We start from the raw sequence: 69903 nt of genomic DNA, 5'->3' as shown, positions 1-69903 counted from the left end.
CATTCTCAGCTGACTCCTGTTTTGAGAGAGCTTTTGCTGGCCTTTTGCAATGCCGAACGCAGCTCAAACAAACCCTGTGTTCTGCCGTTTCATTCTCGGCTGTCTCTGAGGCAGCGAGAAGTGAAACCCGGGCACGGCATTCCGCTTTGCCGCGTTTCAGCACGGAGAGCACCGGAGAGAAATCCTGTGCGTGTGCACACTTTCTCCTCGCTTTTAGATCCACTGCTGCGCTTTTTTCTTGGCAGCGTTCAAAGGGTACAGGTAGCTCTCGCTCAGCAAGAAGGAGAAGGGAACAAACATGAAGGACAAATTTCTACACTGGACTTTTTTTTTTTTTTTTTGGTTTTGTTTTCTGCAAGACATCTCTCCGGGACGTGCCTCTATGTAATATGCCACCAAAACTGAAAAGAAGCGTGCGAAGAGCGCGGCGATTGGGCGGCGCTCTGCAGGCTGCAGAAGAAAGACGCTTGCCCCTTGAATGTGGTGGAAAGACAAGTTTCAGAGGGAAGCTCTAGGCCGGCTGGCTGTGCAGTCGCCGTTGTTCTACGCGAAGTGTAGCCGAGAAGCGTACCGTTTCAATTCCGACCACAAGAAAGGAAGAATGGCATAGTATAGAGGGTTTAGAAGAAAAGTGCTCTTGGCGGGTGCGTTTCGGCATGAGCAGTACTTTAGGAGCTCTTCGCTGTGCGTGAAGTACACGACGATTTGCCTCCGCGAGAATGAAAGCAGGACGAGACCCAGAAGACAAAGACGACAGAAGCAGAGGACGAGGCTGGTGTGTGCAGCGTGGCAGCTGCAAGACAAGCTTTGCAGTCGCTGGCCTGCCGGCGGAATTCACGGTCGTGGTCGTCAGGCAGCAGTTCAACGACAGTTACCTGTTTCTCTTCCAGCCCTCTGTGGAAACAACGTTCAGGCTCCGAGATCCAAACACCACTATGAGAGCTGCTGCGGGAAGAAGACAGACAAACAGCGCACACGTGAGTTTGCTGTGGCTTACGTGGGGCAAGTCGAAAGTGCAGCTCTGCTCTGGCTTTTACTTCCAGAGCTCCTTTGCTAAGCCAGCAGCTGCCGATAGTTGGGAACTGAGTTGCGAGTGTGCCGAATGTAGACAGCACGCGGGGCGTGAGAACGACGTTACATCGCGGCAGTGTGCTAGGTGTTGTTTCACAGCTGTTTGGAGAACACATACTTGAAGAATGCCGTCTCTCTCTTCTCCAAATGCCCTGCAGCAGTACAAGTAGAAAAAGCAGCGTATCGCCACGTGCAGAAGTGCTTAACAGTTGTGCCTTCCTTCTCCAAGTACCACGAACATTCTCAGCTGACTCCTGTTTTGAGAGAGCTTTTGCTGGCCTTTTGCAATGCCGAACGCAGCTCAAACAAACCCTGTGTTCTGCCGTTTCATTCTCGGCTGTCTCTGAGGCAGCGAGAAGTGAAACCCGGGCACGGCATTCCGCTTTGCCGCGTTTCAGCACGGAGAGCACCGGAGAGAAATCCTGTGCGTGTGCACACTTTCTCCTCGCTTTTAGATCCACTGCTGCGCTTTTTTCTTGGCAGCGTTCAAAGGGTACAGGTAGCTCTCGCTCAGCAAGAAGGAGAAGGGAACAAACATGAAGGACAAATTTCTACACTGGACTTTTTTTTTTTTTTTTGGTTTTGTTTTCTGCAAGACATCTCTCCGGGACGTGCCTCTATGTAATATGCCACCAAAACTGAAAAGAAGCGTGCGAAGAGCGCGGCGATTGGGCGGCGCTCTGCAGGCTGCAGAAGAAAGACGCTTGCCCCTTGAATGTGGTGGAAAGACAAGTTTCAGAGGGAAGCTCTAGGCCGGCTGGCTGTGCAGTCGCCGTTGTTCTACGCGAAGTGTAGCCGAGAAGCGTACCGTTTCAATTCCGACCACAAGAAAGGAAGAATGGCATAGTATAGAGGGTTTAGAAGAGAAGTGCTCTTGGCGGGTGCGTTTCGGCATGAGCAATACTTTAGGAGCTCTTCGCTGTGCGTGAAGTACACGACGATTTGCCTCCGCGAGAATGAAAGCAGGACGAGACCCAGAAGACAAAGACGACAGAAGCAGAGGACGAGGCTGGTGTGTGCAGCGTGGCAGCTGCAAGACAAGCTTTGCAGTCGCTGGCCTGCCGGCGGAATTCACGGTCGTGGTCGTCAGGCAGCAGTTCAACGACAGTTACCTGTTTCTCTTCCAGCCCTCTGTGGAAACAACGTTCAGGCTCCGAGATCCAAACACCACTATGAGAGCTGCTGCGGGAAGAAGACCGACAAACAGCGCACACGTGAGTTTGCTGTGGCTTACGTGGGGCAAGTCGAAAGTGCAGCTCTGCTCTGGCTTTTACTTCCAGAGCTCCTTTGCTAAGCCAGCAGCTGCCGATAGTTGGGAACTGAGTTGCGAGTGTGCCGAATGTAGACAGCACGCGGGGCGTGAGAACGACGTTACATCGCGGCAGTGTGCTAGGTGTTGTTTCACAGCTGTTTGGAGAACACATACTTGAAGAATGCCGTCTCTCTCTTCTCCAAATGCCCTGCAGCAGTACAAGTAGAAAAAGCAGCGTATCGCCACGTGCAGAAGTGCTTAACAGTTGTGCCTTCCTTCTCCAAGTACCACGAACATTCTCAGCTGACTCCTGTTTTGAGAGAGCTTTTGCTGGCCTTTTGCAATGCCGAACGCAGCTCAAACAAACCCTGTGTTCTGCCGTTTCATTCTCGGCTGTCTCTGAGGCAGCGAGAAGTGAAACCCGGGCACGGCATTCCGCTTTGCCGCGTTTCAGCACGGAGAGCACCGGAGAGAAATCCTGTGCGTGTGCACACTTTCTCCTCGCTTTTAGATCCACTGCTGCGCTTTTTTCTTGGCAGCGTTCAAAGGGTACAGGTAGCTCTCGCTCAGCAAGAAGGAGAAGGGAACAAACATGAAGGACAAATTTCTATACTGGACTTTTTTTTTTTTTTTTTTGGTTTTGTTTTCTGCAAGACATCTCTCCGGGACGTGCCTCTATGTAATATGCCACCAAAACTGAAAAGAAGCGTGCGAAGAGCGCGGCGATTGGGCGGCGCTCTGCAGGCTGCAGAAGAAAGACGCTAGCCCCTTGAATGTGGTGGAAAGACAAGTTTCAGAGGGAAGCTCTAGGCCGGCTGGCTGTGCAGTCGCCGTTGTTCTACGCGAAGTGTAGCCGAGAAGCGTACCGTTTCAATTCCGACCACAAGAAAGGAAGAATGGCATAGTATAGAGGGTTTAGAAGAAAAGTGCTCTTGGCGGGTGCGTTTCGGCATGAGCAATACTTTAGGAGCTCTTCGCTGTGCGTGAAGTACACGACGATTTGCCTCCGCGAGAATGAAAGCAGGACGAGACCCAGAAGACAAAGACGACAGAAGCAGAGGACGAGGCTGGTGTGTGCAGCGTGGCAGCTGCAAGACAAGCTTTGCAGTCGCTGGCCTGCCGGCGGAATTCACGGTCGTGGTCGTCAGGCAGCAGTTCAACGACAGTTACCTGTTTCTCTTCCAGCCCTCTGTGGAAACAACGTTCAGGCTCCGAGATCCAAACACCACTATGAGAGCTGCTGCGGGAAGAAGACAGACAAACAGCGCACACGTGAGTTTGCTGTGGCTTACGTGGGGCAAGTCGAAAGTGCAGCTCTGCTCTGGCTTTTACTTCCAGAGCTCCTTTGCTAAGCCAGCCGCTGCCGATAGTTGGGAACTGAGTTGCGAGTGTGCCGAATGTAGACAGCACGCGGGGCGTGAGAACGACGTTACATCGCGGCAGTGTGCTAGGTGTTGTTTCACAGCTGTTTGGAGAACACATACTTGAAGAATGCCGTCTCTCTCTTCTCCAAATGCCCTGCAGCAGTACAAGTAGAAAAAGCAGCGTATCGCCACGTGCAGAAGTGCTTAACAGTTGTGCCTTCCTTCTCCAAGTACCACGAACATTCTCAGCTGACTCCTGTTTTGAGAGAGCTTTTGCTGGCCTTTTGCAATGCCGAACGCAGCTCAAACAAACCCTGTGTTCTGCCGTTTCATTCTCGGCTGTCTCTGAGGCAGCGAGAAGTGAAACCCGGGCACGGCATTCCGCTTTGCCGCGTTTCAGCACGGAGAGCACCGGAGAGAAATCCTGTGCGTGTGCACACTTTCTCCTCGCTTTTAGATCCACTGCTGCGCTTTTTTCTTGGCAGCGTTCAAAGGGTACAGGTAGCTCTCGCTCAGCAAGAAGGAGAAGGGAACAAACATGAAGGACAAATTTCTACACTGGACTTTTTTTTTTTTTTTTTTGGTTTGGTTTTCTGCAAGACATCTCTCCGGGACGTGCCTCTATGTAATATGCCACCAAAACTGAAAAGAAGCGTGCGAAGAGCGCGGCGATTGGGCGGCGCTCTGCAGGCTGCAGAAGAAAGACGCTTGCCCCTTGAATGTGGTGGAAAGACAAGTTTCAGAGGGAAGCTCTAGGCCGGCTGGCTGTGCAGTCGCCGTTGTTCTACGCGAAGTGTAGCCGAGAAGCGTACCGTTTCAATTCCGACCACAAGAAAGGAAGAATGGCATAGTATAGAGGGTTTAGAAGAAAAGTGCTCTTGGCGGGTGCGTTTCGGCATGAGCAATACTTTAGGAGCTCTTCGCTGTGCGTGAAGTACACGACGATTTGCCTCCGCGAGAATGAAAGCAGGACGAGACCCAGAAGACAAAGACGACAGAAGCAGAGGACGAGGCTGGTGTGTGCAGCGTGGCAGCTGCAAGACAAGCTTTGCAGTCGCTGGCCTGCCGGCGGAATTCACGGTCGTGGTCGTCAGGCAGCAGTTCAACGACAGTTACCTGTTTCTCTTCCAGCCCTCTGTGGAAACAACGTTCAGGCTCCGAGATCCAAACACCACTATGAGAGCTGCTGCGGGAAGAAGACAGACAAACAGCGCACACGTGAGTTTGCTGTGGCTTACGTGGGGCAAGTCGAAAGTGCAGCTCTGCTCTGGCTTTTACTTCCAGAGCTCCTTTGCTAAGCCAGCCGCTGCCGATAGTTGGGAACTGAGTTGCGAGTGTGCCGAATGTAGACAGCACGCGGGGCGTGAGAACGACGTTACATCGCGGCAGTGTGCTAGGTGTTGTTTCACAGCTGTTTGGAGAACACATACTTGAAGAATGCCGTCTCTCTCTTCTCCAAATGCCCTGCAGCAGTACAAGTAGAAAAAGCAGCGTATCGCCACGTGCAGAAGTGCTTAACAGTTGTGCCTTCCTTCTCCAAGTACCACGAACATTCTCAGCTGACTCCTGTTTTGAGAGAGCTTTTGCTGGCCTTTTGCAATGCCGAACGCAGCTCAAACAAACCCTGTGTTCTGCCGTTTCATTCTCGGCTGTCTCTGAGGCAGCGAGAAGTGAAACCCGGGCACGGCATTCCGCTTTGCCGTGTTTCAGCACGGAGAGCACCGGAGAGAAATCCTGTGCGTGTGCACACTTTCTCCTCGCTTTTAGATCCACTGCTGCGCTTTTTTCTTGGCAGCGTTCAAAGGGTACAGGTAGCTCTCGCTCAGCAAGAAGGAGAAGGGAACAAACATGAAGGACAAATTTCTACACTGGACTTTTTTTTTTTTTTTTTGGTTTTGTTTTCTGCAAGACATCTCTCCGGGACGTGCCTCTATGTAATATGCCACCAAAACTGAAAAGAAGCGTGCGAAGAGCGCGGCGATTGGGCGGCGCTCTGCAGGCTGCAGAAGAAAGACGCTTGCCCCTTGAATGTGGTGGAAAGACAAGTTTCAGAGGGAAGCTCTAGGCCGGCTGGCTGTGCAGTCGCCGTTGTTCTACGCGAAGTGTAGCCGAGAAGCGTACCGTTTCAATTCCGACCACAAGAAAGGAAGAATGGCATAGTATAGAGGGTTTAGAAGAGAAGTGCTCTTGGCGGGTGCGTTTCGGCATGAGCAATACTTTAGGAGCTCTTCGCTGTGCATGAAGTACACGACGATTTGCCTCCGCGAGAATGAAAGCAGGACGAGACCCAGAAGACAAAGACGACAGAAGCAGAGGACGAGGCTGGTGTGTGCAGCGTGGCAGCTGCAAGACAAGCTTTGCAGTCGCTGGCCTGCCGGCGGAATTCACGGTCGTGGTCGTCAGGCAGCAGTTCAACGACAGTTACCTGTTTCTCTTCCAGCCCTCTGTGGAAACAACGTTCAGGCTCCGAGATCCAAACACCACTATGAGAGCTGCTGCGGGAAGAAGACAGACAAACAGCGCACACGTGAGTTTGATGTGGCTTACGTGGGGCAAGTCGAAAGTGCAGCTCTGCTCTGGCTTTTACTTCCAGAGCTCCTTTGCTAAGCCAGCAGCTGCCGATAGTTGGGAACTGAGTTGCGAGTGTGCCGAATGTAGACTAGCACGCGGGGCGTGAGAACGACGTTACATCGCGGCAGTGTGCTAGGTGTTGTTTCACAGCTGTTTGGAGAACACATACTTGAAGAATGCCGTCTCTCTCTTCTCCAAATGCCCTGCAGCAGTACAAGTAGAAAAAGCAGCGTATCGCCACGTGCAGAAGTGCTTAACAGTTGTGCCTTCCTTCTCCAAGTACCACGAACATTCTCAGCTGACTCCTGTTTTGAGAGAGCTTTTGCTGGCCTTTTGCAATGCCGAACGCAGCTCAAACAAACCCTGTGTTCTGCCGTTTCATTCTCGGCTGTCTCTGAGGCAGCGAGAAGTGAAACCCGGGCGCGGCATTCCGCTTTGCCGCGTTTCAGCACGGAGAGCACCGGAGAGAAATCCTGTGCGTGTGCACACTTTCTCCTCGCTTTTAGATCCACTGCTGCGCTTTTTTCTTGGCAGCGTTCAAAGGGTACAGGTAGTTCTCGCTCAGCAAGAAGGAGAAGGGAACAAACATGAAGGACAAATTTCTACACTGGACTTTTTTTTTTTTGTTTTGTTTTCTGCAAGACATCTCTCCGGGACGTGCCTCTATGTAATATGCCACCAAAACTGAAAAGAAGCGTGCGAAGAGCGCGGCGATTGGGCGGCGCTCTGCAGGCTGCAGAAGAAAGACGCTTGCCCCTTGAATGTGGTGGAAAGACAAGTTTCAGAGGGAAGCTCTAGGCCGGCTGGCTGTGCAGTCGCCGTTGTTCTACGCGAAGTGTAGCCGAGAAGCGTACCGTTTCAATTCCGACCACAAGAAAGGAAGAATGGCATAGTATAGAGGGTTTAGAAGAAAAGTGCTCTTGGCGGGTGCGTTTCGGCATGAGCAGTACTTTAGGAGCTCTTCGCTGTGCGTGGAGTACACGACGATTTGCCTCCGCGAGAATGAAAGCAGGACGAGACCCAGAAGACAAAGACGACAGAAGCAGAGGACGAGGCTGGTGTGTGCAGCGTGGCAGCTGCAAGACAAGCTTTGCAGTCGCTGGCCTGCCGGCGGAATTCACGGTCGTGGTCGTCAGGCAGCAGTTCAACGACAGTTACCTGTTTCTCTTCCAGCCCTCTGTGGAAACAACGTTCAGGCTCCGAGATCCAAACACCACTATGAGAGCTGCTGCGGGAAGAAGACCGACAAACAGCGCACACGTGAGTTTGCTGTGGCTTACGTGGGGCAAGTCGAAAGTGCAGCTCTGCTCTGGCTTTTACTTCCAGAGCTCCTTTGCTAAGCCAGCAGCTGCCGATAGTTGGGAACTGAGTTGCGAGTGTGCCGAATGTAGACAGCACGCGGGGCGTGAGAACGACGTTACATCGCGGCAGTGTGCTAGGTGTTGTTTCACAGCTGTTTGGAGAACACATACTTGAAGAATGCCGTCTCTCTCTTCTCCAAATGCCCTGCAGCAGTACAAGTAGAAAAAGCAGCGTATCGCCACGTGCAGAAGTGCTTAACAGTTGTGCCTTCCTTCTCCAAGTACCACGAACATTCTCAGCTGACTCCTGTTTTGAGAGAGCTTTTGCTGGCCTTTTGCAATGCTGAACGCAGCTCAAACAAACCCTGTGTTCTGCCGTTTCATTCTCGGCTGTCTCTGAGGCAGCGAGAAGTGAAACCCGGGCACGGCATTCCGCTTTGCCGCGTTTCAGCACGGAGAGCACCGGAGAGAAATCCTGTGCGTGTGCACACTTTCTCCTCGCTTTTAGATCCACTGCTGCGCTTTTTTCTTGGCAGCGTTCAAAGGGTACAGGTAGCTCTCGCTCAGCAAGAAGGAGAAGGGAACAAACATGAAGGAAAAATTTCTACACTGGACTTTTTTTTTTTTTTTTTGGTTTTGTTTTCTGCAAGACATCTCTCCGGGACGTGCCTCTATGTAATATGCCACCAAAACTGAAAAGAAGCGTGCGAAGAGCGCGGCGATTGGGCGGCGCTCTGCAGGCTGCAGAAGAAAGACGCTTGCCCCTTGAATGTGGTGGAAAGACAAGTTTCAGAGGGAAGCTCTAGGCCGGCTGGCTGTGCAGTCGCCGTTGTTCTACGCGAAGTGTAGCCGAGAAGCGTACCGTTTCAATTCCGACCACAAGAAAGGAAGAATGGCATAGTATAGAGGGTTTAGAAGAAAAGTGCTCTTGGCGGGTGCGTTTCGGCATGAGCAATACTTTAGGAGCTCTTCGCTGTGCGTGAAGTACACGACGATTTGCCTCCGCGAGAATGAAAGCAGGACGAGACCCAGAAGACAAAGACGACAGAAGCAGAGGACGAGGCTGGTGTGTGCAGCGTGGCAGCTGCAAGACAAGCTTTGCAGTCGCTGGCCTGCCGGCGGAATTCACGGTCGTGGTCGTCAGGCAGCAGTTCAACGACAGTTACCTGTTTCTCTTCCAGCCCTCTGTGGAAACAACGTTCAGGCTCCGAGATCCAAACACCACTATGAGAGCTGCTGCGGGAAGAAGACCGACAAACAGCGCACACGTGAGTTTGCTGTGGCTTACGTGGGGCAAGTCGAAAGTGCAGCTCTGCTCTGGCTTTTACTTCCAGAGCTCCTTTGCTAAGCCAGCAGCTGCCGATAGTTGGGAACTGAGTTGCGAGTGTGCCGAATGTAGACAGCACGCGGGGCGTGAGAACGACGTTACATCGCGGCAGTGTGCTAGGTGTTGTTTCACAGCTGTTTGGAGAACACATACTTGAAGAATGCCGTCTCTCTCTTCTCCAAATGCCCTGCAGCAGTACAAGTAGAAAAAGCAGCGTATCGCCACGTGCAGAAGTGCTTAACAGTTGTGCCTTCCTTCTCCAAGTACCACGAACATTCTCAGCTGACTCCTGTTTTGAGAGAGCTTTTGCTGGCCTTTTGCAATGCTGAACGCAGCTCAAACAAACCCTGTGTTCTGCCGTTTCATTCTCGGCTGTCTCTGAGGCAGCGAGAAGTGAAACCCGGGCACGGCATTCCGCTTTGCCGCGTTTCAGCACGGAGAGCACCGGAGAGAAATCCTGTGCGTGTGCACACTTTCTCCTCGCTTTTAGATCCACTGCTGCGCTTTTTTCTTGGCAGCGTTCAAAGGGTACAGGTAGCTCTCGCTCAGCAAGAAGGAGAAGGGAACAAACATGAAGGACAAATTTCTACACTGGACTTTTTTTTTTTTTTTTTGGTTTTGTTTTCTGCAAGACATCTCTCCGGGACGTGCCTCTATGTAATATGCCACCAAAACTGAAAAGAAGCGTGCGAAGAGCGCGGCGATTGGGCGGCGCTCTGCAGGCTGCAGAAGAAAGACGCTTGCCCCTTGAATGTGGTGGAAAGACAAGTTTCAGAGGGAAGCTCTAGGCCGGCTGGCTGTGCAGTCGCCGTTGTTCTACGCGAAGTGTAGCCGAGAAGCGTACCGTTTCAATTCCGACCACAAGAAAGGAAGAATGGCATAGTATAGAGGGTTTAGAAGAAAAGTGCTCTTGGCGGGTGCGTTTCGGCATGAGCAGTACTTTAGGAGCTCTTCGCTGTGCGTGAAGTACACGACGATTTGCCTCCGCGAGAATGAAAGCAGGACGAGACCCAGAAGACAAAGACGACAGAAGCAGAGGACGAGGCTGGTGTGTGCAGCGTGGCAGCTGCAAGACAAGCTTTGCAGTCGCTGGCCTGCCGGCGGAATTCACGGTCGTGGTCGTCAGGCAGCAGTTCAACGACAGTTACCTGTTTCTCTTCCAGCCCTCTGTGGAAACAACGTTCAGGCTCCGAGATCCAAACACCACTATGAGAGCTGCTGCGGGAAGAAGACAGACAAACAGCGCACACGTGAGTTTGCTGTGGCTTACGTGGGGCAAGTCGAAAGTGCAGCTCTGCTCTGGCTTTTACTTCCAGAGCTCCTTTGCTAAGCCAGCAGCTGCCGATAGTTGGGAACTGAGTTGCGAGTGTGCCGAATGTAGACAGCACGCGGGGCGTGAGAACGACGTTACATCGCGGCAGTGTGCTAGGTGTTGTTTCACAGCTGTTTGGAGAACACATACTTGAAGAATGCCGTCTCTCTCTTCTCCAAATGCCCTGCAGCAGTACAAGTAGAAAAAGCAGCGTATCGCCACGTGCAGAAGTGCTTAACAGTTGTGCCTTCCTTCTCCAAGTACCACGAACATTCTCAGCTGACTCCTGTTTTGAGAGAGCTTTTGCTGGCCTTTTGCAATGCCGAACACAGCTCAAACAAACCCTGTGTTCTGCCGTTTCATTCTCGGCTGTCTCTGAGGCAGCGAGAAGTGAAACCCGGGCGCGGCATTCCGCTTTGCCGCGTTTCAGCACGGAGAGCACCGGAGAGAAATCCTGTGCGTGTGCACACTTTCTCCTCGCTTTTAGATCCACTGCTGCGCTTTTTTCTTGGCAGCGTTCAAAGGGTACAGGTAGCTCTCGCTCAGCAAGAAGGAGAAGGGAACAAACATGAAGGACAAATTTCTACACTGGACTTTTTTTTTTTTTTTTTGGTTTTGTTTTCTGCAAGACATCTCTCCGGGACGTGCCTCTATGTAATATGCCACCAAAACTGAAAAGAAGCGTGCGAAGAGCGCGGCGATTGGGCGGCGCTCTGCAGGCTGCAGAAGAAAGACGCTTGCCCCTTGAATGTGGTGGAAAGACAAGTTTCAGAGGGAAGCTCTAGGCCGGCTGGCTGTGCAGTCGCCGTTGTTCTACGCGAAGTGTAGCCGAGAAGCGTACCGTTTCAATTCCGACCACAAGAAAGGAAGAATGGCATAGTATAGAGGGTTTAGAAGAGAAGTGCTCTTAGCGGGTGCGTTTCGGCATGAGCAGTACTTTAGGAGCTCTTCGCTGTGCGTGAAGTACACGACGATTTGCCTCCGCGAGAATGAAAGCAGGACGAGACCCAGAAGACAAAGACGACAGAAGCAGAGGACGAGGCTGGTGTGTGCAGCGTGGCAGCTGCAAGACAAGCTTTGCAGTCGCTGGCCTGCCGGCGGAATTCACGGTCGTGGTCGTCAGGCAGCAGTTCAACGACAGTTACCTGTTTCTCTTCCAGCCCTCTGTGGAAACAACGTTCAGGCTCCGAGATCCAAACACCACTATGAGAGCTGCTGCGGGAAGAAGACCGACAAACAGCGCACACGTGAGTTTGCTGTGGCTTACGTGGGGCAAGTTGAAAGTGCAGCTCTGCTCTGGCTTTTACTTCCAGAGCTCCTTTGCTAAGCCAGCAGCTGCCGATAGTTGGGAACTGAGTTGCGAGTGTGCCGAATGTAGACAGCACGCGGGGCGTGAGAACGACGTTACATCGCGGCAGTGTGCTAGGTGTTGTTTCACAGCTGTTTGGAGAACACATACTTGAAGAATGCCGTCTCTCTCTTCTCCAAATGCCCTGCAGCAGTACAAGTAGAAAAAGCAGCGTATCGCCACGTGCAGAAGTGCTTAACAGTTGTGCCTTCCTTCTCCAAGTACCACGAACATTCTCAGCTGACTCCTGTTTTGAGAGAGCTTTTGCTGGCCTTTTGCAATGCTGAACGCAGCTCAAACAAACCCTGTGTTCTGCCGTTTCATTCTCGGCTGTCTCTGAGGCAGCGAGAAGTGAAACCCGGGCACGGCATTCCGCTTTGCCGTGTTTCAGCACGGAGAGCACCGGAGAGAAATCCTGTGCGTGTGCACACTTTCTCCTCGCTTTTAGATCCACTGCTGCGCTTTTTTCTTGGCAGCGTTCAAAGGGTACAGGTAGCTCTCGCTCAGCAAGAAGGAGAAGGGAACAAACATGAAGGACAAATTTCTACACTGGACTTTTTTTTTTTTTTTTTGGTTTTGTTTTCTGCAAGACATCTCTCCGGGACGTGCCTCTATGTAATATGCCACCAAAACTGAAAAGAAGCGTGCGAAGAGCGCGGCGATTGGGCGGCGCTCTGCAGGCTGCAGAAGAAAGACGCTTGCCCCTTGAATGTGGTGGAAAGACAAGTTTCAGAGGGAAGCTCTAGGCCGGCTGGCTGTGCAGTCGCCGTTGTTCTACGCGAAGTGTAGCCGAGAAGCGTACCGTTTCAATTCCGACCACAAGAAAGGAAGAATGGCATAGTATAGAGGGTTTAGAAGAAAAGTGCTCTTGGCGGGTGCGTTTCGGCATGAGCAGTACTTTAGGAGCTCTTCGCTGTGCGTGAAGTACACGACGATTTGCCTCCGCGAGAATGAAAGCAGGACGAGACCCAGAAGACAAAGACGACAGAAGCAGAGGACGAGGCTGGTGTGTGCAGCGTGGCAGCTGCAAGACAAGCTTTGCAGTCGCTGGCCTGCCGGCGGAATTCACGGTCGTGGTCGTCAGGCAGCAGTTCAACGACAGTTACCTGTTTCTCTTCCAGCCCTCTGTGGAAACAACGTTCAGGCTCCGAGATCCAAACACCACTATGAGAGCTGCTGCGGGAAGAAGACCGACAAACAGCGCACACGTGAGTTTGCTGTGGCTTACGTGGGGCAAGTCGAAAGTGCAGCTCTGCTCTGGCTTTTACTTCCAGAGCTCCTTTGCTAAGCCAGCAGCTGCCGATAGTTGGGAACTGAGTTGCGAGTGTGCCGAATGTAGACAGCACGCGGGGCGTGAGAACGACGTTACATCGCGGCAGTGTGCTAGGTGTTGTTTCACAGCTGTTTGGAGAACACATACTTGAAGAATGCCGTCTCTCTCTTCTCCAAATGCCCTGCAGCAGTACAAGTAGAAAAAGCAGCGTATCGCCACGTGCAGAAGTGCTTAACAGTTGTGCCTTCCTTCTCCAAGTACCACGAACATTCTCAGCTGACTCCTGTTTTGAGAGAGCTTTTGCTGGCCTTTTGCAATGCCGAACGCAGCTCAAACAAACCCTGTGTTCTGCCGTTTCATTCTCGGCTGTCTCTGAGGCAGCGAGAAGTGAAACCCGGGCACGGCATTCCGCTTTGCCGCGTTTCAGCACGGAGAGCACCGGAGAGAAATCCTGTGCGTGTGCACACTTTCTCCTCGCTTTTAGATCCACTGCTGCGCTTTTTTCTTGGCAGCGTTCAAAGGGTACAGGTAGCTCTCGCTCAGCAAGAAGGAGAAGGGAACAAACATGAAGGACAAATTTCTACACTGGACTTTTTTTTTTTGGTTTTGTTTTCTGCAAGACATCTCTCCGGGACGTGCCTCTATGTAATATGCCACCAAAACTGAAAAGAAGCGTGCGAAGAGCGCGGCGATTGGGCGGCGCTCTGCAGGCTGCAGAAGAAAGACGCTTGCCCCTTGAATGTGGTGGAAAGACAAGTTTCAGAGGGAAGCTCTAGGCCGGCTGGCTGTGCAGTCGCCGTTGTTCTACGCGAAGTGTAGCCGAGAAGCGTACCGTTTCAATTCCGACCACAAGAAAGGAAGAATGGCATAGTATAGAGGGTTTAGAAGAAAAGTGCTCTTGGCGGGTGCGTTTCGGCATGAGCAGTACTTTAGGAGCTCTTCGCTGTGCGTGAAGTACACGACGATTTGCCTCCGCGAGAATGAAAGCAGGACGAGACCCAGAAGACAAAGACGACAGAAGCAGAGGACGAGGCTGGTGTGTGCAGCGTGGCAGCTGCAAGACAAGCTTTGCAGTCGCTGGCCTGCCGGCGGAATTCACGGTCGTGGTCGTCAGGCAGCAGTTCAACGACAGTTACCTGTTTCTCTTCCAGCCCTCTGTGGAAACAACGTTCAGGCTCCGAGATCCAAACACCACTATGAGAGCTGCTGCGGGAAGAAGACAGACAAACAGCGCACACGTGAGTTTGCTGTGGCTTACGTGGGGCAAGTCGAAAGTGCAGCTCTGCTCTGGCTTTTACTTCCAGAGCTCCTTTGCTAAGCCAGCAGCTGCCGATAGTTGGGAACTGAGTTGCGAGTGTGCCGAATGTAGACAGCACGCGGGGCGTGAGAACAACGTTACATCGCGGCAGTGTGCTAGGTGTTGTTTCACAGCTGTTTGGAGAACACATACTTGAAGAATGCCGTCTCTCTCTTCTCCAAATGCCCTGCAGCAGTACAAGTAGAAAAAGCAGCGTATCGCCACGTGCAGAAGTGCTTAACAGTTGTGCCTTCCTTCTCCAAGTACCACGAATATTCTCAGCTGACTCCTGTTTTGAGAGAGCTTTTGCTGGCCTTTTGCAATGCCGAACGCAGCTCAAACAAACCCTGTGTTCTGCCGTTTCATTCTCGGCTGTCTCTGATGCAGCGAGAAGTGAAACCCGGGCACGGCATTCCGCTTTGCCGCGTTTCAGCACGGAGAGCACCGGAGAGAAATCCTGTGCGTGTGCACACTTTCTCCTCGCTTTTAGATCCACTGCTGCGCTTTTTTCTTGGCAGCGTTCAAAGGGTACAGGTAGCTCTCGCTCAGCAAGAAGGAGAAGGGAACAAACATGAAGGACAAATTTCTACACTGGACCTTTTTTTTTTTTTTTTTTGGTTTTGTTTTCTGCAAGACATCTCTCCGGGACGTGCCTCTATGTAATATGCCACCAAAACTGAAAAGAAGCGTGCGAAGAGCGCGGCGATTGGGCGGCGCTCTGCAGGCTGCAGAAGAAAGACGCTTGCCCCTTGAATGTGGTGGAAAGACAAGTTTCAGAGGGAAGCTCTAGGCCGGCTGGCTGTGCAGTCGCCGTTGTTCTACGCGAAGTGTAGCCGAGAAGCGTACCGTTTCAATTCCGACCACAAGAAAGGAAGAATGGCATAGTATAGAGGGTTTAGAAGAAAAGTGCTCTTGGCGGGTGCGTTTCGGCATGAGCAATACTTTAGGAGCTCTTCGCTGTGCGTGAAGTACACGACGATTTGCCTCCGCGAGAATGAAAGCAGGACGAGACCCAGAAGACAAAGACGACAGAAGCAGAGGACGAGGCTGGTGTGTGCAGCGTGGCAGCTGCAAGACAAGCTTTGCAGTCGCTGGCCTGCCGGCGGAATTCACGGTCGTGGTCGTCAGGCAGCAGTTCAACGACAGTTACCTGTTTCTCTTCCAGCCCTCTGTGGAAACAACGTTCAGGCTCCGAGATCCAAACACCACTATGAGAGCTGCTGCGGGAAGAAGACCGACAAACAGAGCACACGTGAGTTTGCTGTGGCTTACGTGGGGCAAGTCGAAAGTGCAGCTCTGCTCTGGCTTTTACTTCCAGAGCTCCTTTGCTAAGCCAGCAGCTGCCGATAGTTGGGAACTGAGTTGCGAGTGTGCCGAATGTAGACAGCACGCGGGGCGTGAGAACGACGTTACATCGCGGCAGTGTGCTAGGTGTTGTTTCACAGCTGTTTGGAGAACACATACTTGAAGAATGCCGTCTCTCTCTTCTCCAAATGCCCTGCAGCAGTACAAGTAGAAAAAGCAGCGTATCGCCACGTGCAGAAGTGCTTAACAGTTGTGCCTTCCTTCTCCAAGTACCACGAACATTCTCAGCTGACTCCTGTTTTGAGAGAGCTTTTGCTGGCCTTTTGCAATGCCGAACGCAGCTCAAACAAACCCTGTGTTCTGCCGTTTCATTCTCGGCTGTCTCTGAGGCAGCGAGAAGTGAAACCCGGGCACGGCATTCCGCTTTGCCGCGTTTCAGCACGGAGAGCACCGGAGAGAAACCCTGTGCGTGTGCACACTTTCTCCTCGCTTTTAGATCCACTGCTGCGCTTTTTTCTTGGCAGCGTTCAAAGGGTACAGGTAGCTCTCGCTCAGCAAGAAGGAGAAGGGAACAAACATGAAGGACAAATTTCTACACTGGACTTTTTTTTTTTTTTTTTTGGTTTTGTTTTCTGCAAGACATCTCTCCGGGACGTGCCTCTATGTAATATGCCACCAAAACTGAAAAGAAGCGTGCGAAGAGCGCGGCGATTGGGCGGCGCTCTGCAGGCTGCAGAAGAAAGACGCTTGCCCCTTGAATGTGGTGGAAAGACAAGTTTCAGAGGGAAGCTCTAGGCCGGCTGGCTGTGCAGTCGCCGTTGTTCTACGCGAAGTGTAGCCGAGAAGCGTACCGTTTCAATTCCGACCACAAGAAAGGAAGAATGGCATAGTATAGAGGGTTTAGAAGAAAAGTGCTCTTGGCGGGTGCGTTTCGGCATGAGCAGTACTTTAGGAGCTCTTCGCTGTGCGTGAAGTACACGACGATTTGCCTCCGCGAGAATGAAAGCAGGACGAGACCCAGAAGACAAAGACAACAGAAGCAGAGGACGAGGCTGGTGTGTGCAGCGTGGCAGCTGCAAGACAAGCTTTGCAGTCGCTGGCCTGCCGGCGGAATTCACGGTCGTGGTCGTCAGGCAGCAGTTCAACGACAGTTACCTGTTTCTCTTCCAGCCCTCTGTGGAAACAACGTTCAGGCTCCGAGATCCAAACACCACTATGAGAGCTGCTGCGGGAAGAAGACAGACAAACAGCGCACACGTGAGTTTGCTGTGGCTTACGTGGGGCAAGTCGAAAGTGCAGCTCTGCTCTGGCTTTTACTTCCAGAGCTCCTTTGCTAAGCCAGCAGCTGCCGATAGTTGGGAACTGAGTTGCGAGTGTGCCGAATGTAGACAGCACGCGGGGCGTGAGAACGACGTTACATCGCGGCAGTGTGCTAGGTGTTGTTTCACAGCTGTTTGGAGAACACATACTTGAAGAATGCCGTCTCTCTCTTCTCCAAATGCCCTGCAGCAGTACAAGTAGAAAAAGCAGCGTATCGCCACGTGCAGAAGTGCTTAACAGTTGTGCCTTCCTTCTCCAAGTACCACGAACATTCTCAGCTGACTCCTGTTTTGAGAGAGCTTTTGCTGGCCTTTTGCAATGCCGAACGCAGCTCAAACAAACCCTGTGTTCTGCCGTTTCATTCTCGGCTGTCTCTGAGGCAGCGAGAAGTGAAACCCGGGCACGGCATTCCGCTTTGCCGCGTTTCAGCACGGAGAGCACCGGAGAGAAATCCTGTGCGTGTGCACACTTTCTCCTCGCTTTTAGATCCACTGCTGCGCTTTTTTCTTGGCAGCGTTCAAAGGGTACAGGTAGCTCTCGCTCAGCAAGAAGGAGAAGGGAACAAACATGAAGGACAAATTTCTACACTGGACTTTTTTTTTTTTTTTTTGGTTTTGTTTTCTGCAAGACATCTCTCCGGGACGTGCCTCTATGTAATATGCCACCAAAACTGAAAAGAAGCGTGCGAAGAGCGCGGCGATTGGGCGGCGCTCTGCAGGCTGCAGAAGAAAGACGCTTGCCCCTTGAATGTGGTGGAAAGACAAGTTTCAGAGGGAAGCTCTAGGCCGGCTGGCTGTGCAGTCGCCGTTGTTCTACGCGAAGTGTAGCCGAGAAGCGTACCGTTTCAATTCCGACCACAAGAAAGGAAGAATGGCATAGTATAGAGGGTTTAGAAGAAAAGTGCTCTTGGCGGGTGCGTTTCGGCATGAGCAGTACTTTAGGAGCTCTTCGCTGTGCGTGAAGTACACGACGATTTGCCTCCGCGAGAATGAAAGCAGGACGAGACCCAGAAGACAAAGACGACAGAAGCAGAGGACGAGGCTGGTGTGTGCAGCGTGGCAGCTGCAAGACAAGCTTTGCAGTCGCTGGCCTGCCGGCGGAATTCACGGTCGTGGTCGTCAGGCAGCAGTTCAACGACAGTTACCTGTTTCTCTTCCAGCCCTCTGTGGAAACAACGTTCAGGCTCCGAGATCCAAACACCACTATGAGAGCTGCTGCGGGAAGAAGACCGACAAACAGCGCACACGTGAGTTTGCTGTGGCTTACGTGGGGCAAGTCGAAAGTGCAGCTCTGCTCTGGCTTTTACTTCCAGAGCTCCTTTGCTAAGCCAGCAGCTGCCGATAGTTGGGAACTGAGTTGCGAGTGTGCCGAATGTAGACAGCACGCGGGGCGTGAGAACGACGTTACATCGCGGCAGTGTGCTAGGTGTTGTTTCACAGCTGTTTGGAGAACACATACTTGAAGAATGCCGTCTCTCTCTTCTCCAAATGCCCTGCAGCAGTACAAGTAGAAAAAGCAGCGTATCGCCACGTGCAGAAGTGCTTAACAGTTGTGCCTTCCTTCTCCAAGTACCACGAACATTCTCAGCTGACTCCTGTTTTGAGAGAGCTTTTGCTGGCCTTTTGCAATGCCGAACGCAGCTCAAACAAACCCTGTGTTCTGCCGTTTCATTCTCGGCTGTCTCTGAGGCAGCGAGAAGTGAAACCCGGGCACGGCATTCCGCTTTGCCGCGTTTCAGCACGGAGAGCACCGGAGAGAAATCCTGTGCGTGTGCACACTTTCTCCTCGCTTTTAGATCCACTGCTGCGCTTTTTTCTTGGCAGCGTTCAAAGGGTACAGGTAGTTCTCGCTCAGCAAGAAGGAGAAGGGAACAAACATGAAGGACAAATTTCTACACTGGACTTTTTTTTTTTTTTTTTTGGTTTTGTTTTCTGCAAGACATCTCTCCGGGACGTGCCTCTATGTAATATGCCACCAAAACTGAAAAGAAGCGTGCGAAGAGCGCGGCGATTGGGCGGCGCTCTGCAGGCTGCAGAAGAAAGACGCTTGCCCCTTGAATGTGGTGGAAAGACAAGTTTCAGAGGGAAGCTCTAGGCCGGCTGGCTGTGCAGTCGCCGTTGTTCTACGCGAAGTGTAGCCGAGAAGCGTACCGTTTCAATTCCGACCACAAGAAAGGAAGAATGGCATAGTATAGAGGGTTTAGAAGAAAAGTGCTCTTGGCGGGTGCGTTTCGGCATGAGCAATACTTTAGGAGCTCTTCGCTGTGCGTGAAGTACACGACGATTTGCCTCCGCGAGAATGAAAGCAGGACGAGACCCAGAAGACAAAGACGACAGAAGCAGAGGACGAGGCTGGTGTGTGCAGCGTGGCAGCTGCAAGACAAGCTTTGCAGTCGCTGGCCTGCCGGCGGAATTCACGGTCGTGGTCGTCAGGCAGCAGTTCAACGACAGTTACCTGTTTCTCTTCCAGCCCTCTGTGGAAACAACGTTCAGGCTCCGAGATCCAAACACCACTATGAGAGCTGCTGCGGGAAGAAGACCGACAAACAGCGCACACGTGAGTTTGCTGTGGCTTACGTGGGGCAAGTCGAAAGTGCAGCTCTGCTCTGGCTTTTACTTCCAGAGCTCCTTTGCTAAGCCAGCAGCTGCCGATAGTTGGGAACTGAGTTGCGAGTGTGCCGAATGTAGACAGCACGCGGGGCGTGAGAACGACGTTACATCGCGGCAGTGTGCTAGGTGTTGTTTCACAGCTGTTTGGAGAACACATACTTGAAGAATGCCGTCTCTCTCTTCTCCAAATGCCCTGCAGCAGTACAAGTAGAAAAAGCAGCGTATCGCCACGTGCAGAAGTGCTTAACAGTTGTGCCTTCCTTCTCCAAGTACCACGAACATTCTCAGCTGACTCCTGTTTTGAGAGAGCTTTTGCTGGCCTTTTGCAATGCCGAACGCAGCTCAAACAAACCCTGTGTTCTGCCGTTTCATTCTCGGCTGTCTCTGAGGCAGCGAGAAGTGAAACCCGGGCACGGCATTCCGCTTTGCCGCGTTTCAGCACGGAGAGCACCGGAGAGAAATCCTGTGCGTGTGCACACTTTCTCCTCGCTTTTAGATCCACTGCTGCGCTTTTTTCTTGGCAGCGTTCAAAGGGTACAGGTAGCTCTCGCTCAGCAAGAAGGAGAAGGGAACAAACATGAAGGACAAATTTCTACACTGGACTTTTTTTTTTTTTTTTTGGTTTTGTTTTCTGCAAGACATCTCTCCGGGACGTGCCTCTATGTAATATGCCACCAAAACTGAAAAGAAGCGTGCGAAGAGCGCGGCGATTGGGCGGCGCTCTGCAGGCTGCAGAAGAAAGACGCTTGCCCCTTGAATGTGGTGGAAAGACAAGTTTCAGAGGGAAGCTCTAGGCCGGCTGGCTGTGCAGTCGCCGTTGTTCTACGCGAAGTGTAGCCGAGAAGCGTACCGTTTCAATTCCGACCACAAGAAAGGAAGAATGGCATAGTATAGAGGGTTTAGAAGAAAAGTGCTCTTGGCGGGTGCGTTTCGGCATGAGCAGTACTTTAGGAGCTCTTCGCTGTGCGTGAAGTACACGACGATTTGCCTCCGCGAGAATGAAAGCAGGACGAGACCCAGAAGACAAAGACGACAGAAGCAGAGGACGAGGCTGGTGTGTGCAGCGTGGCAGCTGCAAGACAAGCTTTGCAGTCGCTGGCCTGCCGGCGGAATTCACGGTCGTGGTCGTCAGGCAGCAGTTCAACGACAGTTACCTGTTTCTCTTCCAGCCCTCTGTGGAAACAACGTTCAGGCTCCGAGATCCAAACACCACTATGAGAGCTGCTGCGGGAAGAAGACAGACAAACAGCGCACACGTGAGTTTGCTGTGGCTTACGTGGGGCAAGTCGAAAGTGCAGCTCTGCTCTGGCTTTTACTTCCAGAGCTCCTTTGCTAAGCCAGCAGCTGCCGATAGTTGGGAACTGAGTTGCGAGTGTGCCGAATGTAGACAGCACGCGGGGCGTGAGAACGACGTTACATCGCGGCAGTGTGCTAGGTGTTGTTTCACAGCTGTTTGGAGAACACATACTTGAAGAATGCCGTCTCTCTCTTCTCCAAATGCCCTGCAGCAGTACAAGTAGAAAAAGCAGCGTATCGCCACGTGCAGAAGTGCTTAACAGTTGTGCCTTCCTTCTCCAAGTACCACGAACATTCTCAGCTGACTCCTGTTTTGAGAGAGCTTTTGCTGGCCTTTTGCAATGCCGAACGCAGCTCAAACAAACCCTGTGTTCTGCCGTTTCATTCTCGGCTGTCTCTGAGGCAGCGAGAAGTGAAACCCGGGCACGGCATTCCGCTTTGCCGCGTTTCAGCACGGAGAGCACCGGAGAGAAATCCTGTGCGTGTGCACACTTTCTCCTCGCTTTTAGATCCACTGCTGCGCTTTTTTCTTGGCAGCGTTCAAAGGGTACAGGTAGTTCTCGCTCAGCAAGAAGGAGAAGGGAACAAACATGAAGGACAAATTTCTACACTGGACTTTTTTTTTTTGGTTTTGTTTTCTGCAAGACATCTCTCCGGGACGTGCCTCTATGTAATATGCCACCAAAACTGAAAAGAAGCGTGCGAAGAGCGCGGCGATTGGGCGGCGCTCTGCAGGCTGCAGAAGAAAGACGCTTGCCCCTTGAATGTGGTGGAAAGACAAGTTTCAGAGGGAAGCTCTAGGCCGGCTGGCTGTGCAGTCGCCGTTGTTCTACGCGAAGTGTAGCCGAGAAGCGTACCGTTTCAATTCCGACCACAAGAAAGGAAGAATGGCATAGTATAGAGGGTTTAGAAGAAAAGTGCTCTTGGCGGGTGCGTTTCGGCATGAGCAATACTTTAGGAGCTCTTCGCTGTGCGTGAAGTACACGACGATTTGCCTCCGCGAGAATGAAAGCAGGACGAGACCCAGAAGACAAAGACGACAGAAGCAGAGGACGAGGCTGGTGTGTGCAGCGTGGCAGCTGCAAGACAAGCTTTGCAGTCGCTGGCCTGCCGGCGGAATTCACGGTCGTGGTCGTCAGGCAGCAGTTCAACGACAGTTACCTGTTTCTCTTCCAGCCCTCTGTGGAAACAACGTTCAGGCTCCGAGATCCAAACACCACTATGAGAGCTGCTGCGGGAAGAAGACCGACAAACAGCGCACACGTGAGTTTGCTGTGGCTTACGTGGGGCAAGTCGAAAGTGCAGCTCTGCTCTGGCTTTTACTTCCAGAGCTCCTTTGCTAAGCCAGCAGCTGCCGATAGTTGGGAACTGAGTTGCGAGTGTGCCGAATGTAGACAGCACGCGGGGCGTGAGAACGACGTTACATCGCGGCAGTGTGCTAGGTGTTGTTTCACAGCTGTTTGGAGAACACATACTTGAAGAATGCCGTCTCTCTCTTCTCCAAATGCCCTGCAGCAGTACAAGTAGAAAAAGCAGCGTATCGCCACGTGCAGAAGTGCTTAACAGTTGTGCCTTCCTTCTCCAAGTACCACGAACATTCTCAGCTGACTCCTGTTTTGAGAGAGCTTTTGCTGGCCTTTTGCAATGCCGAACGCAGCTCAAACAAACCCTGTGTTCTGCCGTTTCATTCTCGGCTGTCTCTGAGGCAGCGAGAAGTGAAACCCGGGCACGGCATTCCGCTTTGCCGCGTTTCAGCACGGAGAGCACCGGAGAGAAATCCTGTGCGTGTGCACACTTTCTCCTCGCTTTTAGATCCACTGCTGCGCTTTTTTCTTGGCAGCGTTCAAAGGGTACAGGTAGCTCTCGCTCAGCAAGAAGGAGAAGGGAACAAACATGAAGGACAAATTTCTACACTGGACTTTTTTTTTTTGGTTTTGTTTTCTGCAAGACATCTCTCCGGGACGTGCCTCTATGTAATATGCCACCAAAACTGAAAAGAAGCGTGCGAAGAGCGCGGCGATTGGGCGGCGCTCTGCAGGCTGCAGAAGAAAGACGCTTGCCCCTTGAATGTGGTGGAAAGACAAGTTTCAGAGGGAAGCTCTAGGCCGGCTGGCTGTGCAGTCGCCGTTGTTCTACGCGAAGTGTAGCCGAGAAGCGTACCGTTTCAATTCCGACCACAAGAAAGGAAGAATGGCATAGTATAGAGGGTTTAGAAGAAAAGTGCTCTTGGCGGGTGCGTTTCGGCATGAGCAATACTTTAGGAGCTCTTCGCTGTGCGTGAAGTACACGACGATTTGCCTCCGCGAGAATGAAAGCAGGACGAGACCCAGAAGACAAAGACGACAGAAGCAGAGGACGAGGCTGGTGTGTGCAGCGTGGCAGCTGCAAGACAAGCTTTGCAGTCGCTGGCCTGCCGGCGGAATTCACGGTCGTGGTCGTCAGGCAGCAGTTCAACGACAGTTACCTGTTTCTCTTCCAGCCCTCTGTGGAAACAACGTTCAGGCTCCGAGATCCAAACACCACTATGAGAGCTGCTGCGGGAAGAAGACCGACAAACAGCGCACACGTGAGTTTGCTGTGGCTTACGTGGGGCAAGTCGAAAGTGCAGCTCTGCTCTGGCTTTTACTTCCAGAGCTCCTTTGCTAAGCCAGCAGCTGCCGATAGTTGGGAACTGAGTTGCGAGTGTGCCGAATGTAGACAGCACGCGGGGCGTGAGAACGACGTTACATCGCGGCAGTGTGCTAGGTGTTGTTTCACAGCTGTTTGGAGAACACATACTTGAAGAATGCCGTCTCTCTCTTCTCCAAATGCCCTGCAGCAGTACAAGTAGAAAAAGCAGCGTATCGCCACGTGCAGAAGTGCTTAACAGTTGTGCCTTCCTTCTCCAAGTACCACGAACATTCTCAGCTGACTCCTGTTTTGAGAGAGCTTTTGCTGGCCTTTTGCAATGCCGAACGCAGCTCAAACAAACCCTGTGTTCTGCCGTTTCATTCTCGGCTGTCTCTGAGGCAGCGAGAAGTGAAACCCGGGCACGGCATTCCGCTTTGCCGCGTTTCAGCACGGAGAGCACCGGAGAGAAATCCTGTGCGTGTGCACACTTTCTCCTCGCTTTTAGATCCACTGCTGCGCTTTTTTCTTGGCAGCGTTCAAAGGGTACAGGTAGTTCTCGCTCAGCAAGAAGGAGAAGGGAACAAACATGAAGGACAAATTTCTACACTGGACTTTTTTTTTTTTTTTTTGGTTTTGTTTTCTGCAAGACATCTCTCCGGGACGTGCCTCTATGTAATATGCCACCAAAACTGAAAAGAAGCGTGCGAAGAGCGCGGCGATTGGGCGGCGCTCTGCAGGCTGCAGAAGAAAGACGCTTGCCCCTTGAATGTGGTGGAAAGACAAGTTTCAGAGGGAAGCTCTAGGCCGGCTGGCTGTGCAGTCGCCGTTGTTCTACGCGAAGTGTAGCCGAGAAGCGTACCGTTTCAATTCCGACCACAAGAAAGGAAGAATGGCATAGTATAGAGGGTTTAGAAGAAAAGTGCTCTTGGCGAGTGCGTTTCGGCATGAGCAATACTTTAGGAGCTCTTCGCTGTGCGCGAAGTACACGACAATTTGCCTCCGCGAGAATGAAAGCAGGACGAGACCCAGAAGACAAAGACGACAGAAGCAGAGGACGAGGCTGGTGTGTGCAGCGTGGCAGCTGCAAGACAAGCTTTGCAGTCGCTGGCCTGCCGGCGGAATTCACGGTCGTGGTCGTCAGGCAGCAGTTCAACGACAGTTACCTGTTTCTCTTCCAGCCCTCTGTGGAAACAACGTTCAGGCTCCGAGATCCAAACACCACTATGAGAGCTGCTGCGGGAAGAAGACAGACAAACAGCGCACACGTGAGTTTGCTGTGGCTTACGTGGGGCAAGTCGAAAGTGCAGCTCTGCTCTGGCTTTTACTTCCAGAGCTCCTTTGCTAAGCCAGCAGCTGCCGATAGTTGGGAACTGAGTTGCGAGTGTGCCGAATGTAGACAGCACGCGGGGCGTGAGAACGACGTTACATCGCGGCAGTGTGCTAGGTGTTGTTTCACAGCTGTTTGGAGAACACATACTTGAAGAATGCCGTCTCTCTCTTCTCCAAATGCCCTGCAGCAGTACAAGTAGAAAAAGCAGCGTATCGCCACGTGCAGAAGTGCTTAACAGTTGTGCCTTCCTTCTCCAAGTACCACGAACATTCTCAGCTGACTCCTGTTTTGAGAGAGCTTTTGCTGGCCTTTTGCAATGCCGAACGCAGCTCAAACAAACCCTGTGTTCTGCCGTTTCATTCTCGGCTGTCTCTGAGGCAGCGAGAAGTGAAACCCGGGCACGGCATTCCGCTTTGCCGCGTTTCAGCACGGAGAGCACCGGAGAGAAATCCTGTGCGTGTGCACACTTTCTCCTCGCTTTTAGATCCACTGCTGCGCTTTTTTCTTGGCAGCGTTCAAAGGGTACAGGTAGTTCTCGCTCAGCAAGAAGGAGAAGGGAACAAACATGAAGGACAAATTTCTACACTGGACTTTTTTTTTTTGGTTTTGTTTTCTGCAAGACATCTCTCCGGGACGTGCCTCTATGTAATATGCCACCAAAACTGAAAAGAAGCGTGCGAAGAGCGCGGCGATTGGGCGGCGCTCTGCAGGCTGCAGAAGAAAGACGCTTGCCCCTTGAATGTGGTGGAAAGACAAGTTTCAGAGGGAAGCTCTAGGCCGGCTGGCTATGCAGTCGCCGTTGTTCTACGCGAAGTGTAGCCGAGAAGCGTACCGTTTCAATTCCGACCACAAGAAAGGAAGAATGGCATAGTATAGAGGGTTTAGAAGAAAAGTGCTCTTGGCGGGTGCGTTTCGGCATGAGCAATACTTTAGGAGCTCTTCGCTGTGCGTGAAGTACACGACGATTTGCCTCCGCGAGAATGAAAGCAGGACGAGACCCAGAAGACAAAGACGACAGAAGCAGAGGACGAGGCTGGTGTGTGCAGCGTGGCAGCTGCAAGACAAGCTTTGCAGTCGCTGGCCTGCCGGCGGAATTCACGGTCGTGGTCGTCAGGCAGCAGTTCAACGACAGTTACCTGTTTCTCTTCCAGCCCTCTGTGGAAACAACGTTCAGGCTCCGAGATCCAAACACCACTATGAGAGCTGCTGCGGGAAGAAGACCGACAAACAGCGCACACGTGAGTTTGCTGTGGCTTACGTGGGGCAAGTCGAAAGTGCAGCTCTGCTCTGGCTTTTACTTCCAGAGCTCCTTTGCTAAGCCAGCAGCTGCCGATAGTTGGGAACTGAGTTGCGAGTGTGCCGAATGTAGACAGCACGCGGGGCGTGAGAACGACGTTACATCGCGGCAGTGTGCTAGGTGTTGTTTCACAGCTGTTTGGAGAACACATACTTGAAGAATGCCGTCTCTCTCTTCTCCAAATGCCCTGCAGCAGTACAAGTAGAAAAAGCAGCGTATCGCCACGTGCAGAAGTGCTTAACAGTTGTGCCTTCCTTCTCCAAGTACCACGAACATTCTCAGCTGACTCCTGTTTTGAGAGAGCTTTTGCTGGCCTTTTGCAATGCCGAACGCAGCTCAAACAAACCCTGTGTTCTGCCGTTTCATTCTCGGCTGTCTCTGAGGCAGCGAGAAGTGAAACCCGGGCACGGCATTCCGCTTTGCCGCGTTTCAGCACGGAGAGCACCGGAGAGAAATCCTGTGCGTGTGCACACTTTCTCCTCGCTTTTAGATCCACTGCTGCGCTTTTTTCTTGGCAGCGTTCAAAGGGTACAGGTAGCTCTCGCTCAGCAAGAAGGAGAAGGGAACAAACATGAAGGACAAATTTCTACACTGGACTTTTTTTTTTTTTTTTTGGTTTTGTTTTCTGCAAGACATCTCTCCGGGACGTGCCTCTATGTAATATGCCACCAAAACTGAAAAGAAGCGTGCGAAGAGCGCGGCGATTGGGCGGCGCTCTGCAGGCTGCAGAAGAAAGACGCTTGCCCCTTGAATGTGGTGGAAAGACAAGTTTCAGAGGGAAGCTCTAGGCCGGCTGGCTGTGCAGTCGCCGTTGTTCTACGCGAAGTGTAGCCGAGAAGCGTACTGTTTCAATTCCGACCACAAGAAAGGAAGAATGGCATAGTATAGAGGGTTTAGAAGAAAAGTGCTCTTGGCGAGTGCGTTTCGGCATGAGCAATACTTTAGGAGCTCTTCGCTGTGCGCGAAGTACACGACAATTTGCCTCCGCGAGAATGAAAGCAGGACGAGACCCAGAAGACAAAGACGACAGAAGCAGAGGACGAGGCTGGTGTGTGCAGCGTGGCAGCTGCAAGACAAGCTTTGCAGTCGCTGGCCTGCCGGCGGAATTCACGGTCGTGGTCGTCAGGCAGCAGTTCAACGACAGTTACCTGTTTCTCTTCCAGCCCTCTGTGGAAACAACGTTCAGGCTCCGAGATCCAAACACCACTATGAGAGCTGCTGCGGGAAGAAGACAGACAAACAGCGCACACGTGAGTTTGATGTGGCTTACGTGGGGCAAGTCGAAAGTGCAGCTCTGCTCTGGCTTTTACTTCCAGAGCTCCTTTGCTAAGCCAGCAGCTGCCGATAGTTGGGAACTGAGTTGCGAGTGTGCCGAATGTAGACAGCACGCGGGGCGTGAGAACGACGTTACATCGCGGCAGTGTGCTAGGTGTTGTTTTCACAGCTGTTTGGAGAACACATACTTGAAGAATGCTGTCTCTCTCTTCTCCAAATGCCCTGCAGCAGTACAAGTAGAAAAAGCAGCGTATCGCCACGTGCAGAAGTGCTTAACAGTTGTGCCTTCCTTCTCCAAGTACCACGAACATTCTCAGCTGACTCCTGTTTTGAGAGAGCTTTTGCTGGCCTTTTGCAATGCCGAACGCAGCTCAAACAAACCCTGTGTTCTGCCGTTTCATTCTCGGCTGTCTCTGAGGCAGCGAGAAGTGAAACCCGGGCACGGCATTCCGCTTTGCCGCGTTTCAGCACGGAGAGCACCGGAGAGAAATCCTGTGCGTGTGCACACTTTCTCCTCGCTTTTAGATCCACTGCTGCGCTTTTTTCTTGGCAGCGTTCAAAGGGTACAGGTAGCTCTCGCTCAGCAAGAAGGAGAAGGGAACAAACATGAAGGACAAATTTCTATACTGGACTTTTTTTTTTTTTTTTTTTGGTTTTGTTTTCTGCAAGACATCTCTCCGGGACGTGCCTCTATGTAATATGCCACCAAAACTGAAAAGAAGCGTGCGAAGAGCGCGGCGATTGGGCGGCGCTCTGCAGGCTGCAGAAGAAAGACGCTTGCCCCTTGAATGTGGTGGAAAGACAAGTTTCAGAGGGAAGCTCTAGGCCGGCTGGCTGTGCAGTCGCCGTTGTTCTACGCAAAGTGTAGCCGAGAAGCGTACCGTTTCAATTCCGACCACAAGAAAGGAAGAATGGCATAGTATAGAGGGTTTAGAAGAAAAGTGCTCTTGGCGGGTGCGTTTCGGCATGAGCAATACTTTAGGAGCTCTTCGCTGTGCGTGAAGTACACGACGATTTGCCTCCGCGAGAATGAAAGCAGGACGAGACCCAGAAGACAAAGACGACAGAAGCAGAGGACGAGGCTGGTGTGTGCAGCGTGGCAGCTGCAAGACAAGCTTTGCAGTCGCTGGCCTGCCGGCGGAATTCACGGTCGTGGTCGTCAGGCAGCAGTTCAACGACAGTTACCTGTTTCTCTTCCAGCCCTCTGTGGAAACAACGTTCAGGCTCCGAGATCCAAACACCACTATGAGAGCTGCTGCGGGAAGAAGACAGACAAACAGCGCACACGTGAGTTTGCTGTGGCTTACGTGGGGCAAGTCGAAAGTGCAGCTCTGCTCTGGCTTTTACTTCCAGAGCTCCTTTGCTAAGCCAGCCGCTGCCGATAGTTGGGAACTGAGTTGCGAGTGTGCCGAATGTAGACAGCACGCGGGGCGTGAGAACGACGTTACATCGCGGCAGTGTGCTAGGTGTTGTTTCACAGCTGTTTGGAGAACACATACTTGAAGAATGCCGTCTCTCTCTTCTCCAAATGCCCTGCAGCAGTACAAGTAGAAAAAGCAGCGTATCGCCACGTGCAGAAGTGCTTAACAGTTGTGCCTTCCTTCTCCAAGTACCACGAACATTCTCAGCTGACTCCTGTTTTGAGAGAGCTTTTGCTGGCCTTTTGCAATGCCGAACGCAGCTCAAACAAACCCTGTGTTCTGCCGTTTCATTCTCGGCTGTCTCTGAGGCAGCGAGAAGTGAAACCCGGGCACGGCATTCCGCTTTGCCGTGTTTCAGCACGGAGAGCACCGGAGAGAAATCCTGTGCGTGTGCACACTTTCTCCTCGCTTTTAGATCCACTGCTGCGCTTTTTTCTTGGCAGCGTTCAAAGGGTACAGGTAGCTCTCGCTCAGCAAGAAGGAGAAGGGAACAAACATGAAGGACAAATTTCTACACTGGACTTTTTTTTTTTTTTTTTTGGTTTGGTTTTCTGCAAGACATCTCTCCGGGACGTGCCTCTATGTAATATGCCACCAAAACTGAAAAGAAGCGTGCGAAGAGCGCGGCGATTGGGCGGCGCTCTGCAGGCTGCAGAAGAAAGACGCTTGCCCCTTGAATGTGGTGGAAAGACAAGTTTCAGAGGGAAGCTCTAGGCCGGCTGGCTGTGCAGTCGCCGTTGTTCTACGCGAAGTGTAGCCGAGAAGCGTACCGTTTCAATTCCGACCACAAGAAAGGAAGAATGGCATAGTATAGAGGGTTTAGAAGAAAAGTGCTCTTGGCGGGTGCGTTTCGGCATGAGCAGTACTTTAGGAGCTCTTCGCTGTGCGTGAAGTACACGACGATTTGCCTCCGCGAGAATGAAAGCAGGACGAGACCCAGAAGACAAAGACGACAGAAGCAGAGGACGAGGCTGGTGTGTGCAGCGTGGCAGCTGCAAGACAAGCTTTGCAGTCGCTGGCCTGCCGGCGGAATTCACGGTCGTGGTCGTCAGGCAGCAGTTCAACGACAGTTACCTGTTTCTCTTCCAGCCCTCTGTGGAAACAACGTTCAGGCTCCGAGATCCAAACACCACTATGAGAGCTGCTGCGGGAAGAAGACAGACAAACAGCGCACACGTGAGTTTGCTGTGGCTTACGTGGGGCAAGTCGAAAGTGCAGCTCTGCTCTGGCTTTTACTTCCAGAGCTCCTTTGCTAAGCCAGCAGCTGCCGATAGTTGGGAACTGAGTTGCGAGTGTGCCGAATGTAGACAGCACGCGGGGCGTGAGAACGACGTTACATCGCGGCAGTGTGCTAGGTGTTGTTTCACAGCTGTTTGGAGAACACATACTTGAAGAATGCCGTCTCTCTCTTCTCCAAATGCCCTGCAGCAGTACAAGTAGAAAAAGCAGCGTATCGCCACGTGCAGAAGTGCTTAACAGTTGTGCCTTCCTTCTCCAAGTACCACGAACATTCTCAGCTGACTCCTGTTTTGAGAGAGCTTTTGCTGGCCTTTTGCAATGCCGAACGCAGCTCAAACAAACCCTGTGTTCTGCCGTTTCATTCTCGGCTGTCTCTGAGGCAGCGAGAAGTGAAACCCGGGCACGGCATTCCGCTTTGCCGCGTTTCAGCACGGAGAGCACCGGAGAGAAATCCTGTGCGTGTGCACACTTTCTCCTCGCTTTTAGATCCACTGCTGCGCTTTTTTCTTGGCAGCGTTCAAAGGGTACAGGTAGCTCTCGCTCAGCAAGAAGGAGAAGGGAACAAACATGAAGGACAAATTTCTACACTGGACCTTTTTTTTTTTTTTTTTTGGTTTTGTTTTCTGCAAGACATCTCTCCGGGACGTGCCTCTATGTAATATGCCACCAAAACTGAAAAGAAGCGTGCGAAGAGCGCGGCGATTGGGCGGCGCTCTGCAGGCTGCAGAAGAAAGACGCTTGCCCCTTGAATGTGGTGGAAAGACAAGTTTCAGAGGGAAGCTCTAGGCCGGCTGGCTGTGCAGTCGCCGTTGTTCTACGCGAAGTGTAGCCGAGAAGCGTACCGTTTCAATTCCGACCACAAGAAAGGAAGAATGGCATAGTATAGAGGGTTTAGAAGAGAAGTGCTCTTGGCGGGTGCGTTTCGGCATGAGCAATACTTTAGGAGCTCTTCGCTGTGCGTGAAGTACACGACGATTTGCCTCCGCGAGAATGAAAGCAGGACGAGACCCAGAAGACAAAGACGACAGAAGCAGAGGACGAGGCTGGTGTGTGCAGCGTGGCAGCTGCAAGACAAGCTTTGCAGTCGCTGGCCTGCCGGCGGAATTCACGGTCGTGGTCGTCAGGCAGCAGTTCAACGACAGTTACCTGTTTCTCTTCCAGCCCTCTGTGGAAACAACGTTCAGGCTCCGAGATCCAAACACCACTATGAGAGCTGCTGCGGGAAGAAGACAGACAAACAGCGCACACGTGAGTTTGCTGTGGCTTACGTGGGGCAAGTCGAAAGTGCAGCTCTGCTCTGGCTTTTACTTCCAGAGCTCCTTTGCTAAGCCAGCAGCTGCCGATAGTTGGGAACTGAGTTGCGAGTGTGCCGAATGTAGACAGCACGCGGGGCGTGAGAACGACGTTACATCGCGGCAGTGTGCTAGGTGTTGTTTCACAGCTGTTTGGAGAACACATACTTGAAGAATGCCGTCTCTCTCTTCTCCAAATGCCCTGCAGCAGTACAAGTAGAAAAAGCAGCGTATCGCCACGTGCAGAAGTGCTTAACAGTTGTGCCTTCCTTCTCCAAGTACCACGAACATTCTCAGCTGACTCCTGTTTTGAGAGAGCTTTTGCTGGCCTTTTGCAATGCCGAACGCAGCTCAAACAAACCCTGTGTTCTGCCGTTTCATTCTCGGCTGTCTCTGAGGCAGCGAGAAGTGAAACCCGGGCACGGCATTCCGCTTTGCCGCGTTTCAGCACGGAGAGCACCGGAGAGAAATCCTGTGCGTGTGCACACTTTCTCCTCGCTTTTAGATCCACTGCTGCGCTTTTTTCTTGGCAGCGTTCAAAGGGTACAGGTAGCTCTCGCTCAGCAAGAAGGAGAAGGGAACAAACATGAAGGACAAATTTCTACACTGGACTTTTTTTTTTTGGTTTTGTTTTCTGCAAGACATCTCTCCGGGACGTGCCTCTATGTAATATGCCACCAAAACTGAAAAGAAGCGTGCGAAGAGCGCGGCGATTGGGCGGCGCTCTGCAGGCTGCAGAAGAAAGACGCTTGCCCCTTGAATGTGGTGGAAAGACAAGTTTCAGAGGGAAGCTCTAGGCCGGCTGGCTGTGCAGTCGCCGTTGTTCTACGCGAAGTGTAGCCGAGAAGCGTACCGTTTCAATTCCGACCACAAGAAAGGAAGAATGGCATAGTATAGAGGGTTTAGAAGAAAAGTGCTCTTGGCGGGTGCGTTTCGGCATGAGCAATACTTTAGGAGCTCTTCGCTGTGCGTGAAGTACACGACGATTTGCCTCCGCGAGAATGAAAGCAGGACGAGACCCAGAAGACAAAGACGACAGAAGCAGAGGACGAGGCTGGTGTGTGCAGCGTGGCAGCTGCAAGACAAGCTTTGCAGTCGCTGGCCTGCCGGCGGAATTCACGGTCGTGGTCGTCAGGCAGCAGTTCAACGACAGTTACCTGTTTCTCTTCCAGCCCTCTGTGGAAACAACGTTCAGGCTCCGAGATCCAAACACCACTATGAGAGCTGCTGCGGGAAGAAGACCGACAAACAGCGCACACGTGAGTTTGCTGTGGCTTACGTGGGGCAAGTCGAAAGTGCAGCTCTGCTCTGGCTTTTACTTCCAGAGCTCCTTTGCTAAGCCAGCAGCTGCCGATAGTTGGGAACTGAGTTGCGAGTGTGCCGAATGTAGACAGCACGCGGGGCGTGAGAACGACGTTACATCGCGGCAGTGTGCTAGGTGTTGTTTCACAGCTGTTTGGAGAACACATACTTGAAGAATGCCGTCTCTCTCTTCTCCAAATGCCCTGCAGCAGTACAAGTAGAAAAAGCAGCGTATCGCCACGTGCAGAAGTGCTTAACAGTTGTGCCTTCCTTCTCCAAGTACCACGAACATTCTCAGCTGACTCCTGTTTTGAGAGAGCTTTTGCTGGCCTTTTGCAATGCCGAACGCAGCTCAAACAAACCCTGTGTTCTGCCGTTTCATTCTCGGCTGTCTCTGAGGCAGCGAGAAGTGAAACCCGGGCACGGCATTCCGCTTTGCCGCGTTTCAGCACGGAGAGCACCGGAGAGAAATCCTGTGCGTGTGCACACTTTCTCCTCGCTTTTAGATCCACTGCTGCGCTTTTTTCTTGGCAGCGTTCAAAGGGTACAGGTAGCTCTCGCTCAGCAAGAAGGAGAAGGGAACAAACATGAAGGACAAATTTCTACACTGGACTTTTTTTTTTTTTTTTTGGTTTTGTTTTCTGCAAGACATCTCTCCGGGACGTGCCTCTATGTAATATGCCACCAAAACTGAAAAGAAGCGTGCGAAGAGCGCGGCGATTGGGCGGCGCTCTGCAGGCTGCAGAAGAAAGACGCTTGCCCCTTGAATGTGGTGGAAAGACAAGTTTCAGAGGGAAGCTCTAGGCCGGCTGGCTGTGCAGTCGCCGTTGTTCTACGCGAAGTGTAGCCGAGAAGCGTACCGTTTCAATTCCGACCACAAGAAAGGAAGAATGGCATAGTATAGAGGGTTTAGAAGAAAAGTGCTCTTGGCGAGTGCGTTTCGGCATGAGCAATACTTTAGGAGCTCTTCGCTGTGCGCGAAGTACACGACAATTTGCCTCCGCGAGAATGAAAGCAGGACGAGACCCAGAAGACAAAGACGACAGAAGCAGAGGACGAGGCTGGTGTGTGCAGCGTGGCAGCTGCAAGACAAGCTTTGCAGTCGCTGGCCTGCCGGCGGAATTCACGGTCGTGGTCGTCAGGCAGCAGTTCAACGACAGTTACCTGTTTCTCTTCCAGCCCTCTGTGGAAACAACGTTCAGGCTCCGAGATCCAAACACCACTATGAGAGCTGCTGCGGGAAGAAGACAGACAAACAGCGCACACGTGAGTTTGCTGTGGCTTACGTGGGGCAAGTCGAAAGTGCAGCTCTGCTCTGGCTTTTACTTCCAGAGCTCCTTTGCTAAGCCAGCAGCTGCCGATAGTTGGGAACTGAGTTGCGAGTGTGCCGAATGTAGACAGCACGCGGGGCGTGAGAACGACGTTACATCGCGGCAGTGTGCTAGGTGTTGTTTCACAGCTGTTTGGAGAACACATACTTGAAGAATGCCGTCTCTCTCTTCTCCAAATGCCCTGCAGCAGTACAAGTAGAAAAAGCAGCGTATCGCCACGTGCAGAAGTGCTTAACAGTTGTGCCTTCCTTCTCCAAGTACCACGAACATTCTCAGCTGACTCCTGTTTTGAGAGAGCTTTTGCTGGCCTTTTGCAATGCCGAACGCAGCTCAAACAAACCCTGTGTTCTGCCGTTTCATTCTCGGCTGTCTCTGAGGCAGCGAGAAGTGAAACCCGGGCACGGCATTCCGCTTTGCCGCGTTTCAGCACGGAGAGCACCGGAGAGAAATCCTGTGCGTGTGCACACTTTCTCCTCGCTTTTAGATCCACTGCTGCGCTTTTTTCTTGGCAGCGTTCAAAGGGTACAGGTAGTTCTCGCTCAGCAAGAAGGAGAAGGGAACAAACATGAAGGACAAATTTCTACACTGGACTTTTTTTTTTTGGTTTTGTTTTCTGCAAGACATCTCTCCGGGACGTGCCTCTATGTAATATGCCACCAAAACTGAAAAGAAGCGTGCGAAGAGCGCGGCGATTGGGCGGCGCTCTGCAGGCTGCAGAAGAAAGACGCTTGCCCCTTGAATGTGGTGGAAAGACAAGTTTCAGAGGGAAGCTCTAGGCCGGCTGGCTATGCAGTCGCCGTTGTTCTACGCGAAGTGTAGCCGAGAAGCGTACCGTTTCAATTCCGACCACAAGAAAGGAAGAATGGCATAGTATAGAGGGTTTAGAAGAAAAGTGCTCTTGGCGGGTGCGTTTCGGCATGAGCAATACTTTAGGAGCTCTTCGCTGTGCGTGAAGTACACGACGATTTGCCTCCGCGAGAATGAAAGCAGGACGAGACCCAGAAGACAAAGACGACAGAAGCAGAGGACGAGGCTGGTGTGTGCAGCGTGGCAGCTGCAAGACAAGCTTTGCAGTCGCTGGCCTGCCGGCGGAATTCACGGTCGTGGTCGTCAGGCAGCAGTTCAACGACAGTTACCTGTTTCTCTTCCAGCCCTCTGTGGAAACAACGTTCAGGCTCCGAGATCCAAACACCACTATGAGAGCTGCTGCGGGAAGAAGACCGACAAACAGCGCACACGTGAGTTTGCTGTGGCTTACGTGGGGCAAGTCGAAAGTGCAGCTCTGCTCTGGCTTTTACTTCCAGAGCTCCTTTGCTAAGCCAGCAGCTGCCGATAGTTGGGAACTGAGTTGCGAGTGTGCCGAATGTAGACAGCACGCGGGGCGTGAGAACGACGTTACATCGCGGCAGTGTGCTAGGTGTTGTTTCACAGCTGTTTGGAGAACACATACTTGAAGAATGCCGTCTCTCTCTTCTCCAAATGCCCTGCAGCAGTACAAGTAGAAAAAGCAGCGTATCGCCACGTGCAGAAGTGCTTAACAGTTGTGCCTTCCTTCTCCAAGTACCACGAACATTCTCAGCTGACTCCTGTTTTGAGAGAGCTTTTGCTGGCCTTTTGCAATGCCGAACGCAGCTCAAACAAACCCTGTGTTCTGCCGTTTCATTCTCGGCTGTCTCTGAGGCAGCGAGAAGTGAAACCCGGGCACGGCATTCCGCTTTGCCGCGTTTCAGCACGGAGAGCACCGGAGAGAAATCCTGTGCGTGTGCACACTTTCTCCTCGCTTTTAGATCCACTGCTGCGCTTTTTTCTTGGCAGCGTTCAAAGGGTACAGGTAGCTCTCGCTCAGCAAGAAGGAGAAGGGAACAAACATGAAGGACAAATTTCTACACTGGACTTTTTTTTTTTTTTTTTGGTTTTGTTTTCTGCAAGACATCTCTCCGGGACGTGCCTCTATGTAATATGCCACCAAAACTGAAAAGAAGCGTGCGAAGAGCGCGGCGATTGGGCGGCGCTCTGCAGGCTGCAGAAGAAAGACGCTTGCCCCTTGAATGTGGTGGAAAGACAAGTTTCAGAGGGAAGCTCTAGGCCGGCTGGCTGTGCAGTCGCCGTTGTTCTACGCGAAGTGTAGCCGAGAAGCGTACTGTTTCAATTCCGACCACAAGAAAGGAAGAATGGCATAGTATAGAGGGTTTAGAAGAAAAGTGCTCTTGGCGAGTGCGTTTCGGCATGAGCAATACTTTAGGAGCTCTTCGCTGTGCGCGAAGTACACGACAATTTGCCTCCGCGAGAATGAAAGCAGGACGAGACCCAGAAGACAAAGACGACAGAAGCAGAGGACGAGGCTGGTGTGTGCAGCGTGGCAGCTGCAAGACAAGCTTTGCAGTCGCTGGCCTGCCGGCGGAATTCACGGTCGTGGTCGTCAGGCAGCAGTTCAACGACAGTTACCTGTTTCTCTTCCAGCCCTCTGTGGAAACAACGTTCAGGCTCCGAGATCCAAACACCACTATGAGAGCTGCTGCGGGAAGAAGACAGACAAACAGCGCACACGTGAGTTTGATGTGGCTTACGTGGGGCAAGTCGAAAGTGCAGCTCTGCTCTGGCTTTTACTTCCAGAGCTCCTTTGCTAAGCCAGCAGCTGCCGATAGTTGGGAACTGAGTTGCGAGTGTGCCGAATGTAGACAGCACGCGGGGCGTGAGAACGACGTTACATCGCGGCAGTGTGCTAGGTGTTGTTTTCACAGCTGTTTGGAGAACACATACTTGAAGAATGCTGTCTCTCTCTTCTCCAAATGCCCTGCAGCAGTACAAGTAGAAAAAGCAGCGTATCGCCACGTGCAGAAGTGCTTAACAGTTGTGCCTTCCTTCTCCAAGTACCACGAACATTCTCAGCTGACTCCTGTTTTGAGAGAGCTTTTGCTGGCCTTTTGCAATGCCGAACGCAGCTCAAACAAACCCTGTGTTCTGCCGTTTCATTCTCGGCTGTCTCTGAGGCAGCGAGAAGTGAAACCCGGGCACGGCATTCCGCTTTGCCGCGTTTCAGCACGGAGAGCACCGGAGAGAAATCCTGTGCGTGTGCACACTTTCTCCTCGCTTTTAGATCCACTGCTGCGCTTTTTTCTTGGCAGCGTTCAAAGGGTACAGGTAGCTCTCGCTCAGCAAGAAGGAGAAGGGAACAAACATGAAGGACAAATTTCTATACTGGACTTTTTTTTTTTTTTTTTTTGGTTTTGTTTTCTGCAAGACATCTCTCCGGGACGTGCCTCTATGTAATATGCCACCAAAACTGAAAAGAAGCGTGCGAAGAGCGCGGCGATTGGGCGGCGCTCTGCAGGCTGCAGAAGAAAGACGCTTGCCCCTTGAATGTGGTGGAAAGACAAGTTTCAGAGGGAAGCTCTAGGCCGGCTGGCTGTGCAGTCGCCGTTGTTCTACGCAAAGTGTAGCCGAGAAGCGTACCGTTTCAATTCCGACCACAAGAAAGGAAGAATGGCATAGTATAGAGGGTTTAGAAGAGAAGTGCTCTTGGCGGGTGCGTTTCGGCATGAGCAATACTTTAGGAGCTCTTCGCTGTGCGTGAAGTACACGACGATTTGCCTCCGCGAGAATGAAAGCAGGACGAGACCCAGAAGACAAAGACGACAGAAGCAGAGGACGAGGCTGGTGTGTGCAGCGTGGCAGCTGCAAGACAAGCTTTGCAGTCGCTGGCCTGCCGGCGGAATTCACGGTCGTGGTCGTCAGGCAGCAGTTCAACGACAGTTACCTGTTTCTCTTCCAGCCCTCTGTGGAAACAACGTTCAGGCTCCGAGATCCAAACACCACTATGAGAGCTGCTGCGGGAAGAAGACAGACAAACAGCGCACACGTGAGTTTGCTGTGGCTTACGTGGGGCAAGTCGAAAGTGCAGCTCTGCTCTGGCTTTTACTTCCAGAGCTCCTTTGCTAAGCCAGCCGCTGCCGATAGTTGGGAACTGAGTTGCGAGTGTGCCGAATGTAGACAGCACGCGGGGCGTGAGAACGACGTTACATCGCGGCAGTGTGCTAGGTGTTGTTTCACAGCTGTTTGGAGAACACATACTTGAAGAATGCCGTCTCTCTCTTCTCCAAATGCCCTGCAGCAGTACAAGTAGAAAAAGCAGCGTATCGCCACGTGCAGAAGTGCTTAACAGTTGTGCCTTCCTTCTCCAAGTACCACGAACATTCTCAGCTGACTCCTGTTTTGAGAGAGCTTTTGCTGGCCTTTTGCAATGCCGAACGCAGCTCAAACAAACCCTGTGTTCTGCCGTTTCATTCTCGGCTGTCTCTGAGGCAGCGAGAAGTGAAACCCGGGCACGGCATTCCGCTTTGCCGTGTTTCAGCACGGAGAGCACCGGAGAGAAATCCTGTGCGTGTGCACACTTTCTCCTCGCTTTTAGATCCACTGCTGCGCTTTTTTCTTGGCAGCGTTCAAAGGGTACAGGTAGCTCTCGCTCAGCAAGAAGGAGAAGGGAACAAACATGAAGGACAAATTTCTACACTGGACTTTTTTTTTTTTTTTTTTGGTTTGGTTTTCTGCAAGACATCTCTCCGGGACGTGCCTCTATGTAATATGCCACCAAAACTGAAAAGAAGCGTGCGAAGAGCGCGGCGATTGGGCGGCGCTCTGCAGGCTGCAGAAGAAAGACGCTTGCCCCTTGAATGTGGTGGAAAGACAAGTTTCAGAGGGAAGCTCTAGGCCGGCTGGCTGTGCAGTCGCCGTTGTTCTACGCGAAGTGTAGCCGAGAAGCGTACCGTTTCAATTCCGACCACAAGAAAGGAAGAATGGCATAGTATAGAGGGTTTAGAAGAAAAGTGCTCTTGGCGGGTGCGTTTCGGCATGAGCAGTACTTTAGGAGCTCTTCGCTGTGCGTGAAGTACACGACGATTTGCCTCCGCGAGAATGAAAGCAGGACGAGACCCAGAAGACAAAGACGACAGAAGCAGAGGACGAGGCTGGTGTGTGCAGCGTGGCAGCTGCAAGACAAGCTTTGCAGTCGCTGGCCTGCCGGCGGAATTCACGGTCGTGGTCGTCAGGCAGCAGTTCAACGACAGTTACCTGTTTCTCTTCCAGCCCTCTGTGGAAACAACGTTCAGGCTCCGAGATCCAAACACCACTATGAGAGCTGCTGCGGGAAGAAGACAGACAAACAGCGCACACGTGAGTTTGCTGTGGCTTACGTGGGGCAAGTCGAAAGTGCAGCTCTGCTCTGGCTTTTACTTCCAGAGCTCCTTTGCTAAGCCAGCAGCTGCCGATAGTTGGGAACTGAGTTGCGAGTGTGCCGAATGTAGACAGCACGCGGGGCGTGAGAACGACGTTACATCGCGGCAGTGTGCTAGGTGTTGTTTCACAGCTGTTTGGAGAACACATACTTGAAGAATGCCGTCTCTCTCTTCTCCAAATGCCCTGCAGCAGTACAAGTAGAAAAAGCAGCGTATCGCCACGTGCAGAAGTGCTTAACAGTTGTGCCTTCCTTCTCCAAGTACCACGAACATTCTCAGCTGACTCCTGTTTTGAGAGAGCTTTTGCTGGCCTTTTGCAATGCCGAACGCAGCTCAAACAAACCCTGTGTTCTGCCGTTTCATTCTCGGCTGTCTCTGAGGCAGCGAGAAGTGAAACCCGGGCACGGCATTCCGCTTTGCCGCGTTTCAGCACGGAGAGCACCGGAGAGAAATCCTGTGCGTGTGCACACTTTCTCCTCGCTTTTAGATCCACTGCTGCGCTTTTTTCTTGGCAGCGTTCAAAGGGTACAGGTAGCTCTCGCTCAGCAAGAAGGAGAAGGGAACAAACATGAAGGACAAATTTCTACACTGGACCTTTTTTTTTTTTTTTTTTGGTTTTGTTTTCTGCAAGACATCTCTCCGGGACGTGCCTCTATGTAATATGCCACCAAAACTGAAAAGAAGCGTGCGAAGAGCGCGGCGATTGGGCGGCGCTCTGCAGGCTGCAGAAGAAAGACGCTTGCCCCTTGAATGTGGTGGAAAGACAAGTTTCAGAGGGAAGCTCTAGGCCGGCTGGCTGTGCAGTCGCCGTTGTTCTACGCAAAGTGTAGCCGAGAAGCGTACCGTTTCAATTCCGACCACAAGAAAGGAAGAATGGCATAGTATAGAGGGTTTAGAAGAGAAGTGCTCTTGGCGGGTGCGTTTCGGCATGAGCAATACTTTAGGAGCTCTTCGCTGTGCGTGAAGTACACGACGATTTGCCTCCGCGAGAATGAAAGCAGGACGAGACCCAGAAGACAAAGACGACAGAAGCAGAGGACGAGGCTGGTGTGTGCAGCGTGGCAGCTGCAAGACAAGCTTTGCAGTCGCTGGCCTGCCGGCGGAATTCACGGTCGTGGTCGTCAGGCAGCAGTTCAACGACAGTTACCTGTTTCTCTTCCAGCCCTCTGTGGAAACAACGTTCAGGCTCCGAGATCCAAACACCACTATGAGAGCTGCTGCGGGAAGAAGACAGACAAACAGCGCACACGTGAGTTTGCTGTGGCTTACGTGGGGCAAGTCGAAAGTGCAGCTCTGCTCTGGCTTTTACTTCCAGAGCTCCTTTGCTAAGCCAGCAGCTGCCGATAGTTGGGAACTGAGTTGCGAGTGTGCCGAATGTAGACAGCACGCGGGGCGTGAGAACGACGTTACATCGCGGCAGTGTGCTAGGTGTTGTTTCACAGCTGTTTGGAGAACACATACTTGAAGAATGCCGTCTCTCTCTTCTCCAAATGCCCTGCAGCAGTACAAGTAGAAAAAGCAGCGTATCGCCACGTGCAGAAGTGCTTAACAGTTGTGCCTTCCTTCTCCAAGTACCACGAACATTCTCAGCTGACTCCTGTTTTGAGAGAGCTTTTGCTGGCCTTTTGCAATGCCGAACGCAGCTCAAACAAACCCTGTGTTCTGCCGTTTCATTCTCGGCTGTCTCTGAGGCAGCGAGAAGTGAAACCCGGGCACGGCATTCCGCTTTGCCGCGTTTCAGCACGGAGAGCACCGGAGAGAAATCCTGTGCGTGTGCACACTTTCTCCTCGCTTTTAGATCCACTGCTGCGCTTTTTTCTTGGCAGCGTTCAAAGGGTACAGGTAGCTCTCGCTCAGCAAGAAGGAGAAGGGAACAAACATGAAGGACAAATTTCTACACTGGATTTTTTTTTTTTTTTTTTGGTTTGGTTTTCTGCAAGACATCTCTCCGGGACGTGCCTCTATGTAATATGCCACCAAAACTGAAAAGAAGCGTGCGAAGAGCGCGGCGATTGGGCGGCGCTCTGCAGGCTGCAGAAGAAAGACGCTTGCCCCTTGAATGTGGTGGAAAGACAAGTTTCAGAGGGAAGCTCTAGGCCGGCTGGCTGTGCAGTCGCCGTTGTTCTACGCGAAGTGTAGCCGAGAAGCGTACCGTTTCAATTCCGACCACAAGAAAGGAAGAATGGCATAGTATAGAGGGTTTAGAAGAAAAGTGCTCTTGGCGGGTGCGTTTCGGCATGAGCAATACTTTAGGAGCTCTTCGCTGTGCGTGAAGTACACGACGATTTGCCTCCGCGAGAATGAAAGCAGGACGAGACCCAGAAGACAAAGACGACAGAAGCAGAGGACGAGGCTGGTGTGTGCAGCGTGGCAGCTGCAAGACAAGCTTTGCAGTCGCTGGCCTGCCGGCGGAATTCACGGTCGTGGTCGTCAGGCAGCAGTTCAACGACAGTTACCTGTTTCTCTTCCAGCCCTCTGTGGAAACAACATTCAGGCTCCAAGATCCAAACACCACTATGAGAGCTGCTGCGGGAAGAAGACAGACAAACAGCGCACACGTGAGTTTGCTGTGGCTTACGTGGGGCAAGTCGAAAGTGCAGCTCTGCTCTGGCTTTTACTTCCAGAGCTCCTTTGCTAAGCCAGCAGCTGCCGATAGTTGGGAACTGAGTTGCGAGTGTGCCGAATGTAGACAGCACGCGGGGCGTGAGAACGACGTTACATCGCGGCAGTGTGCTAGGTGTTGTTTCACAGCTGTTTGGAGAACACATACTTGAAGAATGCCGTCTCTCTCTTCTCCAAATGCCCTGCAGCAGTACAAGTAGAAAAAGCAGCGTATCGCCACGTGCAGAAGTGCTTAACAGTTGTGCCTTCCTTCTCCAAGTACCACGAACATTCTCAGCTGACTCCTGTTTTGAGAGAGCTTTTGCTGGCCTTTTGCAATGCCGAACGCAGCTCAAACAAACCCTGTGTTCTGCAGTTTCATTCTCGGCTGTCTCTGAGGCAGCGAGAAGTGAAACCCGGGCACGGCATTCCGCTTTGCCGCGTTTCAGCACGGAGAGCACCGGAGAGAAATCCTGTGCGTGTGCACACTTTCTCCTCGCTTTTAGATCCACTGCTGCGCTTTTTTCTTGGCAGCGTTCAAAGGGTACAGGTAGCTCTCGCTCAGCAAGAAGGAGAAGGGAACAAACATGAAGGACAAATTTCTACACTGGACTTTTTTTTTTTTTTTTTTTGGTTTGGTTTTCTGCAAGACATCTCTCCGGGACGTGCCTCTATGTAATATGCCACCAAAACTGAAAAGAAGCGTGCGAAGAGCGCGGCGATTGGGCGGCGCTCTGCAGGCTGCAGAAGAAAGACGCTTGCCCCTTGAATGTGGTGGAAAGACAAGTTTCAGAGGGAAGCTCTAGGCCGGCTGGCTGTGCAGTCGCCATTGTTCTACGCGAAGTGTAGCCGAGAAGCGTACCGTTTCAATTCCGACCACAAGAAAGGAAGAATGGCATAGTATAGAGGGTTTAGAAGAAAAGTGCTCTTGGCGGGTGCGTTTCGGCATGAGCAATACTTTAGGAGCTCTTCGCTGTGCGTGAAGTACACGACGATTTGCCTCCGCGAGAATGAAAGCAGGACGAGACCCAGAAGACAAAGACGACAGAAGCAGAGGACGAGGCTGGTGTGTGCAGCGTGGCAGCTGCAAGACAAGCTTTGCAGTCGCTGGCCTGCCGGCGGAATTCACGGTCGTGGTCGTCAGGCAGCAGTTCAACGACAGTTACCTGTTTCTCTTCCAGCCCTCTGTGGAAACAACATTCAGGCTCCGAGATCCAAACACCACTATGAGAGCTGCTGCGGGAAGAAGACAGACAAACAGCGCACACGTGAGTTTGCTGTGGCTTACGTGGGGCAAGTCGAAAGTGCAGCTCTGCTCTGGCTTTTACTTCCAGAGCTCCTTTGCTAAGCCAGCAGCTGCCGATAGTTGGGAACTGAGTTGCGAGTGTGCCGAATGTAGACAGCACGCGGGGCGTGAGAACGACGTTACATCGCGGCAGTGTGCTAGGTGTTGTTTCACAGCTGTTTGGAGAACACATACTTGAAGAATGCCGTCTCTCTCTTCTCCAAATGCCCTGCAGCAGTACAAGTAGAAAAAGCAGCGTATCGCCACGTGCAGAAGTGCTTAACAGTTGTGCCTTCCTTCTCCAAGTACCACGAACATTCTCAGCTGACTCCTGTTTTGAGAGAGCTTTTGCTGGCCTTTTGCAATGCCGAACGCAGCTCAAACAAACCCTGTGTTCTGCCGTTTCATTCTCGGCTGTCTCTGAGGCAGCGAGAAGTGAAACCCGGGCGCGGCATTCCGCTTTGCCGCGTTTCAGCACGGAGAGCACCGGAGAGAAATCCTGTGCGTGTGCACACTTTCTCCTCGCTTTTAGATCCACTGCTGCGCTTTTTTCTTGGCAGCGTTCAAAGGGTACAGGTAGCTCTCGCTCAGCAAGAAGGAGAAGGGAACAAACATGAAGGACAAATTTCTACACTGGACTTTTTTTTTTTGGTTTTGTTTTCTGCAAGACATCTCTCCGGGACGTGCCTCTATGTAATATGCCACCAAAACTGAAAAGAAGCGTGCGAAGAGCGCGGCGATTGGGCGGCGCTCTGCAGGCTGCAGAAGAAAGACGCTTGCCCCTTGAATGTGGTGGAAAGACAAGTTTCAGAGGGAAGCTCTAGGCCGGCTGGCTGTGCAGTCGCCGTTGTTCTACGCGAAGTGTAGCCGAGAAGCGTACCGTTTCAATTCCGACCACAAGAAAGGAAGATGGCATAGTATAGAGGGTTTAGAAGAAAAGTGCTCTTGGCGGGTGCGTTTCGGCATGAGCAGTACTTTAGGAGCTCTTCGCTGTGCGTGAAGTACACGACGATTTGCCTCCGCGAGAATGAAAGCAGGACGAGACCCAGAAGACAAAGACGACAGAAGCAGAGGACGAGGCTGGTGTGTGCAGCGTGGCAGCTGCAAGACAAGCTTTGCAGTCGCTGGCCTGCCGGCGGAATTCACGGTCGTGGTCGTCAGGCAGCAGTTCAACGACAGTTACCTGTTTCTCTTCCAGCCCTCTGTGGAAACAACGTTCAGGCTCCGAGATCCAAACACCACTATGAGAGCTGCTGCGGGAAGAAGACAGACAAACAGCGCACACGTGAGTTTGCTGTGGCTTACGTGGGGCAAGTCGAAAGTGCAGCTCTGCTCTGGCTTTTACTTCCAGAGCTCCTTTGCTAAGCCAGCAGCTGCCGATAGTTGGGAACTGAGTTGCGAGTGTGCCGAATGTAGACAGCACGCGGGGCGTGAGAACGACGTTACATCGCGGCAGTGTGCTAGGTGTTGTTTCACAGCTGTTTGGAGAACACATACTTGAAGAATGCCGTCTCTCTCTTCTCCAAATGCCCTGCAGCAGTACAAGTAGAAAAAGCAGCGTATCGCCACGTGCAGAAGTGCTTAACAGTTGTGCCTTCCTTCTCCAAGTACCACGAACATTCTCAGCTGACTCCTGTTTTGAGAGAGCTTTTGCTGGCCTTTTGCAATGCCGAACGCAGCTCAAACAAACCCTGTGTTCTGCCGTTTCATTCTCGGCTGTCTCTGAGGCAGCGAGAAGTGAAACCCGGGCACGGCATTCCGCTTTGCCGCGTTTCAGCACGGAGAGCACCGGAGAGAAATCCTGTGCGTGTGCACACTTTCTCCTCGCTTTTAGATCCACTGCTGCGCTTTTTTCTTGGCAGCGTTCAAAGGGTACAGGTAGTTCTCGCTCAGCAAGAAGGAGAAGGGAACAAACATGAAGGACAAATTTCTACACTGGACCTTTTTTTTTTTTTTTTGGTTTTGTTTTCTGCAAGACATCTCTCCGGGACGTGCCTCTATGTAATATGCCACCAAAACTGAAAAGAAGCGTGCGAAGAGCGCGGCGATTGGGCGGCGCTCTGCAGGCTGCAGAAGAAAGACGCTTGCCCCTTGAATGTGGTGGAAAGACAAGTTTCAGAGGGAAGCTCTAGGCCGGCTGGCTGTGCAGTCGCCGTTGTTCTACGCGAAGTGTAGCCGAGAAGCGTACCGTTTCAATTCCGACCACAAGAAAGGAAGAATGGCATAGTATAGAGGGTTTAGAAGAAAAGTGCTCTTGGCGGGTGCGTTTCGGCATGAGCAATACTTTAGGAGCTCTTCGCTGTGCGTGAAGTACACGACGATTTGCCTCCGCGAGAATGAAAGCAGGACGAGACCCAGAAGACAAAGACGACAGAAGCAGAGGACGAGGCTGGTGTGTGCAGCGTGGCAGCTGCAAGACAAGCTTTGCAGTCGCTGGCCTGCCGGCGGAATTCACGGTCGTGGTCGTCAGGCAGCAGTTCAACGACAGTTACCTGTTTCTCTTCCAGCCCTCTGTGGAAACAACGTTCAGGCTCCGAGATCCAAACACCACTATGAGAGCTGCTGCGGGAAGAAGACAGACAAACAGCGCACACGTGAGTTTGCTGTGGCTTACGTGGGGCAAGTCGAAAGTGCAGCTCTGCTCTGGCTTTTACTTCCAGAGCTCCTTTGCTAAGCCAGCAGCTGCCGATAGTTGGGAACTGAGTTGCGAGTGTGCCGAATGTAGACAGCACGCGGGGCGTGAGAACGACGTTACATCGCGGCAGTGTGCTAGGTGTTGTTTCACAGCTGTTTGGAGAACACATACTTGAAGAATGCCGTCTCTCTCTTCTCCAAATGCCCTGCAGCAGTACAAGTAGAAAAAGCAGCGTATCACCACGTGCAGAAGTGCTTAACAGTTGTGCCTTCCTTCTCCAAGTACCACGAACATTCTCAGCTGACTCCTGTTTTGAGAGAGCTTTTGCTGGCCTTTTGCAATGCCGAACGCAGCTCAAACAAACCCTGTGTTCTGCCGTTTCATTCTCGGCTGTCTCTGAGGCAGCGAGAAGTGAAACCCGGGCGCGGCATTCCGCTTTGCCGCGTTTCAGCACGGAGAGCACCGGAGAGAAATCCTGTGCGTGTGCACACTTTCTCCTCGCTTTTAGATCCACTGCTGCGCTTTTTTCTTGGCAGCGTTCAAAGGGTACAGGTAGCTCTCGCTCAGCAAGAAGGAGAAGGGAACAAACATGAAGGACAAATTTCTACACTGGACTTTTTTTTTTTTTTTTTTGGTTTGGTTTTCTGCAAGACATCTCTCCGGGACGTGCCTCTATGTAATATGCCACCAAAACTGAAAAGAAGCGTGCGAAGAGCGCGGCGATTGGGCGGCGCTCTGCAGGCTGCAGAAGAAAGACGCTTGCCCCTTGAATGTGGTGGAAAGACAAGTTTCAGAGGGAAGCTCTAGGCCGGCTGGCTGTGCAGTCGCCGTTGTTCTACGCGAAGTGTAGCCGAGAAGCGTACCGTTTCAATTCCGACCACAAGAAAGGAAGAATGGCATAGTATAGAGGGTTTAGAAGAAAAGTGCTCTTGGCGGGTGCGTTTCGGCATGAGCAGTACTTTAGGAGCTCTTCGCTGTGCGTGAAGTACACGACGATTTGCCTCCGCGAGAATGAAAGCAGGACGAGACCCAGAAGACAAAGACGACAGAAGCAGAGGACGAGGCTGGTGTGTGCAGCGTGGCAGCTGCAAGACAAGCTTTGCAGTCGCTGGCCTGCCGGCGGAATTCACGGTCGTGGTCGTCAGGCAGCAGTTCAACGACAGTTACCTGTTTCTCTTCCAGCCCTCTGTGGAAACAACGTTCAGGCTCCGAGATCCAAACACCACTATGAGAGCTGCTGCGGGAAGAAGACAGACAAACAGCGCACACGTGAGTTTGCTGTGGCTTACGTGGGGCAAGTCGAAAGTGCAGCTCTGCTCTGGCTTTTACTTCCAGAGCTCCTTTGCTAAGCCAGCCGCTGCCGATAGTTGGGAACTGAGTTGCGAGTGTGCCGAATGTAGACAGCACGCGGGGCGTGAGAACGACGTTACATCGCGGCAGTGTGCTAGGTGTTGTTTCACAGCTGTTTGGAGAACACATACTTGAAGAATGCCGTCTCTCTCTTCTCCAAATGCCCTGCAGCAGTACAAGTAGAAAAAGCAGCGTATCGCCACGTGCAGAAGTGCTTAACAGTTGTGCCTTCCTTCTCCAAGTACCACGAACATTCTCAGCTGACTCCTGTTTTGAGAGAGCTTTTGCTGGCCTTTTGCAATGCCGAACGCAGCTCAAACAAACCCTGTGTTCTGCCGTTTCATTCTCGGCTGTCTCTGAGGCAGCGAGAAGTGAAACCCGGGCACTGCATTCCGCTTTGCCGCGTTTCAGCACAGAGAGCACCGGAGAGAAACCCTGTGCGTGTGCACACTTTCTCCTCGCTTTTAGATCCACTGCTGCGCTTTTTTCTTGGCAGCGTTCAAAGGGTACAGGTAGCTCTCGCTCAGCAAGATGGAGAAGGGAACAAACATGAAGGACAAATTTCTACACTGGACTTATTTTTTTTTTTTTTTTGGTTTTGTTTTCTGCAAGACATCTCTCCGGGACGTGCCTCTATGTAATATGCCACCAAAACTGAAAAGAAGCGTGCGAAGAGCGCGGCGATTGGGCGGCGCTCTGCAGGCTGCAGAAGAAAGACGCTTGCCCCTTGAATGTGGTGGAAAGACAAGTTTCAGAGGGAAGCTCTAGGCCGGCTGGCTGTGCAGTCGCCGTTGTTCTACGCGAAGTGTAGCCGAGAAGCGTACCGTTTCAATTCCGACCACAAGAAAGGAAGAATGGCATAGTATAGGGGGTTTAGAAGAAAAGTGCTCTTGGCTGGTGCGTTTCGGCATGAGCAATACTTTAGGAGCTCTTCGATGTGCGTGAAGTACACGACGATTTGCCTCCGCGAGAATGAAAGCAGGACGAGACCCAGAAGACAAAGACGACAGAAGCAGAGGACGAGGCTGGTGTGTGCAGCGTGGCAGCTGCAAGACAAGCTTTGCAGTCGCTGGCCTGCCGGCGGAATTCACGGTCGTGGTCGTCAGGCAGCAGTTCAACGACAGTTACCTGTTTCTCTTCCAGCCCTCTGTGGAAACAACGTTCAGGCTCCGAGATCCAAACACCACTATGAGAGCTGCTGCGGGAAGAAGACAGACAAACAGCGCACACGTGAGTTTGCTGTGGCTTACGTGGGGCAAGTCGAAAGTGCAGCTCTGCTCTGGCTTTTACTTCCAGAGCTCCTTTGCTAAGCCAGCAGCTGCCGATAGTTGGGAACTGAGTTGCGAGTGTGCCGAATGTAGACAGCACGCGGGGCGTGAGAACGACGTTACATCGCGGCAGTGTGCTAGGTGTTGTTTCACAGCTGTTTGGAGAACACATACTTGAAGAATGCCGTCTCTCTCTTCTCCAAATGCCCTGCAGCAGTACAAGTAGAAAAAGCAGCGTATCGCCACGTGCAGAAGTGCTTAACAGTTGTGCCTTCCTTCTCCAAGTACCACGAACATTCTCAGCTGACTCCTGTTTTGAGAGAGCTTTTGCTGGCCTTTTGCAATGCCGAACGCAGCTCAAACAAACCCTGTGTTCTGCCGTTTCATTCTCGGCTGTCTCTGAGGCAGCGAGAAGTGAAACCCGGGCACGGCATTCCGCTTTGCCGCGTTTCAGCACGGAGAGCACCGGAGAGAAATCCTGTGCGTGTGCACACTTTCTCCTCGCTTTTAGATCCACTGCTGCGCTTTTTTCTTGGCAGCGTTCAAAGGGTACAGGTAGTTCTCGCTCAGCAAGAAGGAGAAGGGAACAAACATGAAGGACAAATTTCTACACTGGACCTTTTTTTTTTTTTTTTGGTTTTGTTTTCTGCAAGACATCTCTCCGGGACGTGCCTCTATGTAATATGCCACCAAAACTGAAAAGAAGCGTGCGAAGAGCGCGGCGATTGGGCGGCGCTCTGCAGGCTGCAGAAGAAAGACGCTTGCCCCTTGAATGTGGTGGAAAGACAAGTTTCAGAGGGAAGCTCTAGGCCGGCTGGCTGTGCAGTCGCCGTTGTTCTACGCGAAGTGTAGCCGAGAAGCGTACCGTTTCAATTCCGACCACAAGAAAGGAAGAATGGCATAGTATAGAGGGTTTAGAAGAAAAGTGCTCTTGGCGGGTGCGTTTCGGCATGAGCAGTACTTTAGGAGCTCTTCGCTGTGCGTGAAGTACACGACGATTTGCCTCCGCGAGAATGAAAGCAGGACGAGACCCAGAAGACAAAGACGACAGAAGCAGAGGACGAGGCTGGTGTGTGCAGCGTGGCAGCTGCAAGACAAGCTTTGCAGTCGCTGGCCTGCCGGCGGAATTCACGGTCGTGGTCGTCAGGCAGCAGTTCAACGACAGTTACCTGTTTCTCTTCCAGCCCTCTGTGGAAACAACGTTCAGGCTCCGAGATCCAAACACCACTATGAGAGCTGCTGCGGGAAGAAGACAGACAAACAGCGCACACGTGAGTTTGCTGTGGCTTACGTGGGGCAAGTCGAAAGTGCAGCTCTGCTCTGGCTTTTACTTCCAGAGCTCCTTTGCTAAGCCAGCAGCTGCCGATAGTTGGGAACTGAGTTGCGAGTGTGCCGAATGTAGACAGCACGCGGGGCGTGAGAACGACGTTACATCGCGGCAGTGTGCTAGGTGTTGTTTCACAGCTGTTTGGAGAACACATACTTGAAGAATGCCGTCTCTCTCTTCTCCAAATGCCCTGCAGCAGTACAAGTAGAAAAAGCAGCGTATCACCACGTGCAGAAGTGCTTAACAGTTGTGCCTTCCTTCTCCAAGTACCACGAACATTCTCAGCTGACTCCTGTTTTGAGAGAGCTTTTGCTGGCCTTTTGCAATGCCGAACGCAGCTCAAACAAACCCTGTGTTCTGCCGTTTCATTCTCGGCTGTCTCTGAGGCAGCGAGAAGTGAAACCCGGGCGCGGCATTCCGCTTTGCCGCGTTTCAGCACGGAGAGCACCGGAGAGAAATCCTGTGCGTGTGCACACTTTCTCCTCGCTTTTAGATCCACTGCTGCGCTTTTTTCTTGGCAGCGTTCAAAGGGTACAGGTAGCTCTCGCTCAGCAAGAAGGAGAAGGGAACAAACATGAAGGACAAATTTCTACACTGGACTTTTTTTTTTTTTTTTTTGGTTTGGTTTTCTGCAAGACATCTCTCCGGGACGTGCCTCTATGTAATATGCCACCAAAACTGAAAAGAAGCGTGCGAAGAGCGCGGCGATTGGGCGGCGCTCTGCAGGCTGCAGAAGAAAGACGCTTGCCCCTTGAATGTGGTGGAAAGACAAGTTTCAGAGGGAAGCTCTAGGCCGGCTGGCTGTGCAGTCGCCGTTGTTCTACGCGAAGTGTAGCCGAGAAGCGTACCGTTTCAATTCCGACCACAAGAAAGGAAGAATGGCATAGTATAGAGGGTTTAGAAGAAAAGTGCTCTTGGCGGGTGCGTTTCGGCATGAGCAGTACTTTAGGAGCTCTTCGCTGTGCGTGAAGTACACGACGATTTGCCTCCGCGAGAATGAAAGCAGGACGAGACCCAGAAGACAAAGACGACAGAAGCAGAGGACGAGGCTGGTGTGTGCAGCGTGGCAGCTGCAAGACAAGCTTTGCAGTCGCTGGCCTGCCGGCGGAATTCACGGTCGTGGTCGTCAGGCAGCAGTTCAACGACAGTTACCTGTTTCTCTTCCAGCCCTCTGTGGAAACAACGTTCAGGCTCCGAGATCCAAACACCACTATGAGAGCTGCTGCGGGAAGAAGACAGACAAACAGCGCACACGTGAGTTTGCTGTGGCTTACGTGGGGCAAGTCGAAAGTGCAGCTCTGCTCTGGCTTTTACTTCCAGAGCTCCTTTGCTAAGCCAGCCGCTGCCGATAGTTGGGAACTGAGTTGCGAGTGTGCCGAATGTAGACAGCACGCGGGGCGTGAGAACGACGTTACATCGCGGCAGTGTGCTAGGTGTTGTTTCACAGCTGTTTGGAGAACACATACTTGAAGAATGCCGTCTCTCTCTTCTCCAAATGCCCTGCAGCAGTACAAGTAGAAAAAGCAGCGTATCGCCACGTGCAGAAGTGCTTAACAGTTGTGCCTTCCTTCTCCAAGTACCACGAACATTCTCAGCTGACTCCTGTTTTGAGAGAGCTTTTGCTGGCCTTTTGCAATGCCGAACGCAGCTCAAACAAACCCTGTGTTCTGCCGTTTCATTCTCGGCTGTCTCTGAGGCAGCGAGAAGTGAAACCCGGGCACTGCATTCCGCTTTGCCGCGTTTCAGCACAGAGAGCACCGGAGAGAAACCCTGTGCGTGTGCACACTTTCTCCTCGCTTTTAGATCCACTGCTGCGCTTTTTTCTTGGCAGCGTTCAAAGGGTACAGGTAGCTCTCGCTCAGCAAGATGGAGAAGGGAACAAACATGAAGGACAAATTTCTACACTGGACTTATTTTTTTTTTTTTTTTGGTTTTGTTTTCTGCAAGACATCTCTCCGGGACGTGCCTCTATGTAATATGCCACCAAAACTGAAAAGAAGCGTGCGAAGAGCGCGGCGATTGGGCGGCGCTCTGCAGGCTGCAGAAGAAAGACGCTTGCCCCTTGAATGTGGTGGAAAGACAAGTTTCAGAGGGAAGCTCTAGGCCGGCTGGCTGTGCAGTCGCCGTTGTTCTACGCGAAGTGTAGCCGAGAAGCGTACCGTTTCAATTCCGACCACAAGAAAGGAAGAATGGCATAGTATAGGGGGTTTAGAAGAAAAGTGCTCTTGGCTGGTGCGTTTCGGCATGAGCAATACTTTAGGAGCTCTTCGATGTGCGTGAAGTACACGACGATTTGCCTCCGCGAGAATGAAAGCAGGACGAGACCCAGAAGACAAAGACGACAGAAGCAGAGGACGAGGCTGGTGTGTGCAGCGTGGCAGCTGCAAGACAAGCTTTGCAGTCGCTGGCCTGCCGGCGGAATTCACGGTCGTGGTCGTCAGGCAGCAGTTCAACGACAGTTACCTGTTTCTCTTCCAGCCCTCTGTGGAAACAACGTTCAGGCTCCGAGATTCAAACACCACTATGAGAGCTGCTGCGGGAAGAAGACAGACAAACAGCGCACACGTGAGTTTGCTGTGGCTTACGTGGGGCAAGTCGAAAGTGCAGCTCTGCTCTGGCTTTTACTTCCAGAGCTCCTTTGCTAAGCCAGCAGCTGCCGATAGTTGGGAACTGAGTTGCGAGTGTGCCGAATGTAGACAGCACGCGGGGCGTGAGAACGACGTTACATCGCGGCAGTGTGCTAGGTGTTGTTTCACAGCTGTTTGGAGAACACATACTTGAAGAATGCCGTCTCTCTCTTCTCCAAATGCCCTGCAGCAGTACAAGTAGAAAAAGCAGCGTATCGCCACGTGCAGAAGTGCTTAACAGTTGTGCCTTCCTTCTCCAAGTACCACGAACATTCTCAGCTGACTCCTGTTTTGAGAGAGCTTTTGCTGGCCTTTTGCAATGCCGAACGCAGCTCAAACAAACCCTGTGTTCTGCCGTTTCATTCTCGGCTGTCTCTGAGGCAGCGAGAAGTGAAACCCGGGCACGGCATTCCGCTTTGCCGCGTTTCAGCATGGAGAGCACCGGAGAGAAATCCTGTGCGTGTGCACACTTTCTCCTCGCTTTTAGATCCACTGCTGCGCTTTTTTCTTGGCAGCGTTCAAAGGGTACAGGTAGCTCTCGCTCAGCAAGAAGGAGAAGGGAACAAACATGAAGGACAAATTTCTACACTGGACTTTTTTTTTTTTTTTTTTTTGGTTTGGTGTTCTGCAAGACATCTCTCCGGGACGTGCCTCTATGTAATATGCCACCAAAACTGAAAAGAAGCGTGCGAAGAGCGCGGCGATTGGGCGGCGCTCTGCAGGCTGCAGAAGAAAGACGCTTGCCCCTTGAATGTGGTGGAAAGACAAGTTTCAGAGGGAAGCTCTAGGCCGGCTGGCTGTGCAGTCGCCGTTGTTCTACGCGAAGTGTAGCCGAGAAGCGTACCGTTTCAATTCCGACCACAAGAAAGGAAGAATGGCATAGTATAGAGGGTTTAGAAGAGAAGTGCTCTTGGCGGGTGCGTTTCGGCATGAGCAATACTTTAGGAGCTCTTCGCTGTGCGTGAAGTACACGACGATTTGCCTCCGCGAGAATGAAAGCAGGACGAGACCCAGAAGACAAAGACGACAGAAGCAGAGGACGAGGCTGGTGTGTGCAGCGTGGCAGCTGCAAGACAAGCTTTGCAGTCGCTGGCCTGCCGGCGGAATTCACGGTCGTGGTCGTCAGGCAGCAGTTCAACGACAGTTACCTGTTTCTCTTCCAGCCCTCTGTGGAAACAACGTTCAGGCTCCGAGATCCAAACACCACTATGAGAGCTGCTGCGGGAAGAAGACCGACAAACAGCGCACACGTGAGTTTGCTGTGGCTTACGTGGGGCAAGTCGAAAGTGCAGCTCTGCTCTGGCTTTTACTTCCAGAGCTCCTTTGCTAAGCCAGCCGCTGCCGATAGTTGGGAACTGAGTTGCGAGTGTGCCGAATGTAGACAGCACGCGGGGCGTGAGAACGACGTTACATCGCGGCAGTGTGCTAGGTGTTGTTTCACAGCTGTTTGGAGAACACATACTTGAAGAATGCCGTCTCTCTCTTCTCCAAATGCCCTGCAGCAGTACAAGTAGAAAAAGCAGCGTATCGCCACGTGCAGAAGTGCTTAACAGTTGTGCCTTCCTTCTCCAAGTACCACGAACATTCTCAGCTGACTCCTGTTTTGAGAGAGCTTTTGCTGGCCTTTTGCAATGCCGAACGCAGCTCAAACAAACCCTGTGTTCTGCAGTTTCATTCTCGGCTGTCTCTGAGGCAGCGAGAAGTGAAACCCGGGCACGGCATTCCGCTTTGCCGCGTTTCAGCACGGAGAGCACCGGAGAGAAATCCTGTGCGTGTGCACACTTTCTCCTCGCTTTTAGATCCACTGCTGCGCTTTTTTCTTGGCAGCGTTCAAAGGGTACAGGTAGCTCTCGCTCAGCAAGAAGGAGAAGGGAACAAACATGAAGGACAAATTTCTACACTGGACTTTTTTTTTTTTTTTTTTTTGGTTTGGTTTTCTGCAAGACATCTCTCCGGGACGTGCCTCTATGTAATATGCCACCAAAACTGAAAAGAAGCGTGCGAAGAGCGCGGCGATTGGGCGGCGCTCTGCAGGCTGCAGAAGAAAGACGCTTGCCCCTTGAATGTGGTGGAAAGACAAGTTTCAGAGGGAAGCTCTAGGCCGGCTGGCTGTGCAGTCGCCGTTGTTCTACGCGAAGTGTAGCCGAGAAGCGTACCGTTTCAATTCCGACCACAAGAAAGGAAGAATGGCATAGTATAGAGGGTTTAGAAGAAAAGTGCTCTTGGCGGGTGCGTTTCGGCATGAGCAATACTTTAGGAGCTCTTCGCTGTGCGTGAAGTACACGACGATTTGCCTCCGCGAGAATGAAAGCAGGACGAGACCCAGAAGACAAAGACGACAGAAGCAGAGGACGAGGCTGGTGTGTGCAGCGTGGCAGCTGCAAGACAAGCTTTGCAGTCGCTGGCCTGCCGGCGGAATTCACGGTCGTGGTCGTCAGGCAGCAGTTCAACGACAGTTACCTGTTTCTCTTCCAGCCCTCTGTGGAAACAACGTTCAGGCTCCGAGATCCAAACACCACTATGAGAGCTGCTGCGGGAAGAAGACCGACAAACAGCGCACACGTGAGTTTGCTGTGGCTTACGTGGGGCAAGTCGAAAGTGCAGCTCTGCTCTGGCTTTTACTTCCAGAGCTCCTTTGCTAAGCCAGCAGCTGCCGATAGTTGGGAACTGAGTTGCGAGTGTGCCGAATGTAGACAGCACGCGGGGCGTGAGAACGACGTTACATCGCGGCAGTGTGCTAGGTGTTGTTTCACAGCTGTTTGGAGAACACATACTTGAAGAATGCCGTCTCTCTCTTCTCCAAATGCCCTGCAGCAGTACAAGTAGAAAAAGCAGCGTATCGCCACGTGCAGAAGTGCTTAACAGTTGTGCCTTCCTTCTCCAAGTACCACGAACATTCTCAGCTGACTCCTGTTTTGAGAGAGCTTTTGCTGGCCTTTTGCAATGCCGAACGCAGCTCAAACAAACCCTGTGTTCTGCCGTTTCATTCTCGGCTGTCTCTGAGGCAGCGAGAAGTGAAACCCGGGCGCGGCATTCCGCTTTGCCGCGTTTCAGCACGGAGAGCACCGGAGAGAAATCCTGTGCGTGTGCACACTTTCTCCTCGCTTTTAGATCCACTGCTGCGCTTTTTTCTTGGCAGCGTTCAAAGGGTACAGGTAGCTCTCGCTCAGCAAGAAGGAGAAGGGAACAAACATGAAGGACAAATTTCTACACTGGACTTTTTTTTTTTTTTTTTTGGTTTTGTTTTCTGCAAGACATCTCTCCGGGACGTGCCTCTATGTAATATGCCACCAAAACTGAAAAGAAGCGTGCGAAGAGCGCGGCGATTGGGCGGCGCTCTGCAGGCTGCAGAAGAAAGACGCTTGCCCCTTGAATGTGGTGGAAAGACAAGTTTCAGAGGGAAGCTCTAGGCCGGCTGGCTGTGCAGTCGCCGTTGTTCTACGCGAAGTGTAGCCGAGAAGCGTACCGTTTCAATTCCGACCACAAGAAAGGAAGAATGGCATAGTATAGAGGGTTTAGAAGAAAAGTGCTCTTGGCGGGTGCGTTTCGGCATGAGCAGTACTTTAGGAGCTCTTCGCTGTGCGTGAAGTACACGACGATTTGCCTCCGCGAGAATGAAAGCAGGACGAGACCCAGAAGACAAAGACGACAGAAGCAGAGGACGAGGCTGGTGTGTGCAGCGTGGCAGCTGCAAGACAAGCTTTGCAGTCGCTGGCCTGCCGGCGGAATTCACGGTCGTGGTCGTCAGGCAGCAGTTCAACGACAGTTACCTGTTTCTCTTCCAGCCCTCTGTGGAAACAACGTTCAGGCTCCGAGATCCAAACACCACTATGAGAGCTGCTGCGGGAAGAAGACAGACAAACAGCGCACACGTGAGTTTGCTGTGGCTTACGTGGGGCAAGTCGAAAGTGCAGCTCTGCTCTGGCTTTTACTTCCAGAGCTCCTTTGCTAAGCCAGCAGCTGCCGATAGTTGGGAACTGAGTTGCGAGTGTGCCGAATGTAGACAGCACGCGGGGCGTGAGAACGACGTTACATCGCGGCAGTGTGCTAGGTGTTGTTTCACAGCTGTTTGGAGAACACATACTTGAAGAATGCCGTCTCTCTCTTCTCCAAATGCCCTGCAGCAGTACAAGTAGAAAAAGCAGCGTATCGCCACGTGCAGAAGTGCTTAACAGTTGTGCCTTCCTTCTCCAAGTACCACGAACATTCTCAGCTGACTCCTGTTTTGAGAGAGCTTTTGCTGGCCTTTTGCAATGCCGAACGCAGCTCAAACAAACCCTGTGTTCTGCCGTTTCATTCTCGGCTGTCTCTGAGGCAGCGAGAAGTGAAACCCGGGCGCGGCATTCCGCTTTGCCGCGTTTCAGCACGGAGAGCACCGGAGAGAAATCCTGTGCGTGTGCACACTTTCTCCTCGCTTTTAGATCCACTGCTGCGCTTTTTTCTTGGCAGCGTTCAAAGGGTACAGGTAGTTCTCGCTCAGCAAGAAGGAGAAGGGAACAAACATGAAGGACAAATTTCTACACTGGACTTTTTTTTTTTTTTTTTGGTTTTGTTTTCTGCAAGACATCTCTCCGGGACGTGCCTCTATGTAATATGCCACCAAAACTGAAAAGAAGCGCGCGAAGAGCGCGGCGATTGGGCGGCGCTCTGCAGGCTGCAGAAGAAAGACGCTTGCCCCTTGAATGTGGTGGAAAGACAAGTTTCAGAGGGAAGCTCTAGGCCGGCTGGCTGTGCAGTCGCCGTTGTTCTACGCGAAGTGTAGCCGAGAAGCGTACCGTTTCAATTCCGACCACAAGAAAGGAAGAATGGCATAGTATAGAGGGTTTAGAAGAAAAGTGCTCTTGGCGGGTGCGTTTCGGCATGAGCAGTACTTTAGGAGCTCTTCGCTGTGCGTGAAGTACACGACGATTTGCCTCCGCGAGAATGAAAGCAGGACGAGACCCAGAAGACAAAGACGACAGAAGCAGAGGATGAGGCTGGTGTGTGCAGCGTGGCAGCTGCAAGACAAGCTTTGCAGTCGCTGGCCTGCCGGCGGAATTCACGGTCGTGGTCGTCAGGCAGCAGTTCAACGACAGTTACCTGTTTCTCTTCCAGCCCTCTGTGGAAACAACGTTCAGGCTCCGAGATCCAAACACCACTATGAGAGCTGCTGCGGGAAGAAGACAGACAAACAGCGCACACGTGAGTTTGCTGTGGCTTACGTGGGGCAAGTCGAAAGTGCAGCTCTGCTCTGGCTTTTACTTCCAGAGCTCCTTTGCTAAGCCAGCAGCTGCCGATAGTTGGGAACTGAGTTGCGAGTGTGCCGAATGTAGACAGCACGCGGGGCGTGAGAACGACGTTACATCGCGGCAGTGTGCTAGGTGTTGTTTCACAGCTGTTTGGAGAACACATACTTGAAGAATGCCGTCTCTCTCTTCTCCAAATGCCCTGCAGCAGTACAAGTAGAAAAAGCAGCGTATCGCCACGTGCAGAAGTGCTTAACAGTTGTGCCTTCCTTCTCCAAGTACCACGAACATTCTCAGCTGACTCCTGTTTTGAGAGAGCTTTTGCTGGCCTTTTGCAATGCCGAACGCAGCTCAAACAAACCCTGTGTTCTGCCGTTTCATTCTCGGCTGTCTCTGAGGCAGCGAGAAGTGAAACCCGGGCGCGGCATTCCGCTTTGCCGCGTTTCAGCACGGAGAGCACCGGAGAGAAATCCTGTGCGTGTGCACACTTTCTCCTCGCTTTTAGATCCACTGCTGCGCTTTTTTCTTGGCAGCGTTCAAAGGGTACAGGTAGCTCTCGCTCAGCAAGAAGGAGAAGGGAACAAACATGAAGGACAAATTTCTACACTGGACTTATTTTTTTTGGTTTTGTTTTCTGCAAGACATCTCTCCGGGACGTGCCTCTATGTAATATGCCACCAAAACTGAAAAGAAGCGTGCGAAGAGCGCGGCGATTGGGCGGCGCTCTGCAGGCTGCAGAAGAAAGACGCTTGCCCCTTGAATGTGGTGGAAAGACAAGTTTCAGAGGGAAGCTCTAGGCCGGCTGGCTGTGCAGTCGCCGTTGTTCTACGCGAAGTGTAGCCGAGAAGCGTACCGTTTCAATTCCGACCACAAGAAAGGAAGAATGGCATAGTATAGAGGGTTTAGAAGAAAAGTGCTCTTGGCGGGTGCGTTTCGGCATGAGCAGTACTTTAGGAGCTCTTCGCTGTGCGTGAAGTACACGACGATTTGCCTCCGCGAGAATGAAAGCAGGACGAGACCCAGAAGACAAAGACGACAGAAGCAGAGGACGAGGCTGGTGTGTGCAGCGTGGCAGCTGCAAGACAAGCTTTGCAGTCGCTGGCCTGCCGGCGGAATTCACGGTCGTGGTCGTCAGGCAGCAGTTCAACGACAGTTACCTGTTTCTCTTCCAGCCCTCTGTGGAAACAACGTTCAGGCTCCGAGATCCAAACACCACTATGAGAGCTGCTGCGGGAAGAAGACAGACAAACAGCGCACACGTGAGTTTGATGTGGCTTACGTGGGGCAAGTCGAAAGTGCAGCTCTGCTCTGGCTTTTACTTCCAGAGCTCCTTTGCTAAGCCAGCAGCTGCCGATAGTTGGGAACTGAGTTGCGAGTGTGCCGAATGTAGACAGCACGCGGGGCGTGAGAACGACGTTACATCGCGGCAGTGTGCTAGGTGTTGTTTCACAGCTGTTTGGAGAACACATACTTGAAGAATGCCGTCTCTCTCTTCTCCAAATGCCCTGCAGCAGTACAAGTAGAAAAAGCAGCGTATCGCCACGTGCAGAAGTGCTTAACAGTTGTGCCTTCCTTCTCCAAGTACCACGAACATTCTCAGCTGACTCCTGTTTTGAGAGAGCTTTTGCTGGCCTTTTGCAATGCCGAACGCAGCTCAAACAAACCCTGTGTTCTGCCGTTTCATTCTCGGCTGTCTCTGAGGCAGCGAGAAGTGAAACCCGGGCGCGGCATTCCGCTTTGCCGCGTTTCAGCACGGAGAGCACCGGAGAGAAATCCTGTGCGTGTGCACACTTTCTCCTCGCTTTTAGATCCACTGCTGCGCTTTTTTCTTGGCAGCGTTCAAAGGGTACAGGTAGCTCTCGCTCAGCAAGAAGGAGAAGGGAACAAACATGAAGGACAAATTTCTACACTGGACTTTTTTTTTTTTTTTTGGTTTTGTTTTCTGCAAGACATCTCTCCGGGACGTGCCTCTATGTAATATGCCACCAAAACTGAAAAGAAGCGTGCGAAGAGCGCGGCGATTGGGCGGCGCTCTGCAGGCTGCAGAAGAAAGACGCTTGCCCCTTGAATGTGGTGGAAAGACAAGTTTCAGAGGGAAGCTCTAGGCCGGCTGGCTGTGCAGTCGCCGTTGTTCTACGCGAAGTGTAGCCGAGAAGCGTACCGTTTCAATTCCGACCACAAGAAAGGAAGAATGGCATAGTATAGAGGGTTTAGAAGAAAAGTGCTCTTGGCGGGTGCGTTTCGGCATGAGCAGTACTTTAGGAGCTCTTCGCTGTGCGTGAAGTACACGACGATCTGCCTCCGCGAGAATGAAAGCAGGACGAGACCCAGAAGACAAAGACGACAGAAGCAGAGGATGAGGCTGGTGTGTGCAGCGTGGCAGCTGCAAGACAAGCTTTGCAGTCGCTGGCCTGCCGGCGGAATTCACGGTCGTGGTCGTCAGGCAGCAGTTCAACGACAGTTACCTGTTTCTCTTCCAGCCCTCTGTGGAAACAACGTTCAGGCTCCGAGATCCAAACACCACTATGAGAGCTGCTGCGGGAAGAAGACAGACAAACAGCGCACACGTGAGTTTGCTGTGGCTTACGTGGGGCAAGTCGAAAGTGCAGCTCTGCTCTGGCTTTTACTTCCAGAGCTCCTTTGCTAAGCCAGCAGCTGCCGATAGTTGGGAACTGAGTTGCGAGTGTGCCGAATGTAGACAGCACGCGGGGCGTGAGAACGACGTTACATCGCGGCAGTGTGCTAGGTGTTGTTTCACAGCTGTTTGGAGAACACATACTTGAAGAATGCCGTCTCTCTCTTCTCCAAATGCCCTGCAGCAGTACAAGTAGAAAAAGCAGCGTATCGCCACGTGCAGAAGTGCTTAACAGTTGTGCCTTCCTTCTCCAAGTACCACGAACATTCTCAGCTGACTCCTGTTTTGAGAGAGCTTTTGCTGGCCTTTTGCAATGCCGAACGCAGCTCAAACAAACCCTGTGTTCTGCCGTTTCATTCTCGGCTGTCTCTGAGGCAGCGAGAAGTGAAACCCGGGCGCGGCATTCCGCTTTGCCGCGTTTCAGCACGGAGAGCACCGGAGAGAAATCCTGTGCGTGTGCACACTTTCTCCTCGCTTTTAGATCCACTGCTGCGCTTTTTTCTTGGCAGCGTTCAAAGGGTACAGGTAGCTCTCGCTCAGCAAGAAGGAGAAGGGAACAAACATGAAGGACAAATTTCTACACTGGACTTATTTTTTTTGGTTTTGTTTTCTGCAAGACATCTCTCCGGGACGTGCCTCTATGTAATATGCCACCAAAACTGAAAAGAAGCGTGCGAAGAGCGCGGCGATTGGGCGGCGCTCTGCAGGCTGCAGAAGAAAGACGCTTGCCCCTTGAATGTGGTGGAAAGACAAGTTTCAGAGGGAAGCTCTAGGCCGGCTGGCTGTGCAGTCGCCGTTGTTCTACGCGAAGTGTAGCCGAGAAGCGTACCGTTTCAATTCCGACCACAAGAAAGGAAGAATGGCATAGTATAGAGGGTTTAGAAGAAAAGTGCTCTTGGCGGGTGCGTTTCGGCATGAGCAGTACTTTAGGAGCTCTTCGCTGTGCGTGAAGTACACGACGATTTGCCTCCGCGAGAATGAAAGCAGGACGAGACCCAGAAGACAAAGACGACAGAAGCAGAGGACGAGGCTGGTGTGTGCAGCGTGGCAGCTGCAAGACAAGCTTTGCAGTCGCTGGCCTGCCGGCGGAATTCACGGTCGTGGTCGTCAGGCAGCAGTTCAACGACAGTTACCTGTTTCTCTTCCAGCCCTCTGTGGAAACAACGTTCAGGCTCCGAGATCCAAACACCACTATGAGAGCTGCTGCGGGAAGAAGACAGACAAACAGCGCACACGTGAGTTTGATGTGGCTTACGTGGGGCAAGTCGAAAGTGCAGCTCTGCTCTGGCTTTTACTTCCAGAGCTCCTTTGCTAAGCCAGCAGCTGCCGATAGTTGGGAACTGAGTTGCGAGTGTGCCGAATGTAGACAGCACGCGGGGCGTGAGAACGACGTTACATCGCGGCAGTGTGCTAGGTGTTGTTTCACAGCTGTTTGGAGAACACATACTTGAAGAATGCCGTCTCTCTCTTCTCCAAATGCCCTGCAGCAGTACAAGTAGAAAAAGCAGCGTATCGCCACGTGCAGAAGTGCTTAACAGTTGTGCCTTCCTTCTCCAAGTACCACGAACATTCTCAGCTGACTCCTGTTTTGAGAGAGCTTTTGCTGGCCTTTTGCAATGCCGAACGCAGCTCAAACAAACCCTGTGTTCTGCCGTTTCATTCTCGGCTGTCTCTGAGGCAGCGAGAAGTGAAACCCGGGCGCGGCATTCCGCTTTGCCGCGTTTCAGCACGGAGAGCACCGGAGAGAAATCCTGTGCGTGTGCACACTTTCTCCTCGCTTTTAGATCCACTGCTGCGCTTTTTTCTTGGCAGCGTTCAAAGGGTACAGGTAGCTCTCGCTCAGCAAGAAGGAGAAGGGAACAAACATGAAGGACAAATTTCTACACTGGACTTTTTTTTTTTTTTTTGGTTTTGTTTTCTGCAAGACATCTCTCCGGGACGTGCCTCTATGTAATATGCCACCAAAACTGAAAAGAAGCGTGCGAAGAGCGCGGCGATTGGGCGGCGCTCTGCAGGCTGCAGAAGAAAGACGCTTGCCCCTTGAATGTGGTGGAAAGACAAGTTTCAGAGGGAAGCTCTAGGCCGGCTGGCTGTGCAGTCGCCGTTGTTCTACGCGAAGTGTAGCCGAGAAGCGTACCGTTTCAATTCCGACCACAAGAAAGGAAGAATGGCATAGTATAGAGGGTTTAGAAGAAAAGTGCTCTTGGCGGGTGCGTTTCGGCATGAGCAGTACTTTAGGAGCTCTTCGCTGTGCGTGAAGTACACGACGATTTGCCTCCGCGAGAATGAAAGCAGGACGAGACCCAGAAGACAAAGACGACAGAAGCAGAGGACGAGGCTGGTGTGTGCAGCGTGGCAGCTGCAAGACAAGCTTTGCAGTCGCTGGCCTGCCGGCGGAATTCACGGTCGTGGTCGTCAGGCAGCAGTTCAACGACAGTTACCTGTTTCTCTTCCAGCCCTCTGTGGAAACAACGTTCAGGCTCCGAGATCCAAACACCACTATGAGAGCTGCTGCGGGAAGAAGACAGACAAACAGCGCACACGTGAGTTTGCTGTGGCTTACGTGGGGCAAGTCGAAAGTGCAGCTCTGCTCTGGCTTTTACTTCCAGAGCTCCTTTGCTAAGCCAGCAGCTGCCGATAGTTGGGAACTGAGTTGCGAGTGTGCCGAATGTAGACAGCACGCGGGGCGTGAGAACGACGTTACATCGCGGCAGTGTGCTAGGTGTTGTTTCACAGCTGTTTGGAGAACACATACTTGAAGAATGCCGTCTCTCTCTTCTCCAAATGCCCTGCAGCAGTACAAGTAGAAAAAGCAGCGTATCGCCACGTGCAGAAGTGCTTAACAGTTGTGCCTTCCTTCTCCAAGTACCACGAACATTCTCAGCTGACTCCTGTTTTGAGAGAGCTTTTGCTGGCCTTTTGCAATGCCGAACGCAGCTCAAACAAACCCTGTGTTCTGCCGTTTCATTCTCGGCTGTCTCTGAGGCAGCGAGAAGTGAAACCCGGGCGCGGCATTCCGCTTTGCCGCGTTTCAGCACGGAGAGCACCGGAGAGAAATCCTGTGCGTGTGCACACTTTCTCCTCGCTTTTAGATCCACTGCTGCGCTTTTTTCTTGGCAGCGTTCAAAGGGTACAGGTAGCTCTCGCTCAGCAAGAAGGAGAAGGGAACAAACATGAAGGACAAATTTCTACACTGGACTTTTTTTTTTTTTTTTGGTTTTGTTTTCTGCAAGACATCTCTCCGGGACGTGCCTCTATGTAATATGCCACCAAAACTGAAAAGAAGCGTGCGAAGAGCGCGGCGATTGGGCGGCGCTCTGCAGGCTGCAGAAGAAAGACGCTTGCCCCTTGAATGTGGTGGAAAGACAAGTTTCAGAGGGAAGCTCTAGGCCGGCTGGCTGTGCAGTCGCCGTTGTTCTACGCGAAGTGTAGCCGAGAAGCGTACCGTTTCAATTCCGACCACAAGAAAGGAAGAATGGCATAGTATAGAGGGTTTAGAAGAAAAGTGCTCTTGGCGGGTGCGTTTCGGCATGAGCAGTACTTTAGGAGCTCTTCGCTGTGCGTGAAGTACACGACGATTTGCCTCCGCGAGAATGAAAGCAGGACGAGACCCAGAAGACAAAGACGACAGAAGCAGAGGACGAGGCTGGTGTGTGCAGCGTGGCAGCTGCAAGACAAGCTTTGCAGTCGCTGGCCTGCCGGCGGAATTCACGGTCGTGGTCGTCAGGCAGCAGTTCAACGACAGTTACCTGTTTCTCTTCCAGCCCTCTGTGGAAACAACGTTCAGGCTCCGAGATCCAAACACCACTATGAGAGCTGCTGCGGGAAGAAGACAGACAAACAGCGCACACGTGAGTTTGCTGTGGCTTACGTGGGGCAAGTCGAAAGTGCAGCTCTGCTCTGGCTTTTACTTCCAGAGCTCCTTTGCTAAGCCAGCAGCTGCCGATAGTTGGGAACTGAGTTGCGAGTGTGCCGAATGTAGACAGCACGCGGGGCGTGAGAACGACGTTACATCGCGGCAGTGTGCTAGGTGTTGTTTCACAGCTGTTTGGAGAACACATACTTGAAGAATGCCGTCTCTCTCTTCTCCAAATGCCCTGCAGCAGTACAAGTAGAAAAAGCAGCGTATCGCCACGTGCAGAAGTGCTTAACAGTTGTGCCTTCCTTCTCCAAGTACCACGAACATTCTCAGCTGACTCCTGTTTTGAGAGAGCTTTTGCTGGCCTTTTGCAATGCCGAACGCAGCTCAAACAAACCCTGTGTTCTGCCGTTTCATTCTCGGCTGTCTCTGAGGCAGCGAGAAGTGAAACCCGGGCGCGGCATTCCGCTTTGCCGCGTTTCAGCACGGAGAGCACCGGAGAGAAATCCTGTGCGTGTGCACACTTTCTCCTCGCTTTTAGATCCACTGCTGCGCTTTTTTCTTGGCAGCGTTCAAAGGGTACAGGTAGTTCTCGCTCAGCAAGAAGGAGAAGGGAACAAACATGAAGGACAAATTTCTACACTGGACTTTTTTTTTTTGGTTTTGTTTTCTGCAAGACATCTCTCCGGGACGTGCCTCTATGTAATATGCCACCAAAACTGAAAAGAAGCGTGCGAAGAGCGCGGCGATTGGGCGGCGCTCTGCAGGCTGCAGAAGAAAGACGCTTGCCCCTTGAATGTGGTGGAAAGACAAGTTTCAGAGGGAAGCTCTAGGCCGGCTGGCTGTGCAGTCGCCATTGTTCTACGCGAAGTGTAGCCGAGAAGCGTACCGTTTCAATTCCGACCACAAGAAAGGAAGAATGGCATAGTATAGAGGGTTTAGAAGAAAAGTGCTCTTGGCGGGTGCGTTTCGGCATGAGCAGTACTTTAGGAGCTCTTCGCTGTGCGTGAAGTACACGACGATTTGCCTCCGCGAGAATGAAAGCAGGACGAGACCCAGAAGACAAAGACGACAGAAGCAGAGGACGAGGCTGGTGTGTGCAGCGTGGCAGCTGCAAGACAAGCTTTGCAGTCGCTGGCCTGCCGGCGGAATTCACGGTCGTGGTCGTCAGGCAGCAGTTCAACGACAGTTACCTGTTTCTCTTCCAGCCCTCTGTGGAAACAACGTTCAGGCTCCGAGATCCAAACACCACTATGAGAGCTGCTGCGGGAAGAAGACAGACAAACAGCGCACACGTGAGTTTGATGTGGCTTACGTGGGGCAAGTCGAAAGTGCAGCTCTGCTCTGGCTTTTACTTCCAGAGCTCCTTTGCTAAGCCAGCAGCTGCCGATAGTTGGGAACTGAGTTGCGAGTGTGCCGAATGTAGACAGCACGCGGGGCGTGAGAACGACGTTACATCGCGGCAGTGTGCTAGGTGTTGTTTCACAGCTGTTTGGAGAACACATACTTGAAGAATGCCGTCTCTCTCTTCTCCAAATGCCCTGCAGCAGTACAAGTAGAAAAAGCAGCGTATCACCACGTGCAGAAGTGCTTAACAGTTGTGCCTTCCTTCTCCAAGTACCACGAACATTCTCAGCTGACTCCTGTTTTGAGAGAGCTTTTGCTGGCCTTTTGCAATGCCGAACGCAGCTCAAACAAACCCTGTGTTCTGCCGTTTCATTCTCGGCTGTCTCTGAGGCAGCGAGAAGTGAAACCCGGGCGCGGCATTCCGCTTTGCCGCGTTTCAGCACGGAGAGCACCGGAGAGAAATCCTGTGCGTGTGCACACTTTCTCCTCGCTTTTAGATCCACTGCTGCGCTTTTTTCTTGGCAGCGTTCAAAGGGTACAGGTAGTTCTCGCTCAGCAAGAAGGAGAAGGGAACAAACATGAAGGACAAATTTCTACACTGGACTTTTTTTTTTTGGTTTTGTTTTCTGCAAGACATCTCTCCGGGACGTGCCTCTATGTAATATGCCACCAAAACTGAAAAGAAGCGTGCGAAGAGCGCGGCGATTGGGCGGCGCTCTGCAGGCTGCAGAGGAAAGACGCTTGCCCCTTGAATGTGGTGGAAAGACAAGTTTCAGAGGGAAGCTCTAGGCCGGCTGGCTGTGCAGTCGCCGTTGTTCTACGCGAAGTGTAGCCGAGAAGCGTACCGTTTCAATTCCGACCACAAGAAAGGAAGAATGGCATAGTATAGAGGGTTTAGAAGAAAAGTGCTCTTGGCGGGTGCGTTTCGGCATGAGCAGTACTTTAGGAGCTCTTCGCTGTGCGTGAAGTACACGACGATTTGCCTCCGCGAGAATGAAAGCAGGACGAGACCCAGAAGACAAAGACGACAGAAGCAGAGGACGAGGCTGGTGTGTGCAGCGTGGCAGCTGCAAGACAAGCTTTGCAGTCGCTGGCCTGCCGGCGGAATTCACGGTCGTGGTCGTCAGGCAGCAGTTCAACGACAGTTACCTGTTTCTCTTCCAGCCCTCTGTGGAAACAACGTTCAGGCTCCGAGATCCAAACACCACTATGAGAGCTGCTGCGGGAAGAAGACAGACAAACAGCGCACACGTGAGTTTGCTGTGGCTTACGTGGGGCAAGTCGAAAGTGCAGCTCTGCTCTGGCTTTTACTTCCAGAGCTCCTTTGCTAAGCCAGCAGCTGCCGATAGTTGGGAACTGAGTTGCGAGTGTGCCGAATGTAGACAGCACGCGGGGCGTGAGAACGACGTTACATCGCGGCAGTGTGCTAGGTGTTGTTTCACAGCTGTTTGGAGAACACATACTTGAAGAATGCCGTCTCTCTCTTCTCCAAATGCCCTGCAGCAGTACAAGTAGAAAAAGCAGCGTATCGCCACGTGCAGAAGTGCTTAACAGTTGTGCCTTCCTTCTCCAAGTACCACGAACATTCTCAGCTGACTCCTGTTTTGAGAGAGCTTTTGCTGGCCTTTTGCAATGCCGAACGCAGCTCAAACAAACCCTGTGTTCTGCCGTTTCATTCTCGGCTGTCTCTGAGGCAGCGAGAAGTGAAACCCGGGCGCGGCATTCCGCTTTGCCGCGTTTCAGCACGGAGAGCACCGGAGAGAAATCCTGTGCGTGTGCACACTTTCTCCTCGCTTTTAGATCCACTGCTGCGCTTTTTTCTTGGCAGCGTTCAAAGGGTACAGGTAGTTCTCGCTCAGCAAGAAGGAGAAGGGAACAAACATGAAGGACAAATTTCTACACTGGACTTTTTTTTTTTGGTTTTGTTTTCTGCAAGACATCTCTCCGGGACGTGCCTCTATGTAATATGCCACCAAAACTGAAAAGAAGCGTGCGAAGAGCGCGGCGATTGGGCGGCGCTCTGCAGGCTGCAGAAGAAAGACGCTTGCCCCTTGAATGTGGTGGAAAGACAAGTTTCAGAGGGAAGCTCTAGGCCGGCTGGCTGTGCAGTCGCCGTTGTTCTACGCGAAGTGTAGCCGAGAAGCGTACCGTTTCAATTCCGACCACAAGAAAGGAAGAATGGCATAGTATAGAGGGTTTAGAAGAAAAGTGCTCTTGGCGGGTGCGTTTCGGCATGAGCAGTACTTTAGGAGCTCTTCGCTGTGCGTGAAGTACACGACGATTTGCCTCCGCGAGAATGAAAGCAGGACGAGACCCAGAAGACAAAGACGACAGAAGCAGAGGACGAGGCTGGTGTGTGCAGCGTGGCAGCTGCAAGACAAGCTTTGCAGTCGCTGGCCTGCCGGCGGAATTCACGGTCGTGGTCGTCAGGCAGCAGTTCAACGACAGTTACCTGTTTCTCTTCCAGCCCTCTGTGGAAACAACGTTCAGGCTCCGAGATCCAAACACCACTATGAGAGCTGCTGCGGGAAGAAGACAGACAAACAGCGCACACGTGAGTTTGCTGTGGCTTACGTGGGGCAAGTCGAAAGTGCAGCTCTGCTCTGGCTTTTACTTCCAGAGCTCCTTTGCTAAGCCAGCAGCTGCCGATAGTTGGGAACTGAGTTGCGAGTGTGCCGAATGTAGACAGCACGCGGGGCGTGAGAACGACGTTACATCGCGGCAGTGTGCTAGGTGTTGTTTCACAGCTGTTTGGAGAACACATACTTGAAGAATGCCGTCTCTCTCTTCTCCAAATGCCCTGCAGCAGTACAAGTAGAAAAAGCAGCGTATCGCCACGTGCAGAAGTGCTTAACAGTTGTGCCTTCCTTCTCCAAGTACCACGAACATTCTCAGCTGACTCCTGTTTTGAGAGAGCTTTTGCTGGCCTTTTGCAATGCCGAACGCAGCTCAAACAAACCCTGTGTTCTGCCGTTTCATTCTCGGCTGTCTCTGAGGCAGCGAGAAGTGAAACCCGGGCGCGGCATTCCGCTTTGCCGCGTTTCAGCACGGAGAGCACCGGAGAGAAATCCTGTGCGTGTGCACACTTTCTCCTCGCTTTTAGATCCACTGCTGCGCTTTTTTCTTGGCAGCGTTCAAAGGGTACAGGTAGTTCTCGCTCAGCAAGAAGGAGAAGGGAACAAACATGAAGGACAAATTTCTACACTGGACTTTTTTTTTTTTTTTTTGGTTTTGTTTTCTGCAAGACATCTCTCCGGGACGTGCCTCTATGTAATATGCCACCAAAACTGAAAAGAAGCGCGCGAAGAGCGCGGCGATTGGGCGGCGCTCTGCAGGCTGCAGAAGAAAGACGCTTGCCCCTTGAATGTGGTGGAAAGACAAGTTTCAGAGGGAAGCTCTAGGCCGGCTGGCTGTGCAGTCGCCGTTGTTCTACGCGAAGTGTAGCCGAGAAGCGTACCGTTTCAATTCCGACCACAAGAAAGGAAGAATGGCATAGTATAGAGGGTTTAGAAGAAAAGTGCTCTTGGCGGGTGCGTTTCGGCATGAGCAGTACTTTAGGAGCTCTTCGCTGTGCGTGAAGTACACGACGATTTGCCTCCGCGAGAATGAAAGCAGGACGAGACCCAGAAGACAAAGACGACAGAAGCAGAGGATGAGGCTGGTGTGTGCAGCGTGGCAGCTGCAAGACAAGCTTTGCAGTCGCTGGCCTGCCGGCGGAATTCACGGTCGTGGTCGTCAGGCAGCAGTTCAACGACAGTTACCTGTTTCTCTTCCAGCCCTCTGTGGAAACAACGTTCAGGCTCCGAGATCCAAACACCACTATGAGAGCTGCTGCGGGAAGAAGACAGACAAACAGCGCACACGTGAGTTTGCTGTGGCTTACGTGGGGCAAGTCGAAAGTGCAGCTCTGCTCTGGCTTTTACTTCCAGAGCTCCTTTGCTAAGCCAGCAGCTGCCGATAGTTGGGAACTGAGTTGCGAGTGTGCCGAATGTAGACAGCACGCGGGGCGTGAGAACGACGTTACATCGCGGCAGTGTGCTAGGTGTTGTTTCACAGCTGTTTGGAGAACACATACTTGAAGAATGCCGTCTCTCTCTTCTCCAAATGCCCTGCAGCAGTACAAGTAGAAAAAGCAGCGTATCGCCACGTGCAGAAGTGCTTAACAGTTGTGCCTTCCTTCTCCAAGTACCACGAACATTCTCAGCTGACTCCTGTTTTGAGAGAGCTTTTGCTGGCCTTTTGCAATGCCGAACGCAGCTCAAACAAACCCTGTGTTCTGCCGTTTCATTCTCGGCTGTCTCTGAGGCAGCGAGAAGTGAAACCCGGGCGCGGCATTCCGCTTTGCCGCGTTTCAGCACGGAGAGCACCGGAGAGAAATCCTGTGCGTGTGCACACTTTCTCCTCGCTTTTAGATCCACTGCTGCGCTTTTTTCTTGGCAGCGTTCAAAGGGTACAGGTAGCTCTCGCTCAGCAAGAAGGAGAAGGGAACAAACATGAAGGACAAATTTCTACACTGGACTTATTTTTTTTGGTTTTGTTTTCTGCAAGACATCTCTCCGGGACGTGCCTCTATGTAATATGCCACCAAAACTGAAAAGAAGCGTGCGAAGAGCGCGGCGATTGGGCGGCGCTCTGCAGGCTGCAGAAGAAAGACGCTTGCCCCTTGAATGTGGTGGAAAGACAAGTTTCAGAGGGAAGCTCTAGGCCGGCTGGCTGTGCAGTCGCCGTTGTTCTACGCGAAGTGTAGCCGAGAAGCGTACCGTTTCAATT

This window comes from Cinclus cinclus, chromosome 5 (genome assembly GCF_963662255.1).
Source record: "Cinclus cinclus chromosome 5, bCinCin1.1, whole genome shotgun sequence".
NCBI lineage: Eukaryota > Metazoa > Chordata > Aves > Passeriformes > Cinclidae > Cinclus > Cinclus cinclus.
Note: the sequence above shows the minus strand (reverse complement) of the source record.